A 72,089-nucleotide genomic window follows, 5' to 3' on the forward strand; every position below is an offset into this window, starting at 1 on the left:
CCGTCATAATTTTTTTGTATAATCATCCAACAATTCAAACCATGTGTAGGGCAATTACGTATCATTAATTTCATCCTCTCCCAAGCTTGTGCAACATGCTCATGATCAAGTTGCTTAAAATTCATAATATCGTTCCTAAGAGAGATGATCTTAGCGGGAGGAAAATACTTAGAGATAAAAGCATCTTTGCACTTATTCCATGAATCAATACTATTTTTAGGCAAAGAAGAGAACCAAGTTTTAGCATGATCTTTAAGAGAAAATGGAAATAGCTTCAATTTAGCAACATCATTATCCACATCTTTATTCTTTTGCATATCACACAAATCAACGAAGTTGTTTAGATGGGTAGCGGCATCTTCACTAGGAAGGCCAGAAAATTGATCTTTCATAACAAGATTCAACAAAGCGGTATTAACTTCACAAGATATAGCATCAGTAGTAGGAGCAATCGGAGTGCTAATAAAATCATTGTTGTTGGTATTGGAAAAGTCACACAATTTAGTATTATCCTGAGCCATCGTGACAAATAATCAATCCAACACACAAGCACACAAGAAGCAAGCGAAAAGAGACAAACGGAAGAGGGGTGAAGAAATCGAAAAGGTTTTCGAAAATCGTTTTAGAAGTGGGGGAGAGGAAAACGAGAGGCGAATGGCAAATAATGTAATGCGAGGGAGAAGATTTTATGATGGGTACTTGGTATGTCTTGACTTGGCATAGATCTCCTCGGCAATGGCGCTAGAAATCCTTGTTGGTACCTCTTGAGCATGCGTTGGTTTTCCCTTGAAGAGGAAAGGGTGATGCAGCAAAGTAGCGTAAGTATTTCCCTCGGTTTTGAGAACCAAGGTATCAATCCAGTAGGAGACAACGCACAAGTCACCTAGTACCTGCACAAACAATCAAGAACCTTGCAACCAACACGATAAAGGGGTTGTCAATCCCTTCATGGTCACTCACAAAAGTGTGATCTAATAGAGATAGTAAAGTAAATATTTTTGGTATTTTTGTTGTATAGATTGGAAAGTAAAGATTGCAAAATAGTAAATGAGATGCGATGTAAATAAAAGAGATGCAATATAATAGGAAAGAGACCCAGGGGCCATAGGTTTCACTAGTGGCTTCTCTCAAGATAGCATGTATTACGGTGGGTGAACAAATTACTGTCGAGCAATTGATAGAAAAGCGCATAGTTATGAAGATATCTAAGGCAATGATCATGAATATAGGCATCGCGTCCGTGTCAAGTAGACCGAAACGATTCTGCATCTACTACTATTACTCCACACATCGACCGCTATCCAGCATGCATCTAGAGTATCAAGTTCATAAGAATGGAGTAACGCATTAAGCAAGATGACATGATGTAGATGGATAAACTCAAGCAATATGATATAAACCCCATCTTTTTATCCTCGATGGCAACAATACAATACGTGCCTTGCTGCCCCTACTATCACTGGGAAAGGACATCGCAAGATTGAACCCCAAGCTAAGCACTTCTCCCATTGCAAGAAACATCAATCTAGTAGGCCAAACTAAACCGATAATTCAAAGAGACTTGCAAAGATATAAAATCATGCATATAAGAATTCAGATAATCTTGTTCATAAATCGACAATTCATCGGATCTCGGCAAACACACCGCAAATGAGTATTACATTGAATAGATCTCCAAGAACATCGAGGAGTACTTTGTATTGAGAATCAAAGAGAGAGAAGAAGCCATCTAGCTAATAACTATGGACCCAAAGGTCTATGGTAACCTACTCACGCTTCATCGGAGAGGCAATGGTGTTGATGCAGAAGCCCTCCGTGATCGATTCCCCCTCCGGCAGATCGCCGGAAAAGGCCCCAAGATGGGATCTCACGGGTACAGAAGGTTGCGGTGGTGGAAAAATGGTTTCGTGGATCTCCTTGATGTTTCTAGGGTATAAGTGTATATATAGGCGAAAGAAGTAAGTCGGTGGAGCTACGAGGGGCCCATGAGGGTGGAGGGCATGCCTACCCCCTGGGCGCGCCCTCCTACCTCGTGGCTTCCTCGTGGAGTTCCAGACTTCGACTCCAAGTCTTCTGGATTGCTTTCGGTCCAAGAAAGATCATCGCTAAGGTTTCATTCCGTTTGGAATCCGTTTGGTATTCCTTTTCTGCAAAACTCTAAAATAGGCAAAAAACAGAAACTGGCACTGGGCCTCCCGTTAATAGGTTAGTCTCAAAAATAATATAAAAGAGCATATTAAAGCCCATTAAACATCCAAAACAGATAATATAATAGCATGGAACAATAAAAAATTATAGATACGTTGGAGACGTATCACCGCGGAACGGATAACTGCTGTGCCGCTCTTGCCAGTTGCTATCCCAGAGGCAGATGTTGTTGCCGCCACCTGAGAAACAACAACGGCCGTTTGGGCTGCCTTGGCCGCCCGGTCGCAGATTGCGGCCGCGCTCATGCACCTTGTTAGCACGCGCATGGCGGCTGCGGCCGCACTCTCGCCGGAGTGGGCCACCGAAGTTGCCCTCCCGACGCAGGTCCATGTGCCCATCTTTCACCGGTGATGATTGAACAGTGAAATGATATTTGGGGAGCGAGCTAGTGTGCTTGAGACGCCGGCTGTGGACTGTAGCCGACGCACCTTCTTGCGTAAGCCATAGCCGTACTATACACCGACGGTGCTCCATGATATTTTGTGCTGCATCTCACACGGTTGGTGATAATAAACTGTGTGGGATCTACTTGATTTTTCATCTTGATTTGAATTACATAATGGGGTCACAGCGGCAATGGACGGTGTTTGAATTGCTAAACCTTTTATCTGCAGTGAACATGCAACTATATGTGTGTTGTAGAATAATTGGAATTATTCAGGGTTCGTTCAAACATTTTACACATTAAATTGGTTTTCTAGCCATTTCTGGTGTACAATTCAAAATTAAACTACATGCACATGCTCCGGTGCACCAGCATGGGTTGTAAAATCATATATGTGTCCATGGGTTTATGCTTATGTCCCATGCAAGAAATGGGGATGAAATTCGAACACCACGGCACTGTGGCTCTCCTGCAAACGTCGACGTACTTTCTTTTGTAATTAAATCCAAATTTGGTCTGAAATTCATGAAACTTGGCATGCTATCATGGAGCGGCATCAACATGCCATGGTAAATTTTTTGTCCCATTTGGGGCAGGTTTGGGTATAAGCTTCTCATAAACCAGAGCTTCTCACAACAAGTGTGATGGTTTCGATAGGGAACATTTCACCTTTCTAGAGGAAATGATATCCGTTGCCTCTTCTCGATTTCAAATTTTTTCCTAGTGTCAACGTGGAACAATAGGAGTGTTGTGTCAATTTCTGTGATTTTTCGGGGTTCGTTCGGATATTTTTATGCATTAACCAAGTTTTTAATGCATTCATGTGCATAATACAAATTTGAACTACATGCACATGCTCTAATGCATATAAATTGGTTGAAAATTCAAATCCTTGTCATTGGTTGCATGCTTAGGTCCCATGCAAGAAATGAGAATGAATGTCAAACACCCTGCCACCGTCACTTGGCCGCAAACATTGAGATACCTCGTTTTTAAATTCTAGTAAATCCAAAACTTGTCTGAAATCCATGAAACTTGGCATGCTGTCATGTAGCGGCATCAACATGATGTGGTAAATTTTTTGTCCCATTTGGGGCAGGTTTGGGGATATGCTTCTCAGTAACTAGAGCTTCTCACAACAAGCCTGATGGTTTCGGTAGGGAACGTTTCACCTTTCTGGACGAAAGGATATCCATTGCCTCTTCTCAATTTCAATTTTTTCCTAGTGTCAACATAGAACAATAGGAGTGTTGTGTCAATTTTTGGGATTTTTTGGGGTTCGTTTGGACATTTCTATGCATCAATTGAGTTTTCAATGCATTCATGTGCATAATTCAAATTTGAAATACATGCACATTCTCTAATGCATATAAATTGGTTGAAAATTCAAATCTGTATCCTTGGTTGCATGCTTAGGTCCCATGCAAGAAATGGGAATGAATGTCAAACACCCTGCCACCGTCACTCAGCCGCAAACATTGAGATACCTGGTTTTTAAATTCTAGTAAATCCAAACCTCGACTGAAATTCATGAAACTTGGCATGCTATCATGGAGCGGCATCAACATGCCGTGGTAATTTTTTTGTCCCACTTGGGGCAGGTTTGGGTATATGCTTCTCACAAACCAGAGCTTCTCACAACAAGCATGATGGTTTCGGTAGGGAGCGTCCCACCTTTGGGGACGAAATAATACCCATTGCCTCTTATTGCTTTAAAAAAATTTCTTGTGTCAACTTAGAACAACAGGAGTGTTGTGTCAATTTTTGTGATTTTTCGAGGTTCGTTTGGACGTTTTTATGCATTAACTGGGTTTTCAATGCATTCATGTGCATAATTCAAATTTGAACTACATGCACATGCTCTAATGCATATAAATTGGTTGAAAATTCAAATCTGTGTTCTTGGTTGCATGCTTAGGTTCCATGCTAGAAATGGGAATGAATGTCAAACACCCTGCCACCGTCACTCGGCCGCAAACATTGAGATACCTGGTTTTTAAATTTTAGTAAATCCAAAACACGTCTGAAATTCATGAAACTTGGCATGCTATCATGGAGTGGCATCAACATGCCGTGGTAATTTTTTGTCCCATTTGGGACAGGTTTGGGTATATGCTTCTCACAAACCAGAGCTTCTCACAACAAGCATGATGGTTTCGGTAGGGAACGTCTTACCTTTGGGGACGAAACGATATCCATTGCCTCTTATTGCTTTCAAAACTTTTCTCGCGTCAACATAGAACAACATGAGTGTTGTGTCAATTATTGTGATTTTTTGGGGTTCGTTTGGACATTTTTATGCTTTAACTAAGTTTTCAATGCATTTATATGCATAATTCAAATTTTAACTACATGCACATGCTCCAGTGCATATAAATTGGTTGAAAAATAAAATCTGTGTCCTTGGGTGCATGCTTAGGTTCCGAGCAAGAAATGGGAATGGATTTCAAACAACAGGGCACCGTTGATTGCCGGTAAAATGTTGAGATACTTTGTTTTTAAATTCTAGTAAATCCAAAACTCGTCTGAAATTCATGAAAGTTGGCATGTTATCATGGAATGGCACCCGACATGCTGTGGTATTTTTCGTGTCCATTTTGAGAGAAGGCGCACTCGAATAACAGCCAACAAAGGCATTTTGAAAAAATAGCTGCCACTTTAATATCTCAAACGTTTGTATAATTCAAACCGTGTGCGTTCTATTAACCATTCACGTGACACCACGTTGATACGTCTCCAACGTATTTATAATTTATGAAGTATTCATGCTGTTATTTTATCATTCTGGGGTGTTTTACAATCATTTTTGGGACTAACCTATTGACCCAGTGCCCAGTGCTAGTTGCAGTTTTTTGCTTGCTTTTTACATCGCAGAAAATCAATATCAAACGGAGACCAAACACCGCGAAACTATTTTCTGGATTTTTTATGGACCAGAAGGAAATCAATGGGCCAGAGCAGCACCTAGGGGGTGTCCCGAGGGGGGCACAACCCACCAGGGTGCGCCAGGCTCAACTGGCGCACCCATGTCGGTTGTGCCCACCTCGGTGGCCTCCCGCACCCCTTCTTTGCACTATAAATTCCCAAATATTCCAAAACCCATCGGGGTTACCCTAGATCAGAAGTTCCGCCGCCGCAAGGCTCTGTAGCCACCAAAAACCAATCTAGACCCTTTCCGCCACCCTGCCGGAGGGGGGAATCATCTCCGATGGCCATCTTCATCATCCCGGCGGCCACCACAATGAGGAGGGAGTAGTCCACCCTCGGGCCCGAGGGTCTGTACAAGTAGCTGTGTGTTTAATCTCTCTCTCTCTCTCTCTGTCGTGTTCTGTAGATGTCACGATCTTGATGTATCGCGGGCTTTGTTAATATAGTCCACCCTTGGGGCTGAGGGTTTGTACCAGTAGCTATGTGTTTAATCTCTCTCTCTCTCTCTCTCGTGTTCTTGAGATGTCACGATCTTGATGTATTGCGGGCTTTGTTAATATAGTCAACCCTTGGGGCTGAGGGTTTGTACCAGTAGCTATGTGTTTAATCTCTCTCTCTCTCTCATGTTCTTGAGATATCACGATCTTGATGTATCGTGGGCTTTGTTAATATAGTCGGATCATATGGTGTTTTCCCCTCTCTATCTTGTTGTGATGGATTGAGTTTTTTCCTTTGAGATTTCTTTGTCATCGGATTGAATACTTTTATGGATTTGAGAACACTTGATATATGTCTTGCAGTTGAATACTCATGGTGACAATGGGGTATCGTATTGATTCACTTGATATATGTTTTGGCACTCAACTCGCGGATTCTCGAGGTGACATTGGGGTAATCTATGCATAGGGGTTGATGCACGTTCTTTGTTTCGCCAGTAGAAATCTTGGGGCACTCTTTGAAGTTCTTTGTGTTGGATTGAGTATTATGAATATGAATTTGCTTTGGTGTTATTTTAGTACGAAGTCGAGGATAGATCGAATGGAAAGAATAGTTTTGTGTTATTTTAGTACGAACTCTTGAATAGATCGAACGGAAAGAATAGATTCGAGGTGGTTTCGTACCCTACAAACAATTTATTCTTATGTTCTCCGCTAGATAGGAACTTTGGAGTGATTCTTCATCACACTTTGAGGGCTGGTTATATGATCCAATTATATTAGCATTGTTGAGAGATTGCACTAGCGAAAGTACGGACCCTAGGCCTCATTTTAAAGCATTGCAATATCATTTTTGTGCCCATTTACTATTTTCTACCTTGCTGTTTTTATTTATTCATATTATAAAAATATATTTCTACCATCAATATTACACTTTTATCACCATCTCTTCGCCGAACTAGTGCACCTATACAAATTACCATTGTATTGGGTGTGTTGGGGACACAAGAGATTTCTTGTATTTGATTGCAGGGTCGTTTGAGAGAGACCATCTTCATCCTACACCTCCCATGGATTGATAAACCTTAGGTCATCCACTTGAGGGAAAATTGCTACTGTCCTACAAAACTCTGCGCTTGGAGGCCCAACACAAGTCTACAAGAATAAAGTTGCATAGTAGACATCAAGCTCTTTTCTAGCGCCGTTGCCGGGGATGTGAGTGCTTGAAGGTATATCTTTAGATCTTGCAATCGAATTTGTTTAGTTTCTTGTTTTATCACTAGTTTGGTTTATAAAAGAAAACAAAAAATGGAATTGAGGCTGCATCATATTATAAAATGATGGATCGGAAAACTGTGCTCAATTGATAGAAGAAGAATTCAATAGAATGTTTGGTATAAATGATGAGCATGATTGCAATGTTGTTAGTATGAATTCTTTGAATATCCATGATGCTAATGATATGCAAAGCCATAAGCTTGGGGATGCTATGTTTGATGAAGATGATATTTTTAGTCCCCCAAGATTTGGTGTGCAAATTTGTTATAATGATTGCATACCTCCTATTTATGATGATTACATTGATAAAAGTCGGTTTGGAAGAGTGTCAACTCTAGGTAGTAGTGATCCCACTATTTTGGAGGGTGTTGAACCTCATTACAATATTGATGAAAGTGGATTTGGAGAGGTCATGACTTTATTTAGTGATACATCCACTATTTTGGAAGAGCTTTCAACTGACTATGGCAATAAAGTTGCTTTCTATGATGATTATTATGATGACATGTATGCCATAGAGAGTAATGAATTTTCTATGCTTGTGGATCATGAAAAGAATGCTTTATGTAATGGTTATGTTGATGAATCTATTCATGATGCCACTGAAAATTATTATGAGAGAGGAACTTATGATGCATGATGTTCTCTTTGTGTTTTAATTCTTATCTTTTATGCGAGCATCATTGAATCATCATGCCTAGCTTAAAAGGCATTAAAGAAAAGCGCTTGTTGGGAGACAACCCAATACTTTTACCTACTGTTTTTATGTTTTCACATGATTAGGCTACTGTAGTAATAATGTTTTATAGATTTTGTTTCAATAAAGTGCCAAGTAAAGCTCTTGGAATAGTGTGGATGATAGCTGACTTGAATCTATGCAAAAACAGAAACTTTTGCCTCTAGAAACAGAATTGTTTAAATTCACTGGAGCGTGGAAAAATCTGAATTTTTTACAGATGATTGATATACAAATTGTCTACGTTGTACTAGTTTTTCAAAAAAATTGGAGTCGCATAAGTATGCCTAATATTCAGATCTTTACGTACTGTTCTCTTTTTGACAGATTCTGTTTTCAATGCATAGCTTGTTTGTTTTCTAGTTTCTATAGCTTATATTGCTCAATATAAATTGTGGAAATGATGAGGTATAGTAGGAATTGTATGAGAAAAATTATGAATCTTGTCTTTGACAGTACCAAAGTGAATGGTTTGTCTTTATCATACTAACCCATCTCATAGAGTTCCGTTAAGTTTTGTGTGATTGAAGTTTTCAAGTTTTGGATGAGATAACGATATGAGGAGAATAAGGAGTGACAAGACCCTAATCTTGGGGATTCCCAAGGCACCCCAAGTTAATATCAAAGGAATATCCAAGCAACTAAGCTTGGGGATGCCCCGGAAGGCATCCCCTCTTTTGTCTCCAACATTATCGGTAACCTCACTCAGAGCTATGTTTTCATTCGTCACATGATATGAGTTTTGCTTGGAGCGTCAATTTATTTTGTTAGAATTTGCTTGCTGTTATTTAGAATAATGTTTTGCACCTTTTATTTCAATAAAAGTGGCATTGATAGCCTTTGCCATGCTTATCTTGCAAGTATACATGTTGCTGTTTGAAAACAGAAAGTTTATCGATGTTGCAAAAATTCCCGAGGAAAGTCAGAATGTGATAAAATGTTGAAACTTTTTGCATAATGAGCTCTGATAAATTTTCTACAGTGTGGTAGAATTTCATAATGTTTGGAGTTGAATAAGTATTGATACTCTTGCATTCTTTACAGGCTGTACTATTTTGGCAGATTGCTGTTATGTTTGCATATGTTTACTTGTTTAATGATTATATTTGAGGATATGAGTATTAAATATGCAGAGGCATTTAGTATGCAATGTTGAATAATAATTTTAGTGATTTGCTACAGTAGAGAATGATAAAGTTTTTGCATTGGTTTATACTAACTTATGTCACGAGTTCTTGTTGAGTTTTGTGTGGATGAAGCTTTTGAGATTTAGGAAAACCGTGATATGAGAGGAATTCAGGAGACACAAAAGCTCAAGCTTGGGGATGCCCAAGGCATCCCAAGATAATATTTCAAGACGTCTCGAGCATCTAAGCTTGGGGATGCCCCGATAGGCATCCCACCTTTCTTCTTCAACAATTATCGGTTGAGCCTAAGCTTTTGCTTCTTCACATGATGTGTGCTATCCTTGAAATGTCATTTTGTTTTATTTTGCTTGCTTTTTTAATGAAATTCTTAGATCTGAAAGTTTTAAATGAGAGAGAGCCCTCACATAGCTATCTATTTACTTAACTACTCATTTGATCTTCACTTATATCTTTTTGGAGTAGTTTGTTATTTACTCTTGTGCTTCACTTATATCCTATGAGTAAAATTGTTGAATGAATTGAATGCCATGAAGTTGAAATCATATCATGCCTAGTGGTAGCTTCACATTGGGTTTAGAAAGTGAAATCTTTTGAGGCTTGACAATCACAATATTGGTCATACAAGCAAAGAATAATTAGTATAAGGAAGAGAACTTTCACATGCAAATACACTATCCTAGAAATCTTTTGTGATTGTGAGCCCCCATCAAAATATTATATGCCAAAATTGTTGACGTTGGACAAGGAAGAAAACGTAATGATTTATGTTTATTCATATTCACATAGAAGTCATATTGTCATAGATCCTTAAACATGTGGTGCTTTCCCCCCATCTTTGCTAGCCAAAAATTCCGCACCAAGTAGAGATACTACTTGTGCATCCAAAAACACTTAAACCCAAATCTTATCTTCAAGAGTCCACCATACCCACCTAAGGATTGAATAAGATTCTTCAAGTAAGTTGTCATCGGTGCAATAAAGGCAATAAAAATTGCTTCTAAAAGGGTGAGATCATTTAGTGTAAGAGAAAATTGAGCGCTGTACGAACTTATGATGGCAAAGCAATAAAAGCGACGGACTGCATAATAAAGGTTGCTATCATAAGGGGCAATATAACGTGACGTTCTTTTGCACTAAGGGATTGAGCATACAAACAAATAAGCGCATGGCAACCTCTGCTTCCCTCTGCGAAGGGTCTATCTTTTAATTTTCAGTATTTAGTTTTATGCAAAGAGTCAATGTTTTTCTCTCTATTCCTTTTTATTTTCTCTTTTGGCAAGCATCATGTGGTGAGGAAAGATCTAGGAACATATGTCCAGTTGAATATGGGTAGCATGAGTTATTATTGTTGACATCACCCTTGAGGTGAATACGTTGGGAGGCAAAACAATAAGCCCCTATCTTTCTATGTGTCCGGTTGAAACGTTTTGCTCATGAGTATGCGGTGAGTGTTAGCAATCATAGAAGACTATATGATGGTTGAGTATGTGGAGCTCTTACTTAAACTCTGTTGAATAAGTTGAATTGCAATTGCTTGATGACTAAGAACATAGGTTGTTGAGTTTCAAGAGAGTTCATTGTTTGGAGCTTAACATGTGAATTGGTTGCCACTATAACATGAGAAGTTTCATAAAAAAATAATTGCTGTTATGATGCTAAGAAAAGTGATTGAAATTGTCATTGATCAAACTTATGCACTTTGCTAGCATTCACACTTCATAAATTATTTCTTTTATCACTTACCTACTCGAGGACGAGCAGGAATTAAGCTTGGGGATGCTGATATGTCTCCAACGTATCTATAATCTATGAAGTATTCATGCTGTTATTTTATCATTCTTGGGTGTTTTACAATCATTTTATAGCAACTTTATATTATTTTTTGGGACTAACCTATTGACCCAGTGCCTAGTGCCAGTTGCTGTTTTTTGCTTGTTTTTTACATCGCAGAAAATCAATATCAAACGGAGTGCAAACACCAGAAACTATTTTTTGAATTTTTTATGGACCAGAAGGAAACCAATGGGCCAGAGAAGCACCTGGGGGGTGCCCCGAGGGGGGCACAACCCACCAGGGCGCGCCAGGCCCACCTGGCATGCCCAGGTGGGTTGTGCCCACCTCGGTGGCCTCCCGCACCCCTTCTTTGCACTATAAATTCCCAAATATTCCAAAACCCATCGGGGTTACGCTAGATCAGAAGTTCCGCCGCTGCAAGGCTCTGTAGCCACTGAAAACCAATCTAGACGCTTTCCGGCACCCTGTCGGACGGGGAATCATCTCCGGTGGCCATCTTCATCATCCCGGCGGCCACCACGATGAGGAGGGAGTAGTCCACCCTTGGGGCTGAGGGTTTGTAGCAGTAGCTATGTGTTTAATCTCTCTCTCTCTCATGTTCTTGAGATATCACGATCTTGATGTATCGCGGCTTTGTTAATATAGTCGGATCATATGGTGTTTTCCCCTCTCTATCTTGTTGTGATGGATTGGGTTTTTCCCTTTGAGATTTCATTGTTATCAGATTGAATACTTTTATGGATCTGAGAACACTTGATATATGTCTTGCAATTGAATACTCGTGGTGATAATGGGGTATCGTATTAATTCACTTGATATATGTTTTGGCACTCAACTCGCGGATTCTCGAGGTGACATTGGGGTAATCTATGCATAGGGGTTGATGCACGTTCTTTGTTTCGCCAGTAGAAATCTTGGGGCACTCTTTGAAGTTCTTTGTGTTGGATTGAGTATTATGAATATGAATTTGCTTTGGTGTTATTTTAGTACGAACTCTAGGATAGATCGAACAGAAAGAATAGCTTTGTGTTATTTTAGTACGAACTCTTGAATAGATCGAACGGAAAGAATAGCTTTGAGGTGGTTTCGTACCCTACAAACAATTTATTCTTATGTTCTCCGCTAGATAGGAACTTTGGAGTGATTCTTTATCGCATTTTGAGGGTTGGTTATATGATCCAATTATATTAGCATTGTTGAGAGATTGCACTAGCGAATGTACGGACCCTAGGCCTCATTTTCAAGCATTGCAATATCGTTTTTGTGCCCGTTTACTATTTGCTACCTTGTTGTTTTTATTTATTCAGATTATGAAAATATATTTCTACCATCAATATTACACTTTTATCACCATCTCTTCGCCGAACTAGTGCACCTATACAAATTACCATTGTATTGGGTGTGTTGGGGACACAAGAGATTTCTTGTATTTGATTGCAGGGTCGTTTGAGAGAGACCTTCTTCATCCTACACCTCCCACAGATTGATAAACCTTAGGTCATCCACTTGAGGGAAAATTGCTACTGTCCTACAAAACTCTGCACTTGGAGGCCCAACACGAGTCTACAAGAATAAAGTTGCATAGTAGACATCACACGTGTCTTGGTTTTAATGGCTATAGGAGGTGCCGTGCGGACAGCTGCTTGACCTTGACTGAACGTGAGGCTTGCGAGCGCAGTCCGGTGCACAGGCTGACCGAGAGGTGTGCAAGCTGTCCTCCAATGCGCAGGCTCACCGGGAAATGTGCGAGCTGCATGTTGCGCAGGCTCACTGGGAAGCGATCCCTTTGACTTCCATGGCCGCCCGCCTTCCTCTCCATTAATGGCGCCCGAGCCACTGCTTAATACATGCGACATTACTGTTCGCCTCCTATTCCCCTCCCTCCCGCAGACCTCCACCAACGCCATGGCGCAGAAGGATCATCTGCCACTAGTCTTCAAGTTTGGTGAAGTTGACTCCGAGCCGGAGGAGATAGAAAATAAGGAGGAATGGGGCCTCATGGACATGGCCCAGAATGAGCTGGCTGCGATGGTTGCTGGCCCCGCTCCCGTCCCAGCACCCATCCCTGCGCCTGCGCCAGCGACCATCCACGTAGCATTGACGGGCTGGTCACCGAGCACTATCCAGAGCTGGAACCGCGGGCGTCAGCGAGGTCTCCGTGGACCCGTGCGAGCTCGTGTACATGCTAGCGCCAGCGCCCATGCCCGTGCTCGTGCGCGCCCCTCCACCCACCGCGGCGCCGGTCCCCGTGCGTTTGGCTGCACCTGCCGCACCCGTGCCCGTGCGCGCGTCCCCTCTACGGCATGGGACGCCACCGCCGACCGCTACCTCTCAGCGCCACCAGCTGTCGTCCTCCCGCGCCCTGCCCGTCGATCGTGCAACGACATGATGTTTGATTTACAAGTGAAGAACATTCTGTGCTGCATTGAAGATTTCAACAACGGTGTCCCGGAGGACGACAACGACAACGACGGCGCGGCACCCCGCCTCCGCCGAAAATATTTTTTTCTTGGGTTTAATACTGTATCTCGATCATATGAATATAAATTCGCAGTATGACTGAATGAAAGATATGGTTTGACCGAACTTGCGTTTTTCTCCCTTAATGTACAGACTTATCAAACGATTTTCTTTTGAAAAAATGTCAATGGTTTTTAAATATAAACACTCATCGCAAACGTTTTAGTTAGAACACCCGTTTACAAACCGACAGCTTCCCCAGGAAGCCAAGGGAAAATGTGCCGAGCAGGATTTGTGTAGCACTTGATCGCAAACGTTTTAGATAGAACACCTGTATGCAAAGTGAGAGCAGGCACTACAAAAAAAGACACAGCCGTGACATTTTGGGCCGAACGAATTTTTTTTCTATCATGCTTATGACACTTCTGTGACGATAATTGTGACAAAACCCAGTATCATCATAGATGTGGTGGGCTCCTACTTCTATGACAAAAAATCATGACAGAAAATGGGCTTTTCATCCTGGGCGAGCCGGAGACGCAGCTGCATGACGGAAAAAACCATGGTAGAAGCGAGGGCGTGGAAAATATCGGAGAGTTCCTGGTTAGGGTGGGTGGTCGGGGCCGAGCAATGCGCGTTTCTCTCGTACGTACGCGCGTGTGTGCGAGGCGTTGCGCTCTACCTGAACCCGAGCAATTGCACTGCAGGCTACGCGTTACTGAACCCGAGTGATCAATCGATCTCTTGCTGTTAACTGAACCCGAGTGATTCCTTTGCTACTACTACTAACTGAAGCCGATCGAACAATGCTGCCTCCTTCCCTTGATGAACAGTGAGCGTTGTTGGGGGGTTTGGATGAACAGTTCCCACTGGGGGGTTGGATGAACAGGACCCCATGGTAGTAGAGGCCGTTGCCGCTGGATGAACAGGACCCCGATCGATGAAGCCGGTGGATGAACAGGACCCCATGGAGGGCTGGATGAACAGGACCCCGTGGAGGGCTGGTTGAACAGTAGCCGGTGGAGGGGTGGTTGAACAGTAGCCGGTGGAGGGGTGGTTGAGTAGGACCCCGTGGAGAGGGCTGGTTGAACAGTAGCCAGTGGACGAGCGCGCGGTGGAGGCTGGATGAACAGGAGCCCGTGGATGAACAGTCACAGGTGGAGGCTGGAGGAGGTCGATGGTGGATGAACAGTAGCCCGTGGAGGCAGTCGACGGTGGAGATGAATAGTATCCCATGGAGTCCCGTTTTGTGGTACGCCACACCCCTCCCGATGAACAGGACCCCTGTTTGGACCGTAATGCTCCAACACAAGTCTGTTTCCTCCGTTTTGCGGTACGCCACACCCCTCCCGATCAACAGGACCCCGTTTCGACCATAGGAGGTCCGTTTCCTCCAGGTTGCGGTACGCCAGACCCCTCCCGATGAACAGGATCCTGTTTCGACCGTGGCCGGTCGAACACAAGGCCGTTTCCTCCATTCTGCGGTATGCCAGGCCTCGTTTCCATCGGCTGTTCCATCCAAGCCGATTGGCTCCCGATGAACAGCACGCGTTCCATTGCCTCCCGATGAACATGACACATTTCGTTGCCTCCCCATGAACACGACAACACGCAGTTTCTCCGTTCTGACCTAGCCATGTACACGAGCCTTGGCCATACGTATGCGCGAGTAGGCGTTCGAGACCCCGCCCGTATGTACGTACGTGGCCGTATTTACTTTCTTCCACCCTGGCCGCTGTACGTACGTGTACATGCTACGCGCGCGCCTCTACTACCACATGTGCCCTTCCTTACACGGTCACGGTTCATCGCTGCAGCCTGCAGACAGACCGATCGACCAGTATGTATGTACACGTTTGCGACTAGAATGACAATGCTACGTACGCTTCGACCGGGTGGGTCCCGACTGTCAGGCACTTCCTTGCGTGCGAAGATGTAGCTGCTGTGTCCCAGCAGTCAGGGGGGCGAATCAATTTTTTTTGCCCGTAATACGAATGCACTTCCTTGCGTGCGAAGATGTAGCTGCTGGGTACCAGCAGTTAGGGGGGAAACGTTTTTTCATGAAATACGGTGGCCCGTCTGGTGGGTCCCTGCTGTCAGGTGGAGGAATTATTATTTTTCGTATAATAAGGAGGCACTTCCTTGCTGCGGCTGTGGACCCAGCTGTCAGCCTCTCCACGTACAGTACTCTTCCGATGGAAGTCGTTCGTTGACCACATTGACCACACCGCTCATACCTGTCCGCCGTATCTACTTTTCCAAACACTTTTGCCCTTGTTTTGGACTCTAACTTGCATGATTTGAATGGACCTAACCCGGACTAACGCTGTTTTCAGCAGAATTGCCATGGTGTTATCTTTGTGCAGAAACAAAAGCTCTCGGAATGACCTGAAACTTCACGGAGATTATTTTTGGAAATAATGAAAAATACTGGCGAAAGAATCAAGGCCAGGGGGCCCACACCCTTTCCACGAGTGTGGGGGGCGCGCCCCCTGCCTCGTGGGCCCCTTGGAGCTCCACCAACCTCTCCAACTCCATATATTCGTGTTCGGGGAGAAAACAATCAAAGAGAAAGATTCATCGCATTTTACGATACGGAGCCGCCGCCAAGCCCTAAACTCTCTCGGGAGGGCTGATCTGGAGTACGTTCGGGGCTCCGGAGAGGGGAATCCGTCGCCATCGTCATCATCAACCAACCTCCATCACCAATTTCATGATGCTCACCGCCGTGCGTGAGTAATTCCATCGTAGGCTTGCTGGACGGTGATGGGTTGGATGAGATTTATAATGTAATCGAGTTAGTTTTGTTAGGGTTTGATCCCTTGTATCCACTATGTTCTGAGATTGATGTTGCTATGACTTTGCTATGCTTAATGCTTGTCACTAGGGCCCGAGTGCCATGATTTCAGATCTGAACGTATTATGTTTTCATCAATATATGTGAGTTCTTGATCCTATCTTGCAAGTCTATAGTCACCTACTATGTGTTATGATCCGGCAACCCCGAAGTGACAATAATCGGGACCACTCCCGGCGATGACCATAGTTTGAGGAGTTCATGTATTCACTATGTGTTAATGCTTTGGTCTGGTACTCTATTAAAAGGAGGCCTTAATATCCCTTAGTTTCCGCTAGGACCCCGCTGCCACGTGTGACACCCAAGTTTTTATTTGGATTTTTCAAAAAATATTTCTATTTTGACTTGAGGGGAGCAATTTAAATTTTTTTAAAGAGAACTCTCCCTCTCATATATTTTTCCTTATGGCAAAAGTTTTGTTTGGATTCACCCAAGATCTGCCTTTGGTCTTGGAAGTTCTTACTTTTCATTTGGACTCAAAACAAAATGTTTTTCATTTGGGAAAATAACTTCAGAAAATCTTTTTGAATTTGCACTATGGCTTTTGGAAAGTCCTTTACCACTTTCAACTTTCCCTTCTTACCATGACATTTGTGCAAATCCTCTCCCCAAATCCTTCCCTCACCTTTGGATCATGTTTTACACCTAATCCAGCAAGTTGAACCTCCCCATGTGATTATTCCCATTCAAATTTCATTCAAACAAATTTCTGCCTTCTATTCTACCACTTGGAGATTTACAAAGGAACTCCATTTTCTGTTTGGACTTTTACCACCAAACTTCTTTCCCCTCCTAGTCCTTTGAACCCTCAACCTGGAACCATGAAGATCCACTAGTCTTCAGTTCAAAAATTTCAAACTACACCTGCTGCAAGTTTGGACCAGATTTGGCAAATTTGGTGAAATTCATTCAAAACCTTCTCCAAAAATTCCAAGTAAATTCAGGCAGCCCCTGGGTGCTTTGAGTGATCATCTCACCAAGTTACAGCTCCAGAAAAATTTATCTCATAGCCAAAACCTTCTGTCGAACACCTGCAGTGCACTGTCTTTGTCAAAGTTCAGAAGTTCAGAGATTCAGTCAGTGCTCACTGTCGTTTTCTTCAGAGATGGACATCGATCTCGCCAGTGCCACCGCGTCGCCTTGCTCCTCGTCCTCGCCCCCTTGTTCCTGCACCGCACGAGTGCCTGGCACCTTGCGGGCGTCGGCGACGAGCAGCAGAAGGTGCGCCACCCCGTGACCAACGCCGGCGGCGGCTTTGCGGGCGCCAGCGGGAGACACGGCGCCGACGACGCCACCCAGCGCCGCCCAAACCACCGGAGCTCGCCGCGTGGCCTTCCACTCCCCCGAACGCGCTGCCGCTCTCGTCGTGAACCGCAGGGCGCGGAGCGCGCTCTCTGCCGCCGTTGAGCCCGTGCGGTCACCTCACCGTGGACCGACGCCATTACGCCAAGACCGACCCCGTTTAGCTGCAAATCGAGTCCAGTAACATCCACTAATGCTGCCCGACTGCTCAAACCCCCTGCCAACCCACTGCTCCGCCGTAACCGCTCGCCGGAGATTCTCCATTCACGGCCATCCCGTCGATCTGCCTATAAATAGGGGCCCCGAGCTTCAACTCGAGCACCCACCAGCCCTGCACTCCCCCTAGAGCACGCCTAGCCACTGGAAGAGCCCCGAGGAGGTCTCCTTCCTCGACTCCGGCCGCCGCGACCCGCCACGGGATCCAGCCCGATTCGCCCCCGTGTGTGCTCCTCCGCCTCCATTCTCGTGCCAGTAGCCTCACCTTGCATCCCTCGTTCTGACCCGCGCCTCAATTTGTAGCTTGCAGCCCTCCACCGGAGTTCCCCATCCTCACCCGAGCCGCCGTCCGCCGGAGAAAGTGTCGCCGTCGACGTGGTGCTCCCCGTTGGACGAGTCCACCACCCACCGACGCGGAAGAGGACGCTGAAGCTCTTGGTACCCTCCGTTTCTCCTAACTCGCCGTGGTTCGACGCCGGCGTCCACCGCAGTCTTCGGGCGCCGGCGAGCTTTTCAAACCTGACATGTGGACCCCGCATGTCAGCCTCTGTTCTTTTATTCGCGAACCGTTTTCTGTTGGCGCCTTCGGGCAAAATACGTTTCCTCCTTTGCGCTTGCGCATTCCCAGCCGAAGCGTTTTCTGTTTTCTCAGTTAAAACCCTGGAACTTTTCTGTTTCATTACAGATAAGTCCCTGGACAGAAACCTTTATAACTTTTTAATAAAAAGGTATTTTTGAGTGATTCTTTTTCTGACAATCTTCAAATTTTGTCTAGTTTTTTATGGGATTTATTTGAAAAATAATTGGAAAAGTTTCTGTGTATGTGTTGGTTTTCACGTTAGTGCCCGTTTCGTGATTTGCCGTAGGTTCCGGGAGGGGTGACGGAGCCGCGAACTTCGCCGAGCTAGACTCCGACTTCTCCGAACCAGGCAAGCATGTTTTGAACATTTGATATGACAGGTGTTTTGCATGTTCACGTGAGAGTTTGTGTGTGGCATATGAGTGTCGGTAAAAACCTCGTTGCTTGTACGGCAACGACCCGGTTGTCCCAAAGTTGCGATGACCTCTGTTGAGAGGTGGCCTAATCATGTGGTGACATGAAGGGCAGCAAGGTGGTACTGTTGTAGCATGCCAGCCTTGCGCCATCCGACTTTCTTCGACGTTAACGTGGTTGGAGCCACGTTATCGATCTTTTCCCGCATGTTCCAAAGTTGCGATGATCTCTGATGAGAGATGGCCTAATCATGTGGTGACATGAAGGGCAGCAAGGTGGTACTGTTGTAGCATGCCAGCCTTGCGTCATCCGACTTTTCCGACGTTAACATGGTTGGAGCCGTGTTACCGTCCCTTCCCCTTTCCGTGCTACCACATGTCTCATTGCCAGGATGCGGTTTAGTAAGTTGGTAACCTCTTTCCGTGTACACACCAAACAGAGAGGCCGGGATGATGGTACCTTGGCCCAGGATTAAAGCCAGTCATTCGGTCAGGGGGCATGGGTGTTTCCGGTTGGGACCGAGAGGGGGGGCACCCCCTTAGAGCGCGCGTATATAAATTTGATCCCATGCTACGCGAGGTTGTAGCCTCCCCGTCTCAAGGTTTTTCTTGAACGTCGCCGAGGGTGATCCCTGGCTTCGGATGGTTGAATTGGGTGTGTACTGGTTAGACGTGTTTCCTCCAAAACACCGCAGACGGAACTAGTCCCCGTGACTACTGAAATCCGTTGGCTGTGGTTAAGTACAAACTCTGCAGAGTCAATTCTTTCCAAATCATCGTATCCATGATCAGTAGTGTAAACATTATATCCATATCTATCCGTGTGAAAAACTTGTCCCCGGTGAACAAGCTCAAGTGGTAAGATTTCAGATTTATTGTTACTCCAGTGGATGGACTAACTTTAATTTTGTGTCTCATGCTTGTGATAATTTATGTCTCCGAACTGTTGTAATAATGAGATGTGATATAAGCCCTTTAGGTGACGTCGCGCAGACGTCCGACTGTGGCGTGTACTCATTTCTCACTTTCGATATAATCCCTTTATGTGATGTCGCTCAGACGTTCGACTGCGGCATGCACTTGTCTTTACTTTCTGTTATAAGCCCTTTATGTGGTGTCGCCCCGACGCCCGACTGTGGCATTATTATTCTTCGTTTACCTCTCGAGGAGTCTTTCAGACACTCGTTTGGCACCCGCATTATTATTCCGCATTTACCTCTCGAGGAGTCTTTCAGACACTCGTTTGGCACCCGCATTATTATTCCGCATTTACCTCTCGAGGAGTCTTTCAGACACTCGTTTGGCACCCGCATTATTATTCCGCATTTTCCGCTCGAGGAGTCTTTCAGACACTCGTTTGGCACCCGCATTATTATTTCGCATTTTCCGCTCGAGGAGTCTTTCAGACACTCGTTTGGCACCAGTATTACTATTCTGCAGTTTCCGCTCGAGGCGTCATTCAGACCCTCGCTTGGCACCCAGTATTTATTTATGTCTAATCGCACTGGTTAACTTATTCATGTGCTTCATGTTTACATTTGTTATACCTTATGTCCGAACTGTCTTGCGAGTACTTTCATAGTACTCACCTGGCTTGTTGTTTTGGCCAGATGTTGACGAAGGTGATCTCTTGGATGAAGAGTTTGATAGCGCGTCCGATGCCTAGAGGAGTCCCAGTCAGTCCTGCGCGATCCCGGATATTGGTCACTTGTATTGTATACGCTTCCGCCACCCGCAATAAGTCTTCTCGAGCCTCACGCTCGATGAGTTGTAGTATTCTGGAATCATATCACTCGCTTCGTGATGATATTTCCACCACCATTATTATCGTGAGTTAGAAGTTTGCCACCCTATCCGCCGTATTGTTTTATCGGCGTGCCTGTAATAAATTTTTGGGCAGTCTCTGCTCAACCTTGTGTTATATTTAGTACTCCTGGTAATTTTCTTCTGTGACCAAGATTATTGTCTACCAGTGAGAAGGAATTCTTCTTCGCTGGTCCGTAAAAGGGATTGGTCTCTCAATAATTATTTTATTGAAAAACCGGTCGTGACAAGCTTGGTATCAGAGCCAGGCTGACTGTAGGAAGCCACTAGGTGCGATCGCTAATCGGTTATTAGCGTCTTTTGTGCTTTTTCAGCATTTTACAATTGTAGCTATTTTCTGTTGGTCATCATAAATTTATGACACGACTACTCAGAATTTTTGCCTACTTTTGTAGATGGCTGGCAGCAGCTGTGAGAATCGAGTGTTCACCAACGTGCCCGAGGGGTTTGTCAAGCTCCTCGTCTCCATCACCAAGCTCGCGATCGGGCCAGCAGCTCGCCCGGAGTTCACACTCTATCAGCACAAGCTCAGTGACGACGTGTCTATGCACCAAGCCGTGGTGCAGTTCAAGGGAGGATGTTCTGCTGCTCGTCACTTCCGTTTTACGGGAAGGTCCATGCCTACGGAGAGGCATGCCATGCAGATGGCTGCCCGTGAGGCGATAGCTCGCCTTCGGGACATCCTTCCTACGATGAAGACTCGTCGCTACCGCTACCTCCCATGCCATGTGCCTTACACCAGCCACTATGCGTTCGCCTGCCATCGGGGAGAACGAGATGAAGCCATCGAGATGGTTGTGGAGTATCTCAAGGCTCTGGAGGAGTCTTTCGACAACCTCGTAGATGATCTTGTGGCTGCCCGCATGGACTTAGTCCGGGGCGGTCCTGCCAGCAGGAAGGAGCTTCTCCACACGGCGCCGCCTCTGACATTCGTCTCGTCTTCAGCCTCGTATGCACCGGCCGTTTTGGCCACTGCTCGCCGTCTGCCTACCACTGAGGAGTTCGACCGAGTCATCGCTCCTATTCCAGTCAGAGCCGCACCGCCTGCCGCACGCGCTCTACCACCAGTCGCCCCCGCACCATCACCGCCGCGCAGCGTCGCACGCCAGGAGCCAGCTAGAGAGGAGGAGGTTGATTCTCCTGGACCGCTGAGCCTTGCCATCGGCAAGGGGAAGGAGATCTTCACCATCTCCGACTGAGAGCACCGAGTAGCCACGTGTTATGCCTGCTTGTATGATGTGCTATTTTTTTTTATCTGTACGCTAGTTCGTATTGGTGTGTTTGCTGCCTTCCGGAGTAGTACGCTAGTTTTAAATAACATGTCAGGATTGTGTACGCACAACCTGAGTGCTGTATCTTGTGTTTGCTTTCGCATGTAAGATTTGTGTTAAGCACTTCTTCTCCGTGAAAAATCATTTGTGTTTCTTTGAAAACCTAGAAGCCTTTTTGATTATTACCTTTGCAAGAGTTTTCCTGCGCTACACAGTTTTTCTCATGGGTTTTGCAAATGATACCCCAGACTGGAAAAATGTCTCGCCCATGGACTCGCTCTATGCCCAATCAGCCAGAAGAGGTTTACGGAACACAGACCAGCAACAATTTCACTCAGGGTCAGTCCAGCCAACAGGACAGCGAAGCGGCACTATCTCAAGTATGCCGTCTCTTCGAGCAAAGCCAGCAACAGCACCAGGAGATGATGAACCATGTCATCAATATGGGAAACCACCGTGAACCCTATCAACCACATTCCAAGTTATCTGAGTTACAGAAGACTCGCCCCTCAACTTTTGCTCACACCGACAGGCCACTGGAAGCCGATGATTGGCTTCGCGAGATTGAAAGGAAACTGATTATCGCTCAGTGCTCAGATCATGAGAAGGTGCTTTATGCACCACACTACCTTACTGGAGCAGCCGCAGCATGGTGGGAAAACTTCCTACACATGCACCCCAGGGAACACAACATCACCTGGGAAGAATTCAAGGAAGGCTTCCGTGGGGCACACATTCCCAGGAGCATCCTAAAGATCAAGAAGAGAGAGTTTGATGACCTGAAGCAAAGAGGCATGTCCGTCACAGAATACAACGGCCAGTTTACCCAACTGTCTCGTTATGCCTACGACGAGCACATGACAGAAAACAAGAAGATGGAAAAATTCCTGGACGGCCTGGCACCAGCATTAAGATGCCAACTGATTGTACACACCTTTCCGGATTTTAAGACGCTGGTGGACAAGGCCATCACCCTGGAGAATGAGCGCCGTAGTCTGGAAGATATCCGCAAGCGGAAGAGGGACAAGACGACTCTTGCCCGCAGCAACCGAGGCAAGACTGAGAGTCCCAAGGACAGACGCAAGGAGATCCACGACTACTGAGCCAAGGCCCGTCGGACAATTTCATGCCAGAGATAAGGAGTTCACATACCGTCCAGGGGTCACCTGCTATGCTTGTGGTCAACAAGGGCATTATGCTAAACAGTGCCCGAAGCCAAGAGACACGGCACCCAAGCCGAACAATGGTGGGAACAATCCAGCCCCCAAGCGCAACAACTTCAACCCCAGCAGCAACCACAGGAAGGGTCACCTGAACCATGTGACCAGGGAAGAAGCGCAGAATGCCCCAGACATCGTGCTCGGTACGTTCCCTGTCAACACAGTACCTGCCACGGTTTTGTTTGATTCTGGAGCTTCCCATTCGTTTGTTTCGAAGAGTTTTGTTTCACAACACGGTTTTCCGATACTTCCCTTGGAAAAATCTATGATCATCAAGTCCCCCGGAAATAAGCAAATTGCTCAGGGTTACTGCCAAGGAGTGGTCATTGAGTTCAAAGGACTACCATTCCATGTGAATCTCATCGTGTTGGAAAGTAAAGGACTGGATGTCATTTTAGGAATGGACTGGTTAACCACCAACAAAGGATTCATCGACTGTGTCAATCGGACAGTGATTCTCACTCACCATCACGGCAAGACTATAAGAGTTTCCGCTCAAGAAAGGCCACGATCACAGAAACCAAAACTGAACAAGATGGACATCGCAGAATTAAGAAAAGTGCCAGTGGTATGCGAGTTCCCTGATGTGTTCCCGAAAGAACTACCAGGCATGCCACCAGACCGAGAGATCGAATTCAGCATCGAACTAGCACCTGGCACCGCTCCCATTTATAAGAAGCCGTATAGAATGGCACCCTCAGAATTGGTGGAGTTAAAGAAGCAGATAAAGGAATTGTTGGACAAAGGATTTATTCGAGCCAGCTCCTCACCATGGGGTTCGCCTGTGTTGTTCGCCAAAAAGAAGGATGGGACTTAAGGCTGTGCATAGACTATCGAGCCCTCAATATGGTCACCATCAAAAACAAATATCCGATGCCACGAATAAATGATTTGTTTGACCAGCTCGCACAAGCCAAGGTATTCTCAAAAATTGATTTGAGATCGGGATATCACCAATTGAAGGTACGAACGGAAGATATGCCCAAGACAGCTTTCACTTCCAGATATGGGTTGTACGAGTTTACAGTGATGCCTTTTGGACTAACGAACGCCCCCGCATATTTCGTCCACCTCATGAACAAAGTATTCATGAAATTCATGGACAAATTTGTGGTGGTATTCATTGACGACATTCTGGTTTACTCAAGGACACCAGAAGAACATGCTGAGCACCTCAGAATTGTTTTGGGAGAATTGAGGAAACATCAGTTGTACGCCAAATTTAGCAAATGCGAATTTTGGCTAAGACAAGTTGGTTTCTTGGGCCATATATTGAACCAAGAAGGCGTGGCCGTAGACCCAGAAAAAGTCAAGGCCATACTGGATTGGAAGCCACCCGCGAATGTTACAGATGTGCGGAGTTTCCTAGGAATGGCCGGATATTACAGGAGATTTATTGAAGGATTCTCCACTGTGGCAAAACCTATAACACAGTTACTCAAGAAGGACAAGAAATTTGTATGGACAGAAGCATGCGAGCAGAGCTTCCAAGAACTCAAGAAGAAGCTAACAACCGCACCAGTCTTAACCGTACCAGACATACACAAGAGCTTTGAAGTGTATTGTGACGCGTCCCGAAAAGGTCTCGGATGTGTGCTAATGCAAGATGGCAAAGTTGTCGCATATGCCTCCAGGCAGCTGCGAAAACATGAGGAAAATTACCCAACACATGACCTGGAGCTAGCAGCAGTTATACATGCACTCAAGGAGTGGAGGCACTTTCTGTTGGGAAATTGCTGTGAAATATATACAGACCATAAGAGCCTCAAATATATTTTCACACAGCCAGAGCTGAATTTACGCCAACGACGCTGGTTGGAACTGGTCAAGGACTATGACGTCGGTATTCACTACCACCCAGGGAAAGCAAATGTAGTGGCCGATGCCCTTAGTCGAAACCCCGGCCCGGACAGTGACGGTCAGCAAAGTTTGAGGCCTGAGTTTCAGCGAGAGTTCACTCGGCTCAACATGATGTTAGTCTCTGAGGGCACCATATCGAATCTGGAGATACAACCCACCCTAGTGGAACAAATCAAGAAGGCTCAACAGGGACATCCCAGTATCGAAGGCATAAAAAAGAAAATGAACCGTAGTAAGACTTCAGAATTCGTCACGGACAGTGAAGGAACATTATGGTACCGGGACAGGCTTTGCGTACCTAACATTGAGGAACTCAAGCAGCAGATCTTGACGGAAAGCCACACCGCCCCATACTCGATCCATCCTGGAGGAACCAAAATGTACAAGGACATCCAGGAAAGATTTTGGTGGCACGGTATGAAAAGAGATATAGCCACATTCATCGCTTGTTGCGATTCATGTCAGCGCATCAAGGCCGAGCACCAAAAGCCAGCAGGGCTACTCCAGCCTAACAGGATACCGGAGTGGAAATGGGATGAAATCGGGATGGACTTCATTGTCGGATTACCCTGATCACAGCGTGGAAATGACGCCATCTGGGTCATCACAGACCGACTGACCAAGGTTGCTCACTTCATTCCCGTGAAGACTACCTACTCCACACAAAGACTGGCAAAACTCTATCTCTCCCGTATAGTTTGCTTGCACGGAGTCCCAAAGACTATAATATCAGACCGAGGCACCCAATTCGTCTCCAAATTTTGGGATCACCTACAACAAGCTCTGGGCACGCAACTAGCTTTCAGTACAGCACACCACCCTCAGACTGATGGACAGACGGAACGTGTGAACCAGATCCTAGAGGATATGCTAAGAGCCTGCGTACTCACCTATGGATCCAGTTGGGAAGAGAGTTTGCCGTATGCCGAATTTGCTTACAACAACAGTTACCAAGCCAGCTTGAAAATGGCACCCTTTGTAGCGTTGTACGGGCGAAGGTGTCGTACCCCATTGAATTGGTCAGAAACCGGTGACAGCCGTATCTTCGGCCCAGACATGCTCAAAGAGGCCGAGGAGAAAGTTAAGCAAATCAGGGACAGACTCAAGACAGCACAGAGCCGCCGAAAGAGCTACTATGATCAGAAGCACCGTGAGGTCAGCTTTGAACCCGGTGATTCCGTATACCTCCGAGTATCTCATATGAGGGGTCTGCAACGGTTCAAAATTAAGGGGAAGCTAGCCCCAAGGTTTATTGGACCATTTTGTGTAAAGGCACGAAGAGGCACGGTGGCTTACCAACTAGACCTCCCCAAGGAGCTGTCAGACGTCCATGACGTGTTCCACGTCTCACAGTTAAGAAAATGTGTGAGCAATCCAGAAAAACATGTACCTCATGAGGACATTGATATGCAACCAGATCTCACCTACAGAGAAAGGCCAGTAAAGGTTTTAGAAGCGTCTGAACGGAGGACCCGTCAGAAAACGACAAGATTTTTCAGGGTTCAGTGGAGCAACCACACTGAGGATGAAGCCACATGGGAGAGGGAGGATTTCCTCCGAGCAGAGTATCCATATCTATTTGAGGATCAGCCGAAATCTCGAGGACGAGATTTTTCCTAAGGGGGTAGGTGTTGTGACACCCAAGTTTTTATTTGGATTTTTCAAAAAAGATTTCTATTTTGACTTGAGGGGAGCAATTTAAATTTTTTTAAGAGAACTCTCCCTCTCATATATTTTTCCTTATGGCAAAAGTTTTGTTTGGATTCACCCAAGATCTGCCTTTGGTCTTGGAAGTTCTTACTTTTCATTTGGACTCAAAACAAAATGTTTTTCATTTGGGAAAATAACTTCTGAAAATCTTTTTGAATTTGCACTATGGCTTTTGGAAAGTCCTTTACCACTTTCAACTTTCCCTTCTTACCATGACATTTGTGCAAATCCTCTCCCCAAATCCTCCCCTCACCTTTGGATCATGTTTTACACCTAATCCAGCAAGTTGAACCTCCCCATGTGATTATTCCCATTCAAATTTCATTCAAACAAATTTCTGCCTTCTATTCTACCACTTGGAGATTTACAAAGGAACTCCATTTTCTGTTTGGACTTTTACCACCAAACTTCTTTCCCCTCCTAGTCCTTTGAACCCTCAACCTGGAACCATGAAGATCCACTAGTCTTCAGTTCAAAATTTTCAAACTACACCTGCTGCAAGTTTGGACCAGATTTGGCAAATTTGGTGAAATTCATTCAAAACCTTCTCCAAAAATTCCAAGTAAATTCAGGCAGCCCCTGGGTGCTTTGAGTGACCATCTCACCAAGTTACAGCTCCAGAAAAATTTATCTCATAGCCAAAACGTTCTGTCGAACACCTGCAGTGCACTGTCTTTGTCAAAGTTCAGAAGGTTCAGAGATTCAGTTCGGTGCTCACTGTCGTTTTCTTCAGAGATGGACATCGATCTCGCCAGTGCCACCGCGTCGCCTTGCTCCTCGTCCTCGCCCCCTTGTTCCTGCACCGCACGAGTGCCTGGCACCTTGCGGGCGTCGGCGACGAGCAGCAGAAGGTGCGCCACCCCGTGACCAACGCCGGCGGCGGCTTTGCGGGCGCCAGCGGGAGACACGGCGCCGACGACGCCACCCAGCGCCGCCCAAACCACCGGAGCTCGCCGCGTGGCCTTCCACTCCCCCGAACGCGCTGCCGCTCTCGTCGTGAACCGCAGGGCGCGGAGCGTGCTCTCTGCCGCCGTTGAGCCCGTGCGGTCACCTCACCGTGGACCGACGCCATTACGCCAAGACCGACCCCGTTTAGCTGCAAATCGAGTCCAGTAACATCCACTGATGCTGCCCGACCGCTCAAACCCCCTGCCAACCCACTGCTCCGCCGTAATCGCTCGCCGGAGATTCTCCGTTCACGGCCATCCCGTCGATCTGCCTATAAATAGGGGCCCCGAGCTTCAACTCGAGCACCCACCAGCCCTGCACTCCCCCTAAAGCACGCCTAGCCACTGGAAGAGCCCCGAGGAGGTCTCCTTCCTCGACTCCGGCCGCCGCGACCCGCCACGGGATCCAGCCCGATTCGCCCCGGTGTGTGCTCCTCCGCCTCCATTCTTGTGCCAGTAGCCTCACCTTGCATCCCTCGTTCTGACCCGCGCCTCAATTTGTAGCTTGCAGCCCTCCACCGGAGTTCCCCATCCTCACCCGAGCTGCCGTCCGCCGAAGAAAGTGTCGCCGTCGACGTGGTGCTCCCCGTTGGACGAGTCCACCACCCACCGACGCGGAAGAGGACGCTGAAGCTCTTGGTACCCTCCGTTTCTCCTAACTCGCCGTGGTTCGACGCCGGCGTCCACCGCAGTCTTCGGGCGCCGGCGAGCTTTTCAAACCTGACATGTGGACCCTGCATGTCAGCCTCTGTTCTTTTATTCGCGAACCGTTTTCTGTTGGCGCCTTCGGGCAAAATACGTTTCCTCCTTTGCGCTTGCGCATTCCCAGCCGAAGCGTTTTCTGTTTTCTCAGTTAAAACCCTGGAACTTTTCTGTTTCATTATAGATAAGTCCCTGGACAGAAACCTTTATAACTTTTTAATAAAAAGGTATTTTTGAGTGATTCTTTTTCTGACAATCTTCAACCTTGTGTTATATTTAGTACTCCTGGTAATTTTCTTCTGTGACCAAGATTATTGTCTACCAGTGAGAAGGAATTCTTCTTCGCTGGTCCGTAAAAGGGATTGGTCTCTCAATAATTATTTTATTGAAAAACCGGTCGTGACACCACGGGAGGGTAGGACAAAAGATGTCATGTAAGTTCTTTTCCATAAGCATGTATGACTATATTCGGAATACATGCCTACATTACATTGATGAATTGGAGCTAGTTCTGTGTCACCCTATGAAAAGACTGTTACATGATGAACCGCATCCGGCATAATTCTCCATCACCGATCCAATGCCTACGAGCTTTTCACATATTGTTCTTTGGTTATTTACTTTTCCGTTGCTACTGTTACAATCACTACAAAATCCAAAAATATTACTTTTGCTACTGTTACTGTTACTTCCATACTACTTTGCTACTAAATACTTTGCTGCGGATATTAAGTTATCTAGGTGTGGTTGAATTGACAACTCAACTGCTAATACTTTAGAATATTCTTTATCTCCCCTTGTGTCAAATCAATAAATTTGGGTTGAATACTCTACCCTCGAAAACTGTTGCGATCCCCTATACTTGTGGGTTATCAAGACTATTTTCTGGCGCCGTTGCCGGGGAGCATAGCTCTATTCTTTGAGTCACTTGTGATTTATATATGCTGGTCACTATGAAGAACTTGAAAGACGAGAAAACAAAAATTTATCCCTCAACTATGAGGGTAGGTAAGGAACTGCCATCTAGCTCTGCACTTGATTCGCCTTCTGTTTTGAGTAAAACTTGCGACACCTAAACCTGCTTCTGCTATTAATTCTGATATGTCGCATGTTATTGATGATCTCGCTTCTGCTATGCATGATACTTATGATGAAACTACTTCTATGCTTGATACTATGGTGCCACTTGGTGAATTTCTTGATGAACAACTTGCTAGGGCTAGAGAGAATGAAATTATTGAAACTGATAATATTGATGAAAGTGATGATGAAGATTCTCCCCCTAGATATGAATTGCCTGCTGTGCCTGAGGGCTATGTTATGGATGAAGAAATTACTAGAGACTTTCTTGCTTGCAATGATAGAAGTGATCTTAAGAAATTATTAGCTAAGCTGAAACAAAAAACTCTGAATGCTAGAATGAAATATGATCCTGCTTATGCTACTTCACCTACCTTTGTTACTGATAAGGATTATGAATTCTCTGTCGACCCTGATATAATTACTTTGGTTGAATCTGATCCTTTTTATGGCTATGAATCTGAAAATGTTGTGGCACATCTTACTAAATTAAATGATATAGCCACCCTGTTCACTAATGATGAGAAAACTCGCTACTATTATATCCTTAAAATATTTCCGTTCTCATTAAAGGGTGATGCTAAGATATGGTTTAACTCTCTTGATCCTGGTTGTGTGCGTAGTCCCCAGGATATGATTTATTACTTCTCTGCTAAATATTTCCCTGCTCATAAGAAACAAGCTGCTTTAAGGGAAATATATAATTTTGTGCAAATTGAAGAAGAGAGTCTCCCACAAGCTTGGGGGAGTCTTCTCCAATTACTTAATGCTTTGCCTGATCATCCTCTTAAGAAAAATGAAATACTTGATATCTTTTATAATGGACTAACCGATGCTTCCATAGACCACCTGGATAGTTGTGCTGGTTCTGTTTTCAGGGAAAGAACACCAGATGAAGCTGAAATTCTATTGAATAATATGTTGACAAATGAACCAACTACTGAACCAACTCCTAAGCCAATGCCGAAGAAAAGAGGTGTTCTATTTCTCAGTCCTGAAGATATGCAAGAGGCAAAGAAATCTATGAAAGAAAAAGGTATAAAAGCTGAAGATGTTAATAATTGACCTCCTGTTGAAGAAATACATGGCCTTAATTTACCGCCTGTTGAAGAAATACATGATTTTAATCCATTACCTATTGAATAAACACATGGTCTTGATAACCCGACATAGGTAGTAAAGGTAAATTCTCTCTATAGATATGATAAAGCTGAAATCCCTCCTACTAAGTTTGCTAGCCAATGCTTAGATGAATTTGATCATTTTATGGTTAGGCAAGAAAACTTCAATGCTTATTTTGGTAGAGAATTAAAACACAGTGCTTATATGATTGAACACTTGGGTGATCATATGTCTAGAGTTAAAGGTGAACTTAAACTCATTAGTAAACATGCTTCTATGGTTACCACTCAAGTAGAACAAGTACTTAAGGCTCAAAATGATTTGCTCAATGAATTGAATAGTAAGAATAATGATTTTGCTATTAGAGTGGCTACTAGAACTGGTAAAATGACTCAGGAACCTCTGTATCCTGAAGGCCACCCTAATAGAATTGAGTAGGACTCTCAAAGAAATAATATTGATGCACCTAGTCCTTCTAAAAAGAAGAAAAAGAAAAATGATAGGACATTGCATGCTTCTAGTGAACCTGTTGTTGACACACCTGAGAATCCCAATGATATTTCTATTTCTGATGCTGAAACACAATCTGGTAATGAACATGAACCTAGTGGTAATGTTAATGATGATGTTCATGTTGATGCTCAACCTAGCAATGATAATGATGTAGAAATTGAACCTGCTATTGATCTTGATAACCCACAATCAAAGAATCAACGTTATGATAAGAGAGACTTTGTTGCTAGGAAACACGGTAAAGAAAGCGAGCCATGGGTTCAGAAACCCATGCCTTTTCCGCCTAAACCATCAAAGAAAAAGGATGATGAGGATTTTGAGCGCTTTGCTGAAATGATTAGACCTATCTTCTTGCGTATGCGTTTGACCGATATGCTCAAAATGAATCCTTATGCTAAGTATATGAAAGATACTGTTACAAATAAAAGAAAGATACCAGAAGCTGAAATTTCCACCATGCTTGCTAATTATACTTTTAAGGGTGGAATACCAAAGAAGTTAGGAGATCCAGGAGTACCCACTATTCCATTAAAAGAAATTATGTTAGAACTGCTTTATGTGATCTTGGAGCGGGTGTTAGTGTTATGCCTATCTCTTTATATCGTATACTTGATTTGAATAAGTTGACACCTACTGAAATACCTTTGCAAATGGCCAATAAATCAACTGCTATACCTGTCCGTATTTGTGAGGATGTGCCTGTTGTGGTTGCAAATGTTACCATTTTAACGTACTTTGTTATTCTTGATATTCCCGAGGACGATAGTATGTCTATTATTCTTGGAAGACCCTTTTTGAATACTGCAGGGGCTGTTATTGATTGGAACAAAGGCAATATCACTTTTCATGTTAATGGCAATGAGCATACGGTACACTTCCTGAGGAAACAACCTCAAGTTCATAGTATAAACTCTATTGGAAAAATTCCATCGATCATTTTTGGAGGTTTTGAATTTCCTCTTCCTACTGTCAAGAAGAAATATGATATTCTTATTATTGGGGACGTGCATATCCCCGTTGAGGTAACATAGTGTTATTCGAAATTTCTCCGGTTTCATGCAATTCAGAATGAGTTTGTTAAAAAGACCTGATCAACCTTGTTAGTGGATTCCTTTTGATGAGCATGAGATGGATGAAGTTAGAAGGCACAACTGATAGGTCTCCAACGTATCTATAATTTTTTATTGTTCCATGCTATATTATATTCTGTTTTGGATGTTTAATGGGCTTTATTATACACTTTTATATTATTTTTGGGACTAACCTATTAACCAGAGGCCCAGCCCAAATTGCTGTTTTTTTTGCCTATTTCACTATTTCGCAGAAAAAGAATATCAAACGGAGTCCAAACGGAATGAAACCTTCGGGGACGTGATTTTCGGAACAAACATGATCTAGAGGACTTGGAGTCTACGTCAAGAAATCAACCAGGAGAGCACGAGGCAGGGGGCGCGCCCTCCACCCTCGCGGGGCCCATGTTGCTCCACCGACGTACTTCCTCCTCCTATATATACCTACGTACCCCCAAACTATCAGATACGGAGCCAAAAACCTATTTCCACCGCCGCAACCTTCTGTACCCGTGAGATCCCATCTTGGGGCCTTTTCCGGCGCTCCGCCGGAGGGGGCATTGATCACGGAGGGCTTCTACATCAACACCAAAGCCTCTCCAATGATGTGTGAGTAGTTTACCTCAGACCTTCGGGTCCATAGTTATTAGCTAGATGGCGTCTTCTCTCTTTTTGGATCTCAATACAAAGTTCTCCATGATTCTCGTGGAGATCTATTCGATGTAATCTTCTTTTGCGGTGTGTTTGTTGAGACCGATGAATTGTGGGTTTATGATCAATATTATCTATGAACAATATTTGAATCTCCTCTGAATTCTTTTATGTATGATTGGTTATCTTTACAAGTCTCTTCGAATTATCAGTTTGGTTTGGTCTACTAGATTGATCTTTCTTGCAATGGGAGAAGTGCTTAGCTTTGGGTTCAATCTTGCGGTGTCCTTTCCTAGTGACAGCAGGGGCAGCAAGGCACGTATTGTATTGTTGCCATCGAGGATAAAAAGATGGGGTTTATATCATATTGCATGAGTTTACCCCTCTACATCATGTCATCTTACTTAAAGCATTACTCTGTTCTTGTGAACTTAATACTCTAGATGCATGCTGGATAGCGGTCGATGTGTGGAGTAATAGTAGTAGATGCAGGCAGGAGTCGGTCTACTTGTCACGGACGTGATGCCTATATACATGATCATACCTCGATATTCTCATAACTATGCTCAATTCTATCAATTGCTCCACAGTAATTTGTTCACCTAAAAGTTACATAAGAATTTAACAGGGGGAACCCCGTTAAACATTTTCAAAATCCTCAAAAACCTAACAGAAAAAAAGATACGGGGCTTTCAAGATCTAGAGGCAAAAAAATTGAAAAAATTTCAAACTTACTAGTGGCGCACCGTTTGCTAGGTGCGCCACTAGTAACAGAAAAAAATATTGGTTTTGAATTTTTTTTGGAATTTTTTTTCAAAAAATGATTCGTAATATTACAGGGAAGTTTGAAATATTTTTCAAAATTTCATCATACTCATGAATATGAACAAAGTCCTAGACATCAACAAGGTTTAATAGGATTGATATGATAGATATATCAACAAGTGCTTGTTAAGTGAGGTGGTGCTGGGGTTGGATAGAACTGCGAAGTTAAGCGTGCTCGGGCTAGAGTAGTGTGAGGATGGGTGACCTTTTGGGAAGTTTGACCACTTAGTGCGATTTGACTTGAGATTAAGCATATTGACCCGAGATTAAGCCATAGTGACCCGAGATTAAGAAAAAAAACAAAAAAAATTTAAATTTTTTTGAAAAAATATTTAAAAAAAGTTTGTTACTAATGGCGCACTTCTATGTGGTGCGCCATTACTAAGTCAGATAGTAATGGCGCACCGTGGCCTATACTAATGGCGCACCAGTGGTGCGCCATTAGTATACCAGATACTAATGGCGCACCAAGTGGTGCGGCATTAGTAAAAAATACTAGTGGCGTGGTACTAGTGGCGCACCAGTAGTGCGCCATTAGTAGGCAAAACTGGTGCGCCACTAGTAGGCGTTTTCCTAGTAGTGACCGTAATACTTATGCTCTTGAGAGAAGCCACTAGTGAAACCTATGGCCCCGGGGTCTATTTTCCATCATATTAATCTTCCAACACTTAGTTATTTCTTTTGCCTTTTATTTTACTTTGCATCTTTATTTCTCTTTATCATAAAAATACCAAAAATATTATCCTATCATATCTATCAGATCTCACTCTCGTAAGTGACCGTGAAGGGATTGACAACCCCTTTATCGCATTGGTTGCCAGGTTCTTGTTTGTTTTTGTAGGTGCGTGGGACTCGCGCGTGGTCTCCTACTGGATTGATACCTTGGTTCTCAAAAACAGAGGGAAATACTTACGCTACTTTACTGCATCACCCTTTCCTCTTCAAGGGAAAACCAACGAAGTGCTCAAGAGGTAGCAAGAAGGATTTCTGGCGCCGTTGCCGGGAAGATTCGTGCCAAGTCAAGTCAAGATTTGACTCGCAGCAACGAGCCATTTCTGGCACCGTTGCCGGGGAGTCTACGCACAAGTCAAGACATACCAAGTACCCATCAGAAACTTATCTCCCTCGCATTACATTATTTGCCATTTGCCTCTCGTTTTCCTCTCCCCCACTTCACCCTTGCCGTTTTATTCGCCCTCTCTTTTCCGTTTGCCTCTTTTTCGCTTGCTTCTTGTTTGCTCGTGTGTTGGATTGCTTGCTTGTCACGATGGCTCAAGATAATACTAAATTGTGTGACTTTACCAATACCAACAACAATGATTTTCTTAGCACTCCGATTGCACCTCTTACCGATGCTGAGTCTTGTGAAATTAGTGCTACTTTGTTGAATCTTGTCATGAAAGATCAATTCGCCGGCCTTCCTAGTGAGGATGCCGCTACCCATTTAAATAGCTTCCTTGATTTGTGTGATATGCAAAATAAGAAAGATGTGGACAATGATATTGTTAAATTGAAGCTATTTCCTTTTTCGCTTAGAGATCGTGCTAAAGTTTGGTTTTCGTCTTTGCCTAAAAATAGCATTGATTCATGGAATAAGTGCAAAGATGCTTTTATCTGTAAGTATTTTCCCCCCGCTAAAATCATCTCTCTTAGAAACAATATAATGAATTTTAAGCAAGTTGATCATGAACATGTTGCACAAGCTTAGGAGAGGATGAAATTAATGATATGTAATTGCCCTACACATGGTTTGAATCTTTGGATGATTATACAAAATTTTTATGCCGGATTGAATTTTGCTTCTAGAAATCTTTTAGATTCGGCCGCAGGAGGCACTTTTATGGAAATCACTTTAGGAGAAGCTATTAAACTCCTAGATAATATTATGGTTAATTATTGTCAATGGCACACCGAAAGATCTACTAATAAAAAAGTACATGCGGTAGAAGAAATTAATGTTTTGAGTGGAAAGATGGATGAACTTATGAAATTATTTGCTACTAAAAGTGTTTCTTCTGATCCTAATGATATGCCTTTGTCTACTTCGATTGAGAATAATAATGAATCTATGGATGTGAATTTTGTTGGTAGGAATAATTTTGGTAACAACGCGTATAGAGGAAAATTTAATCCTAGGCCGTATCCTAGTAACTCCTCTAATAATTATGGTAATTCCTACAACAATTCTTATGGAAATTTTAATAAGATGCCTTCTGAATTTTAGACTAGTGTTAAGGAGTTTATGAATTCACAAAAGAATTGCAATGCTTTGCTTGAAGAAAAATATTTTTATGTCAATATTAAACTTTTTTGTTGAATCTTTTGGATCTGAATATTCATACCACAAATAAGAGAATTGCATTGAAAATTATGCTAAGTAGCATTCCACATAAAAAATTCTGTTTTTATCATTTACCTACTCGAGGACGAGCAGGAATTAAGCTTGGGGATGCTTGATACGTCTCCAACGTATCTATAATTTTTGATTGTTCCATGCTATATTATATTCTGTTTTGGATGTTTAATGGGCTTTATTATACACTTTTATATTATTTTTGAGACTAACCTATTAACCGGAGGCCCAGCCCAAATTGCTGTTTTTTTGCCTATTTCAGTGTTTCGCAGAAAAAGAATATCAAAGGGAGTCCAAACGGAATAAAACCTTCGGGAACGTGATTTTCGGAACAAACGTGCTCCAGGAGAGCACGAGGCAGGGGGCGCACCTACCCCCCTAGGCGCGCCCTCCACCCTCGTGGGGCCCACGTTGCTCCACCGATGTACTTTCTCCTCCTATATATACCTACATACCACCAAACTATCAAATACGGAGCCAAAAACCTATTTCCACTGCCGCAACCTTCTGTACCTGTGAGATCCCATCTTGGGGCCTTTTCTGGCGCTCCGCCGGAGGACGCATTGATCACGGAGGGCTTCTACATCAACACCATAGCCTCTCCGATGATGTGTGAGTAGTTTACCTCAGACCTTCGGGTCCATAGTTATTAGCTAGATTGCTTCTTCTCTCTTTTTGGATCTCAATACAAAGTTCTCCACTATTCTCGTGGAGATCTATTCGATGTAATCTTCTTTTGTAGTGTGTTTGTTGAGACGGATGAATTGTACGTTTATGATCAAGATTATCTATGAACAATATTTGAATCTCCTCTGAATTCTTTTATGTATGATTGGTTATCTTTGCAAGTCTCTTCGAATTATCAGTTTGGTTTGGCCTACTAGATTGATCTTTCTTGCAATGGGAGAAGTGCTTAGCTTTGGGTTCAATCTTGCGGTGTCCTTTCCCAGTGACATCAGGGGCAGCAAGGCATGTATTGTATTGTTGCCATCGAGGATAAAAATATGGGGTTTATATCATATTGCATGAGTTTATCCCTCTACATCATGTCATCTTACTTAAAGCATTACTCTGTTCTTATGAACTTAATAGTCTAGATGCATGCTCGATAGCGGTCGATGTGTGGAGTAATAGTAGTAGATGCAGGCAGGAGTCGGTCTACTTGTCACGGACGTGATGCCTATATACATGATCATACCTAGATATTCTCATAACTATGCTCAATTCTATCAATTGCTCGACAGTAATTTGTTCACCCACCGTAATACTTATGCTCTTGAGAGAAGCCACTAGTGAAACCTATGGCCCCCAGGTCTATTTTCCATCATATTAATCTTCCAACACTTAGTTATTTCTTTTGCCTTTTATTTTACTTTGCATCTTTATTTCTCTTTATCAGAAAAATACCAAAAATATTATCCTATGATATCTATCATATCTCACTCTCGCAAGTGACCGTGAAGGGATTGACAACCCCTTTATCGCATTGGTTGCAAGGTTCTTGTTTGTTTGTGTAGGTGCGTGGGACTCGCGCGTGGTCTCCTACTGGATTGATACCTTGGTTCTCAAAGACTGAGGGAAATACTTATGCTACTTTACTGCATCACCCTTTCCTCTTCAAGGGAAAACCTACGCAGTGCTCAAGAGGTAGCAACAACCTTCTGTACCCGCTTTTTTCTTTCTGTTATTTAGTTGAAATAAAGTAAAAATAGTATTTTTCTGTCTTTTTCTGAATTATCCGTGCAATATAAAAATACCCCGAAAATAAAAGTTCTCCAAATTCCCTGCCAATTTAATATGATTTTTTCTGGAATATTTGAGAATATTTGGCACTGAGAACACATCAGGTGGAGCAAGCACCTAGGCACGAGGGTCCAGGGCGCGCCCACCCCCTGGGCGCGCCCCCTGCCTCATGGGCCCATGGTGGCTCCCCTCCACTTATTCCTGCATCCACACACTCCTTCTTCCTCCCAAAAAAATAACCAACCAGCTCAAGCACGAGTTCTAGCTTATTTTGCTGCGATTTTCGATATCCTTGCTCAAAGCACCTCTCACAAAACTGCTTTGGGGGATTGTTCCTTGGTATGTGACTCGTCCAATGGTCCAATTAGTTTTTGTTCTAGTGCTTTATTCATTGCAAATTTGTGCTGCCTAGGTGACCATGTTCTTGAGGTTGCATGTCAAATTTATATGGTTCCAAGTAGTTCTAATCCATGATATAGTCTCTAGGCACTTGTGGGAGTAGTTGCTATCAATTTTGTTGAGTTTGGTTCACTTTTATTTGAAGTTACTAAAAATTTCAGAATTTTTCAGAAAATGAAGAAGATATTTTTCAGGGGTTCGTCGAGCCGAAGCTCGAAGGAAAAGCAAAGTGAAGAAGAAGAGAGGCCCAAGTATAATCTCCCTCGCACCGCGGAAGTTTGGCCGTGTGAATGGCCTTGTGATGATTTCTTGAGAGCCAGAGCCGGAACCACAATTTGATCCTCCAGGACAGTCTGATTACTAGTGGGATCCGGAGGTGATTGCCAACTAGTGGCAATCCGAGGCTTCATCTCAGTACGACCCCAACTATAACTTTGGATATCCGCCAGGCCAGCCGTGGCAGTAGACCAACTTAGGCCAAAAGCCTAAGCTTGGGGGAGTACGCATTTCTCACTGACATTACATTCATGTTCACACACTCATTTCTAGTTGTCGGTGTTCATACTCTTTCATTGTAATATCCATTCTAGTTTATTTCCCTTTTTATGCTTTCTTCTTGTGTGTTTGAAAAACCTTAAGAAAAATAAAAAAAATTAGTAGTAGCTTTTAGCTAGTTTACTTTTCTTGCTGTAGTAGTAATAATTAAAAGAAAACCCAAAAATATTTCCTGTTCTTCTTTTGCTTGTTGGGAGCTTTCCCGTGTAAATGGTTTTATTTATTTTCTTTCCTTTGGGGGCCGATAGGAGAAGACCATAATGAAATTGTAAAGTGGCTCTTATATGCATTATTGTTGATTTAACCAAGAGCCCATATTTCCTTGTCTTCTCCTGTTTATTGAATGCTCGCAGATTCCAGCTTAGTCCAATGCACGTGCACTATTATTATTATTATTATTCACATCATTCGGTCGTGCAAGTGAAAGGCAATAATGACGATATATGATGGACTGATTGAGATGAGAGAAGCTGGTATGAACTTGACCTCTCTTGTTTTTGTAAATATGATTAGTTCATCGTTCCTGATTCAGCCTATTATGAATAAACATGTTTGCAATGACAATTAGAGATTATAGTTGCTTATGCCATGCTTAATTAGCTAGGAGTTTATAATGGTTTACCTTGCGTGCCAACATGATATTAAAATGGTTGTGATGTGGTATAATAGGGTGGTATCCTCCTTTGAATGATTTAAGTGACTTGACTTGGCACATGTTCACACATGTAGTTGAAACAAATCAACATAGCCTTCACGATATTTATGTTCATGGTGGATTATATCCTACTCATGCTTGCACTCAATGTTCATTAATTTTAATGCATGTTCATGACTGTTGTCGCTCTCTAGTTGGTCGCTTCCCAGTCTTTTTCTAGCCTTCACTTGTACTAAGCGGGAATACTGCTTATGCATCCAATCCCCTAAACCCCAAAGTTATTCCATATGAGTCCACTATACCTTCCTATATGCGGTATCTACCTGCCGTTCCAAGTAAATTTGTATGTGCCAAAATCTAAACCTGCAAGTGAAATTATGTTTTGTATGCCCGAATAGCTCATGTATCAACTAGGGTTGTCTGTATCTTCCATGCTAGGCGGGTTATTCTCAAGAGGAGTGGACTCCGCTCCTCACTCACGAGAAAATGACTGGTCATCAGGATGCCCAGTCCCTTGCTTTATGCAAATCAAATCAAAATAATTGCAAACAAAACTCCCCCGGGACTGTTGTTAGTTGGAGGCACTCGTTGTTTCGAGCAAGCCATGGATTGATGCTTGTTGGTGGAGGGGGAGTATAAACTTTACCATTCTGTTTGGGAACCGCCTATAATGTGTGTAGCATGGAAGATATCGCCATCTCTGGGTTGTTATGTTGACAATGAAAGTATGCCGCTCAAAATATTATTTATCTCTATTTCAAAATCGAGCTCTGGCACCTCTACAAATCCCTGCTTCCCTCCGTGAAGGGCCTATCTATTTACTTTTATGTTGAGTCATCACTCTCTTATTAAAAAGCGCCGGCTGGAGAGCACCGCTGTCATTTGCCCCATTACTATTAATATATATTGGGTATGACTATGACTGGATCTCTTTTACCATGAATTACAATGTTTAGTCAGTCCTTGATCTTTAAAGGTGCTCTGCATTTATGTTTTGCGGTCTCAGAAAGGGCTAGTGAGATACCATCTAGTTATATCATATCATGATTGTTTGAGAAAGTGTTGTCATTCGAGATTTATTATTATTGCTCGCTAGTTGATTATGCCATTGACATGAGTAAACATGAGACCTAAGTGTTATTGTGAATATGGTTAGTTCATAATCTTTGCTGAAAACTTGAATGTTGGCTTTACATATTTACAACAACAAGAGCAAACAGAGTTTGTGAAAGTTTTTCTTTATCACTTTCAGTTTATCAACTGAATTGCTTGAGGACAAGCAAAGGTTTAAGCTTGGGGGAGTTGATACGTCTCCGCCGTATCTACTTTTTCAAACACTTTTTCCCTTGTTTTGGACTCTAACTTGCATGATTTGAATGGAACTAACCCGGACTGACGTTGTTTTCAGCAGAATTGCCATGGTGTTATCTTTGTGCAGAAACAAAAGTTCTCGGAATGACCTGAGACTTCACAGAGATTATTTTTGGAGATAATGAAAAATACTGGCTAAAGAATCAAGGCCAGGGGGCCCACACCCTTTCCACGAGGGTGGGGAGCGCGGCTGCCCCCCTGGGCGCGCCCCCTGCCTCGTGGGCCCCCTGGAGCTCCACCGACCTCAACTCCAACTCCATATATTCGTGTTCGGGGAGAAAAAATCATAGAGAAAGATTCATCGTGTTTTACGATACGGAGCCGCCGCCAAGCCCTAAACTCTCTCCGAAGGGCTGATGTGGAGTCCGTTCGGGGCTCCGGAGAGGGGATCCGTCGCCATCGTCATCATCAACCATCCTCCATCACCAGTTTCATGATGCTCACCGCCGTGCGTGAGTAATTCCATCGTAGGCTTGCTGGACGGTGATGGGTTGGATGAGATTTATCATGTAATCGAGTTAGTTTTGTTAGGGTTTGATTCCTAGTATCCACTATGTTCTGAGATTGATGTTGCTATGAGTTTGCTATGCTTAATGCTTGTCACTAGGGCCCGAGTGCCATGATTTCAGATCTGAACCTATTATGTTTTCATGAATATATGTGAGGTCTTGATCATATCTTGCAAGTCTATAGTCACCTACTATGTGTTATGATCCGGCAACCCCGAAGTGACAATAATCGGGACCACTCCCGGTGATGACCATAGTTTGAGGAGTTCATGTATTCACTATGTGTTAATGCTTTCGTCCGGTACTCTATTAAAAGCAGGCCTTAATATCCCTTAGTTTCCGCTAGGACCCCGCTGCCACGGGAGGGTAGGACAAAAGATGTCATGCAAGTTCTTTGCCATAAGCACGTATGAGTATATTCGGAATACATGCCTACATTACATTGATGAATTGGAGCTAGTTCTGTGTCACCGTATGTTATAACTGTTACATGATGAACCGCATCCGGCATAGTTCTCCAACATCGATCCAATGCCTACGAGCTTTTCACATATTGTTCTTTGCTTATTTACTTTTCCGTTGCTACTGTTACAATCACTACAAAACCCAAAATATTACTTTTGCTACTATTACCGTTACTTCCATACTACTTTGCTACTAAATACTTTGCTGCAGATAATAAGTTATCCAGGTGTGGTTGAATTGACAACTCAACTGCTAATACTTGAGAATATTCTATGGCTCTCCTTGTGTCAAATCAATAAACTTGGGTTGAATACTCTACCCTCGAAAACTGTTGCGATCCCCTATACTTGTGGGTTATCAGCCGCGCCGAGAGCACCAGGGCGGTGGATGACGGCGAGGTCTAGGAGGGGGACGACGCGGAGCCGGGGAAGACGCGCCAGTGGATGCCCACGCGGAGGGGAGTACGTGGGTTGACTGCTTCGGCTGCAATGTGAGTCTACCGTCGCCGGAGAATAACAGGAGGTGTGGGTGAGTATAGAGGGATGGCATGGCCAGCGGTGGCAGCACAGCTAAACACGGGAGGCAGGAGTCGGAGGCACGGCCGACACTTGTTTGGTCGGCTGGAGCAAGAAGACCAGAGGTTGAAGAAGCACTACGGCCGTTGGATGGACACCGTACGGTCACTGGAGCTAGAATCGTTCATATTGACTAAGTTGACAAAGCCCTTCGTCCCCGTCAACTTAGTAGGCCCAAGTCAGCCCCCCACTATGCTGGGTCCCAGCTAGCAGGGGGAGTATTCATTTTTTTGTGCGTAATAAGGAGGCACTTCCTTGCGTGCAAAGATATAGCTGGTGGGTCTGACCTGTCAGCGGGGGAATGTTTTTTTTCATGAAATATGGAGGCCCTTCGGTGGGTCCTAGCTATCAGGTGGAGGAATCATTATTTTGCGCGTAATAAGGAGGCATTTCCTTGCTTCCGGCCGTGGACCCAGCTATCAGCCTCTCCACGTACAGCCCACTTCCGATGCATGTCTCGTTGACCACGCCGCGCCGAAAGCACCAAGGCGGTGGACGACGGCGAGGCCTAGGAAGGGAACGACACGGAGCCGGGGAAGACTCGACAGTTGTTTCCCACGCGGAGGGGAGTACGAGGGTTTACTGGTTCGTCTGCCGTCGGCGGAGAATAACAGCAGGTGTGGGTGAGTAGAGGGATGGCTAGGCCAGCGATGGGAGTACGGTGGCGCGGTGAGGCCTGCGCGGCAGCACAGCCGGCCGCGGGAGGAGGGAGCAGGCAGTCCCAACGATGCTTGTTTGAGCGGCTGGAGCAGGAAGAGCAGAGATTGAAGAAGCACGACGGCCGTTGGATGGACATCCAACAGTCACTGCTTGTGCGTCAACCTTTTTTTAGGAAATCCTGAAATCTGTGGAAAACAGCATACAACCCATCTGCCATTATTTCTAATAATTTACAGCCCATTTGCTTATTCTTAAGGTTTGTTTTTGGAGCCCATATTCTTTTTGTTAGCATTACAGTCCATATTGTGGCCATGGTTAAAAAATTATACGAAATTTTGCATATTTAGGTGCGGTCTGAACTGTTTTTAATCCCGAAATTTCAAGTCACATTCAAACTGATTTAAAAGATAAATGTATATCAATATGAAATCCAACAAATTGTCCACACATAAAAATCAATGCAATTTAAAATCTCGAAATGAAAAAAATGTACAGCCCATTTCTCACTACTGATAGGCCATTTTCTCGGCTAGCCGAATGAAGCTCTCCTCGTCTTCCAAGATTTGCAGCCCAATAGGCCTGACAAAGCGACTTACTTGACAAATCACAAAAAAACTGGGATAGCCATTTTCAGAAAGAAAAAAATACTACTGGGCTGGGCTGTGGTAAACATAAAAGAAAAGCCTGTCTAGACAGGCCAGAGTGCCCCGCACAGCCCAGTTGACACCCTGCTTCCATCTCAAAAACAAATTAGATAAATGCCACTCCAATTATGGCGATTCATAAAAATGCCACTGCAATTTCCAAACTTTGAAAAATGCCACTGCAATTTTTGCAAACTTTGAAAAACGCCACTGCATTTTTTTGCAAACTTTGAAAAACGCCACTCCAGGCTTCGAAAAATGCCACTGGAAATGGCATGAAATGGCTTTTTTCAAAGTCTGGAAATTGCAGTGGCATTTCTCGGAATCACCAGATTTGGAGTGGCATTTATCAAATTAACCCAAAACAAAAATAACTGGGCGAGCCACTGGGTCCCTGGTGTCAGCCGCTTGTTGTGCAATTCTCTCGTTTATTGACTACGTTGACAATGGCATGGGACCCAGATGTCAGAAATCGTTTAGGAGGAGACTTTTTTTATTGGCTTGAAATAAGGAGGCACTTGATTGCGTACTGCCATGACCTTGGTGGGTCCCTGCTGTCATCCTCTGCACATACAATCATCTCCTGACTGTGTACGCGTCAACCTGGTAAGCCCACAAGTCAGCCTCTAAACCCGTGGTGGACAAATACAACCCATTTAAAAAAATAACAGCCCATTCCATACGTTCAAACTGAAAGTTCAACATTCAGAGCAAAGTAACCGGTCTGATCCAGATATAGAGTACTGAACTTCCACGTTGACAACCATCATAGCCAAGTTAACTATCTACTCCCACTAATACTCTAGTAGTGTACAAGTACTAACTTACTCTTAGCTAACTAGACGATGCCGGCCGCCATCCTCGGTACACGCTAAACGCCGGCACCGGCGTCCTCCGCCTCGCCTCGGACTTGCCAGAGGTGCGATAGGGCGCGTTTCTCGCGCTCGTTGGCCCTTTCCATGCCGGCGTGGTCCACCGAAGCTTTGGCTTCTAAGCGGGAAACCCACTTGACGAGCTGGTAGTAAAATTCAGCATCGCGAACGCGTGTGTGCCCGACAGCCTCCTGTGCTATTTGCCGAGCGCCGGCCTCCATGTAGTCGGCCCAGTTGCGGGCGCTCTGCTCGCGACTCAGAGCGTCGGTGCGCTGCTGCTCCATGTCCTACTGGCGGCGCAAATGGGCGATACGCTGCTCCTCCACAAGGCGGTCGCGCTCCAACAACTCCTCATACTCCGCATTGCCATCTAAAGACTGATAGAATGCCTCCTCCCTCCGTCTGCCTTCCGGTGAAAAACCGAACACTAGTTCCGGCGGTGACCGCCTCTGGCGTCGCCTATCGCGGAAGGGCGGGGGTATGGCGGACGTGGCGAGAGCGAGGATAAGTGGCGAGCAACGCCGGGCCAGTGGGGGCTTACGAGGATATGGCGAGTTGGGTGATGGTGTCACCGGAGAAGCCCGGGAAATAGTAATTATAGGTGGAAGGTAGGCGAACCAGCGTGTCGCAGGAAACGCGACGGTCATCAGAATTCAATGCATAAGCAGGCATGGCTTAGTGCACCAGCTTTCCGTGGAAAACTAGAAAAAACTGAAATTATGACTGTGCCGTCCCGTCCCATCAGTGGTGCGTCCCGTCCGTGCTGGGTCGCATGCCAGCATGACGGTCAAACTAGTGCACTCGAATCATCCAGATGAGGTACTCCCTCCTTATCAAAAATGATTCCACCACTCACCATCTACCTTGGTTGGTGAGATTTTTGAATTAAGCCCTGCAAACCGGAAATGAGGTATTACATGCGTGATCTGCTATTTATTCATGTAGGATCGAGTAGGTCGTTTTTTGAATTGAGCACTGCAAACCGGAAAGGAGGTAGTACGTGCGTGATCCGCTATTTATCCGTGTAGGGCCGAGTAGGTCGGATAGTGTACGTGTAGGATCGAGTAGGTCAGATGGTGTACATGTAGGATCACATTAGCTGATGAACGTTCGCTGGGAGATAAGGCATTTGTGAACGTTTTTGCTGGCAGATTCTTCAGATTCGCATGGCATTTTCTTCAGAGCAGCTTGTCAGTTTCTTCAGAGGCATGCATTTTTATTCAAAAAACTGCCACTTCGGATCTTGCGATGCAACTAAAACTGCGAGGAGCACATTAGTAGGCTCGCTAGTGATTGATCAGTAACTTGTAAACACTGAGCGAACAGAAATAAGGAATTGTTAGTAACTTGTAAACATTGAGAACACAGAAATAAGGATCATGCTGTGCACAACAGTAAGAGCCGATCCGTTTGAAATGTTCACACGAGACTCACAGGCCTGGCATTGTAATATGTTCACATTAGTTTCCCAAATTCAAAACCAACTAGTATGATTCCCATACATAAGATCAACATGTGAATGCATCTCAATGATTCACAGATCATATACACATATGTAGCTCCAAAAGCAAAGATCTAGAAAAAACATATGTTCTTCCTACTAACATGGATGCTTCTCTTGGCCAACATTCAGTACAGAGTGAAAGACAAATTTGTTTGTGAAGTCTACAATTCCTCTTGCAAATGTAAGTGGTTTCACCAACAGCTGGAACCATGAGCATGAACCACACATGATAGAGGAACATCCACTTCAATATGATTTGGTCTTCTCTCGATCACACAACGAGACTATTTTCGGAATACAAACTTTAACTTAGGCAAAATGATGCCCATTGTATAATCAGACCAAAGCAATGAAGCACCTAGTGTTGGCTAATAAATAGTAGAGTACTACTTTTCTGCAGTCCATGAAGTGACTATCCAATCTTTCTATGTCTATTTTCAAATGGCAGTGCATGCAGTGACTATACTATTCTCTTGTGCAGTTCAACCAAAATTGCGGTCACTTTGTTTGTTTGCCAAATAGCAAAGGGCAGACATCTCTGTCTGCACAAATATCAAGCAGCTAGTAAACATATACCCCACCTTGTATTTTCGGTTCAAACACATCTCTTCCGCTTAGCATCTGTCATGTTTTGCACTGGACAATTTGATACAGTCATGTTTTGCCCTGGACAATTTCATACTGAATTGATTTGCTTGTCCAGAGCAAAAATATGGCGCCTATTCTTCATCAGACCAAGGATATCCATGTTCGCAGTGATGGAAGAGGTGAAATCGATACAACGGATTCAATGGTTTGCATGCTCAATTTCGGTTGTATCAATTTCACCTCTTCCATCACTGCGAACATGGCGCCATATTTTTGGTTCAACCCTAACCCTAAACCCTAAACCCTAACCCTAAACCCTAAACCCTAAACCCTAAACCCTAAACCCTAAAACTAGTAATGGTGCACTATCCCCTGGTGCGCCACTGCTAACAAAATTTTTTTATCTTTTTTTTTCAAAACTAGTAATGGCGCACCACACACCAGGTGCGCCATTGGTAACCCTGGTTACTAATGGCGCATTCTTAGGTGGTGCGCCATTGGTAACCTGGGAGCAGCTAGATATTTTTGACAGCCACCTACCACACTCACTTTCCCCACTTCATTATCTCCACCTCTACCAAGCTTGGTCTCGGCTGCCTCCTCCTCCTCACCTCATTTGCACCATAGATTCACCCAAATTAAGTGGTTAAATTTCCTTTTTTTTGATAGGTAAGTAAGGGGAAAGCTTTCTTTATGTTCTACATCTACTTTTTTCTCCCTCCAACAAAATACACACTTTTTATGGCCTAGATCTACGTATGTTTGTGGTGTTGCATATGTTTGTGGTGTTGCATATGTTTGTGTTTGCAGGTACCGGTATTTGAAATGCGATAGTTGCCAATATTTTGCCGGAATGTTGATTCATTTCCGTTTAGGCGATAATTTGGCACTATGCATTCTTTTTGGTCCTTTTTTTAGGCAAAGTCATGCCAAATTTTTTTTGGTTCTAAAATATCGTTTTGCTCTACCCCGCAGGCGTCCATGGTCCGCACGATGACCGAAGGCATCGTGAATAGGTTTTTGAGCTCCGCGAGGGCCGAGATGCTTCAAAAGAACAAGACAGAGATAAGATGTCCGTGTCGAAGATGCAAGCTGAAGAGCCTTATGGACCCGGATTCCGGACAGGTGCGGGACCACCTGCTCTTGCGTGGTTTCATGGATGGCTATCGGTGGCAAGGTGATGAAGATGATTATGAAGTCGTCCATGGGGGTCGGGCAAGAAATAAGGAAGGGCAGCAAGACAACCGCGGCGAGGGCGGGCGAGAAGACGAAGAATCTCCAGGACATGATCACGAAGTAGATGGAGGACACAGTCATCATGTAGAAGATGTCGGACATGATGATGAGGAAGATCAAGACAAAGGGCATGATCATGAAGATGAAGATGCCGGAGCAGACGACGATGGACCATCGATGGGCTGGGTGCAGGACCCTCATATTCAAGAGCTGCTTCTCAAGCAGACGGGTAACGCAAGAGCTGCCGCCCGAGAGAAAGTCAAGCTGGATCAACTGGAGATAGACGCGGTTACTCCATTGTATGAAGGATGCAGGCCCGAGGATACCCGCCTGAAAGTAATGCTCATGGCTCTGGAGATGAAGGTAAAACACAAAATGACCGACGCATGCTTCGACGAGAACATGTCATTCTGGCACGAACGTCTTCCCAAGGGGAACAAGTGCCCGACCAGTTTCGAGGAGGCGAAGAAAATCGTGTGTCCTCTGGATTTACCGCACGTGAAATACCATGTGTGATGAACGATTGCATCATTTATCGGACGAGCACGCGGAGTCTACCATATGTCCGGTGTGCGGTGTCACTCGATACAAGAAGAGGAAGAAAGCTCCTCGAAGTGGTGTGGTACTTTCCGATCACTCCTCGTCTGCAGCGGTATTTCATGGACCCTAAGCTAGCAAAGCTCCTGCGTTGGCACGCGGATAGGGAGGAGAAGAAGCGAGAAGATGACGGAAATGATCCGGAGATAAATAAAAAGACAAGATGCTGAGTCACCCTAAGGATGCGAGCCAGTGGTAAGCGTTGAACTTTGAACACCCAGAATTTGGGGACAATCCAAGGAACATCATGCTCGGCGCGAGCACCGATGGAGTCAATCCGTTTGGCAGCCAGAGAAGCACACATAGCACCTGGCCAGTGTTTGTGTGGATGTACAACCTTCCCCCCTGTTTGTGCATGAAGAGGAAGTACATTCACATGAGTATGCTAATTGAAGGTCCGAAACAACCAAGGAACGACATCAATCTGTATCTGGGGCTGCTGAAAGAGGAGCTAGACACGCTGTGGAAAATGCCAGCCAATACGTGGGACGCCGCAGAGAAGGAATATTTCCCTATGAGAGCCGCACTGCTCACGACGGTGCACGACTATCTCGGTTACGGATATGTCGCGGGGCAGGTGGTCCATGGATTTTGTGCATGCGTCAGGTGCATGGATGACACAATGTATAACCAGATAGATAGAGATCCCGGGTCTTCGAAAACCGTGTTCATGGGACATCGAAGGTGGCTTCGCGACGATGACTCATGGAGAAAATGCAAGGATCTGTTCGATGGTGAAACCGAACCCCGAAGACGCCCGCGTACGAGGAGCGGTGAGGAAATAGACGAGCTGTTGAAAATTTGGAAAGAGTGCCCACCGTCGGGAAAGAAGCGAAAGGCGCCAGAGCCGCTGCTTAAGGTATGGAAAACGAGGTCTGTTTTCTGGGACTTGCCGTACTGGAAGATCCTCCGTGTGCCTCACAGCCTTGATGTCATGCATATCACGAAGAACGTGTGCGAGAGTCTGCTTGGTACCCTGCTCAACATGCCAGAGAGGACCAAAGATGGGCCAAAAGCAAGGGCAGACTTGAAATCAATGGGCATCAGGGAGGAGGTTCACGCTAATGATGATGATGATGATGAAGCGAAGGACACGGAAAGTCGTCGCAAAGGAAAAAAGGCCAAGAAGATCGGAAATGACTGCTCTCCCGCATGCTTCGCTCTAAGTCAGGAGGAGATCGAGCAGTTTTTCACCTGCCTCATAGGAGTAAAACTTCCTTACGGTTACGCGGGGAAGATAAGCAGATACCTAGACTCAGAGAAGCAGAAGTTCAGCGGGGTGAAGTCTCACGACTGTCACGTGCTGATGACGCAGATACTTCCAGTTGCAATCCGTGGGATCATGGATGCGCACGTCCGTGAAATGCTATTTGGCCTATGCAACTTTTTCGACGTCATCTCTCGGAAGTCGGTTGGCGTGAGGCAACTCAGAAGGCTACAGGAAGAGATCATGGTGATACTATGCGAGCTTGAGATCTACTTCCCGCCCGCATTCTTCGACGTTATGGTGCATCTGCTAGTCCATATCGTGGAGGATATCATCCAACTCGGGCCGATGTTCCTGCACAGCATGCATGATGCCGTTCGAAAGGATGAACGGTGTCATCAAAGGATACGTTCGCAACATGGCACGTCCAGATGGAAGCATAGCCAAGGGCTTTCTGATCGAAGAGTGCATCTCCTATTGCACGAATTATCTAGGCATCGAGAACCCCGTTGGTCTGCCCATCAACAGGCACCTCGGCAGGCTCGCTGGATGGGGTCACCGCGAGGGTCACCGCGAAATGCATGTCGACTTCAAGGGTCGACTCGCCGACTTTGAAAGAGCAAACCTAGTCGCGCTACAACACATAGACGTGGTCGATCCTTGGGTGGTAGAGCACAAAACCTTTATTGAGAAGACGTACAATGACCGAGGCCAACAGAGGATGGACGGAGATATAATCAAAGAGCACAACTCATGTTTCACGCGTTGGTTCAAGGAGAAGCTTCTGTCGTACCCTTTACATGAGGATTCTTCCGAACTCATATTCGCCTTGTCACAGGGCGCCGAGCACAACTTGATGACCTATGAGGCGTACGATATCAACAGCTACACATTCTACACCGAGGAAAAGGACATGAAGAGCGATGATTATCAGAACTCCGGGGTAACGATGGAATCCTACACCGGTAACGACAAGGACAGATACTACGGAAGGATCGAGGAGATCTGGGAGCTGATCTACGCTGGAGAGAAGGTCCCGATGTTTCGTGTCAGATGGGCCAAGAGCGTCCTAAAACAAGACCGGTATTTCACCACCATGGTTATACCCGAAGCCAAATCCAAGACCGCGGGCGCAAACGTCACCATGAAAAATGAGCCATGCGTACTGGCTTCCCAAGTGGACCAATGCTTCTTCATTAGTGACCCGTCAAAGCCCAGTTGTGTTGTCGTGAGGAGAGGAAAAAGGAAGATCATCGGAATGGATGGAGTCGCCAATGAGCAAGACTTCGACAAGTACGGCGACTCGAAGATGGAAGATGACAACGACGATGAAGTACCATACACCACAAGAGAAGAACTCCATTTGCGAAAAAGAAGGGCACGAAGATTGTGAAAAGATAGCTAAGATCGAATCACGACGTGTCGGCCGCATGTGTGTGTGTCAGTGGCAAGCTCAATTATTACATGCAACTAAATTATTACATGTATCACTTGATTTCAACCATGTCATCTAATTCTAAATCTTTGCACAATGGTTTAAATTGTAGTCTTCATTTCTCGATTGTATTTCGACATATGGAAATGGCATTTCTTCTGTTCTAGTCCTCTATCCAGTAACCTCTTTTGTTCAAAACAGTGGGGATTAATGTTGTCTGTACTTACCTTCCTTTTGTAACTTCTCCATGTATCACCAAGTTCAAGTATCGACCACCTTCTTCTTGGATTTGGAATTTTTGTTCTTCTCCCTCTTGTTTTGTTGCAAATCATCATTTACAGGCACCTTGGGCTTCTTTGTGTTTTCTTCTGGTATTTTAATTGTTTTTATTTATGTTTTTTCTGGTAAAATAAAAAAAGTTAGTAATGGCGCACCAGGAGAAGGTGCGCCATTGCTATCGCCGTGTTTATTGCGCCCCCTAGATGGTGCGCCATTGATGTACCAATTTTTATTTATGTTTATTCTGGTATTTTATTTTTCAGTGTTCCTTTTCCTGCTTAAATTTGCAAACTTTTTTGAAAATGCAAACATTTTTCTAACTCACAAAAAGTATTGAATTTGTTAATATTTTTTGAACTCACGAATATTTTTTAATTTCATGGGCACGTTTTGAATTCATGAATATAGACCACAAATTTGATGATATTTTTTCATATTCATAAATGTTTTACCAATTCACAAATGTTTTGCAACGCAAGTATTTGAAAATTAGTAATAACTACTTATATCGTAACATTTTAAAATTTATGGTCATTTTCTAAAAAATTATTACATGCAACTAAAAATCCAAAAAAAGTTAGTAATGGCGCACGAGGAGAAGGTGCGCCATTGCTATCACGGTGTTATGGCGCACCCCTAAAAGGTGCGCCATTGCTAACCCTCCTCCCACTAAATTATCCAAGACGACCTAGCCGGTCGTCCTTCTCCCCAATCGATCTGCATTTCGCCCCTCGGTGCCGCCCCCACCCACCGGCGACCTCGCTCCCGGGCTCCGCCGCCCCCACCCACCCCTCCCTCGCCTTCGCCGCTCCTGAGATGCCGACCCTGTGTTCTTCCCAGCCCTCAAAACCCTAGAAACCCGCGGCGCCTCTCCGCTCGAGCTCCACCATGCGAGGCGACAGGCAAGGCGGCGGGCAGAATCTGCTTCAACACCAGGCCGGCGAGCCGCGGAAGCAGGGCGCGATGGAGCTCGACCCCTCCACCCCCTCCGTCTCCTCGGCGCTCCCCATGATCTCCACACTCGCTCCGCTGGGTCGCACCAGCCACCGCAGGCTGCTTGGCTGCCCCAACTGCTGTCGTTGAACAAGGTAAGGACAAACGTGTTCTTTTGTTGCTACCGCAGGAGATCTTGGCGCTCCCGAAATTGCTCCGAACCTCCAGCGCCTCATACCTAGCACAAATTATGGATGAATTTCTCTGCTGCTCTAGTAATTGTGTTTATAAGTCATGGCTCATGGGTGTGCAATGCAACTTAGCTTCTGAAAAGTTTTTGACTAGGGTGGTTTAGGGAGAATATGTGTGTAATTTGTGTTGATAGGATAAGCTAATCGATGTGGTCTTCAAAGTTGTAGTCTTTTTCTTTTGATGTTGGTTCAGTTCAAGATGCTATCATGCGCTAGATTTGATAAAAAGAGTTTAGAAAGTAACAGCGCGCGATCAAACTAGTTATTAGGGTCTTAGTTCATTTCAAGCTGCTGTTGTACTACTTTAAACAATGGAAACAATATTAAAAGTGTTCAAACAGAATCAAATTCAAACTTATAATAGTGCTGCATAGTAGGATATGAACATCTGCACCACCGCAAAATAATACACTGGACTGCTATTTTTGCCTAACATTTTCACTGAAGTACTCACCTGGCTGGTCTTTTATATCTTGGAGATCGTCGCATGCAGTCTTACCTAGTTACCTGGTACTCATGTTATTTCAGTGGCTGAATGCAGTTATCAGGGCTATACTTTGGACCTAGTTGGTGCCTTTCCCAAGCCAGCATGTCAAATAAAATACCAAATCATGGTTAAAAAATTAATACCAACCATGGTAAATAATGCAGAAACCTGCACTATTTTTTCTCGAGAGAACTGAACCCAAAGTACATGCTATAAAAACATCCCCAGGAGGAGGAATTCCAAAATTAATTAGTCTATAAAATATAGAAGCAGCAAACACTTTGCGCGGTTCAAAAATATATATATGTAGAAGCCATGCTAGGCACGACCTTGACAGTTTGACTATGTACATGCTCATCTCATTATATTCACTTCTGCTGTACTACTTGTGATGATGCTGCTGCTGTACTACTTGTGATGCTGCTGCTACTGTAGAGTTGATCATTATATTCACTGAATTTTGTCAACTTGTGATGCTGCTGCTACTGTAGATCTTCTGAACTTGTGATCTTGTGAAATGACCCCTTTCTCATGAAATGTTGATTAATTTCCGTTTCAGTTGAGAATGGGGCTCTCCTAGGTCAAGAAAATTAGCAAAGGTCATGCCCAATTTTTTTGACCTAGAAGGTGCCCGATTCTCAACCGAAACAAAAATTAATCAATATTTATAGTTTGACCTAGAAGATGCCCAAGTCGTTAACTCTAGTAGTGTACTCCTGTTAAATGCAGTCTAGTTACTCATGTTGTTCAGATTCACGATGTAAGCTCATAGTTTAAATGTTTGTTTAATAAGTAGATGCCACAAGAAACAGTTGTCCCTGAAAAAGAATAAGTAGAAGAATACCTATAGGAGTAGATGGAAGATCATGGAGACATAACATAGATGGCATAACTAAGTTACCATAACTAAGTTGTCATGGAGACATAACCAGAAAAGAGAAAACCTTTGCGTTGGAAGATCAATCCCTTTTAAGACATCAACAATTTTACTCCTTGGCATGAAAGGGGTTTTATCGGTATTATCATAAAAGTTAATCCTAACAAAACTCCCATCATTAGAATTAATAAGGGGACCTCCAATACCAACCTAGTACACCAAAAATATAAGACTGAGTTAGGTTACAGGGAGAAGTATAGGGAGAAGTTGCGCAATGCCAAAGACATAGCTGTTTACAGTATGCGCTTTAATATAGGAGTAGTAAATTAAGGAGAAATTTCATATTGTTTTTTTTAAGAATACCAAGTTCAGATAGATAGATTCTGATGCAAGGATCTATATAAATGCAAGAAAATAACAATCACAAGTGTACCTTCTTGATTTTGCAAGTGGACAACTGAAGGTCTCCACAGTCAAGTTCAGTAGGCTCCTCGCGAGGCTCGTCAGTCACTTCACCCATTATGGCCAACAATAATCCCTCACCGGCATCACGCCCTATAGCCATTACTTCTTTAAATGGCTTTTGTACCGTAGAGAAAATATTTTTTGGACGAGCAGAAAGGAAATGCTTGTCAACGCTAGTAGCCTTTATTCTGAATTATACTGTAGGTATTCAGTTAACAAACTAGACTGCATTTAAGAAATAACTCTAGTAGCCTTTTTTCCTATTTAGAGTGAACATGGCCAACAACGATGAGGCCGGCGGTTCGGGCAAGGCATTCTGGGAGCTGTCCCAGGAGATGGGGGAAGAACCTCACCGCTATGAGGACGCCGCGGAAGACACCAATCCCGACTACACAGCCCCTAGTGGCGTTGGGGATGACACCACTGATGGTACCGCCGGGGATGCCACAACTGATGATGGCAGCGCACACACAGATGGCAGCCAACCGAAGAGGCAACGGAAGGACCGGCGCCCGAACGTGCTCGGCACCGTCAAGGAGGAATTTACTGAAGTGTCCTCCAGTGGGCATCCAACGACGCCCAAAGAATTAGTCAGTGGGTACACGGGACAACTCGGGTGCATTCTCCGGAGCACCGTCTCGATCAACACCGAGAACCTAAGGCATCGTGACCAAGGGAATTTGCGCAACCTCCTCTTCATGAAGCTGCACGAACGATACAAGTTCCTCGTTGACTTCGCAAACACACGCCTCTCAGGGACTAAAGTGAACTGTGCCGCCCTCACGAAGATGAGCACGGCCCTGGCTACTTGGAGAGCCGCGGTGAAGAGAAGGATTCTAAGTGGTGATAGTTATGAGAAGATCAAGGAGACAAATCCTTTGATCAGCGAAGATGACTACCTGGAGTTTAAGATCAAGTGCGAGAGCAACGCATCCGAAGAATCAAGTCAGTGGGGGAAGATATGCGGGACTTGAACTTAGGGGTCCACACACTTGGTCCCGGTGGTTACAGAGTGGCGGAACCTATATGGGACAAGGAGGACGCGGAGCGTGCCGAGCAAGGCCTACCGCCCCTCTTCGATAAATACCGTGACAAGCAGACCAGGAACTATGTCAGGGCCCGGTACAAGGTGGACCCGGTAACAAAGGAGCTTACCACGGATCCGAAGACCAAGGCGCTTGAGCTTGTTCTGGTAAGGAATACACCCCCGCGTAATTATCTCCATATGGTTGCATTCTAATTAATGAAGCCAAATTTCTAAATGGTTGACGTTCCTTCCGCAGGACACTGAAAGCAGTAGCGCGGGGCCTCAGAGCTCCCCTTGGGACACCACTTTTAATAGGGCATTGAACGTAATGAAACACAAGGATAAGTTCAGTAAGCTGTCGTCAGCTGGTCGTGTGGTCGGCAAAGGCTTGTCCACGAAATGGTCGGAATACTATAAGGCTGGGCGAATGGAGAGAAAGACCAGCTCGGAAAGCCAGGAGCGCGAGGTTAGAGAACTCAAGCCACAAGTGGCGCGGATTTCGGAGATAGTCGAAGAGCAAGTGCGAGACCAACTGGGAGCGACGATCACCGCCATTATGCCTACCTTGCTTGAGGGGCTGTAGGCGTGGATTGCGGGCAGCCAACAGGGGCCGCCCCCGATTCCCAGCTTCACGGGCAGCAACTCGCACAATGCACCGACGCCATTGGTGTCTCCGGCGGAGGCGGCATTGGTGTCTCCGGTGTCGGCGCCAGAATTTGAGCTTAATGCACTCGGTTGTGGGAAGAATACGCCGGCCGGCACCTCGGTAGCAAGCGGCCCTTCCGTCACCTCGGCAGCAAGCGGTGCCTTGACATTAGCCGAGCTCGACGCCATCACGGTAACTAAGCCTCGGCCGATGAGTTCATCTCCTTGCCTTTGACTGGGCATCCCTGACGCCCTACATGTTTTCGCAGGGCGCCGCCGACGTTCCATGCACTCTCCTGCACTTCATGGATGGTGAGTTGATCGATGTTGCCAAGGCCAGAATCGTTCAACCGGGCAACCGCGTGTTCCACGGTAATCCGATGCCACCCACCGTGTATAGGGTTCAACTGGTTCGGGTGCTGCGGGGCTGCGACGACTTGTTACCTCCGTATCGACCCCCTTGGGCCGACGAAGATGATGTGATGACCCTCAGCGCCTGCATAAGCTGGTCCATGCTTTGGCCGAAGAGCCAGATTCGTTTGGGGGCGGGGGACACCACCCCACAGACAACACCGCCAGTCGTGCCGGTGCCAAGCCATGGCAAGACCGCCGCAACGCTACCGCCGTCAGCTGATCCGGACATGCATATGGCACAGGATCCGGACGACGACGACGGTACATTTCCAACGTCGATAAGTACTTCAACGAACATGGGTACGGTGACGAATTCTTGGGGCCTCCTTCTCAAGAACCCAACCCTGCAAAAGACGATCGCGATCTAGCTGGTACCGCGGAGAAACCCAATTGCAACAGGCGTCGTCTGGCGTTCAGTTCTCAGGAGACGCCTCCAGCTGCCGCCTTCACCGAGCCTCAGATAGCCGAGGTGCGAAATATTATCAGCCCCAACACACTCAAGAAGGTGGTCTCTGAGCAGAACTCGATCCCATTACAGCAGAAGAAGCAGAAGGGACGGAAAGAAAAAATAACAAGGGTGCGAGCCAGCCGGCACCGAGTACGATCCGTGCTCAGGACGGGCCACCTTCACCTAAGGATATCTCGAGGAGGGTGCATGTGGCGGGTAGGCCGATGCTACCGACTAATCTGCTCAATGCTGCAACCGGTGCTATGCGGAGTCTGCATGACAGTGTTCTTTCTATGGAGAAGCGGCGTCTCTCCGAGAATGATGTGGCATACCCGGTTTTCGTGGCCAAGGTGCCAGAGGGCAAGGGCTTTGTCGATAGCACCATCGGGGGTATGATCGTCCTGCGGTTTGATGACATCTTCGCTATGTTTAACCTTCATCCGCTGCACTACACCTTCATTCGGCTATTTTCGCTCAGTATGGAGATGCATATCATTAGAGACAAGACCTCGAACATCGTGATAGTCGACCCCTTCTACATGCGTGCCAAGATCTTGGGCAACGCTGGGGACCGGCAAGTCGCGAGTTCATACCTCGAAGGCGTCATTCTGGCGAACCCAGATAAGGATAACTTCCTCGTGCCTTACTTTCCCGAGTAAGTCATGCCCTCACCGCCTCGTAACATATGATTTCTTAGATTTCAATCGTTCTTTTTTTTTCTAACATTCCGTATTTTGTGCAGTGACACACATTGCACACTCATCCTCTTAAGCCCGAAATAATCCATGGCCACGTATTTCGACTCGGACCGTCAGTCGAAGAAAGACTACACAAATATCAAGAAAGTTCTTGATGATGCTCTCCTCGACTACGCCAAATCTGGAGGCACCTTCAGGAGGCCAATTTGTAGGTACGGCAAGCACGTGTTCACCCACGTAACGACGTTCCCTTGCATCAAGCAGCCGCCTGGCAGTCAGAAGGATGCCTACTACGCCCTCCATCACACGCGGGCGATCGTACGGGACCATAATCACCTTATACTACCAACTAATCTCAAAGATTGGGCCACACGCTTGTCGGCAATCCAGGACGCGGACATCAGACAAGAATTCTTTCATGGCCAGTCTGAGTTTGCGGAAATCATCTATCAAGATGTCCTTCGTACCTCGGGGCAGTTCTACCTCAAATATCAACCGTCCAACAGTGAAATAGAAACAACGCTACAAATGCAGGCTGGCAACGATCGCGATTTCATGACCATCATGAAAGACGGCGGCTTCATCCACGCTCCGGTCCCTGAGTCGAGTCGAAAGTAATGATGTTATGTAGTTCTGAAATATCGATTAGCTCATGTTGTAACTAAACTTCAATGAACTTGTATGTCTCTTTAGTTTGGACAGTCGTTCAACTTATATGTAATCGATGCTATTTATTAGTAGGACCATGAATCGTGCTATTAATGTGTTGCTTTTCTCTTCCGATCCTTTTGTTGCATACTTATATATTGCTTATATATTGTCTGTGAATTGCTACTAACGTTTTGTTTGTCTAGTGCATAGAGATGCCGTCGTATGTCGTGTACAAGGGTAAGGTTCCCGGAGTCTACGACGACTGGGAGGAGTGTCGGAGACAGGTTCACCATTTCAGCGGTAACAGTTACAAAGGGTACACCACTAGGGCGAAGGCGGAAGCTAGATACGCGCGCCATCTAGCGGGAGAGAGGAGGGAGCGGAGGAGGAATCGGATGAAGACCAGTTTCATCGCGGTGATGCTCATCGTGGCCGCAACTCTCTTCTATGTGATGGTAGTTTAGATGATCGATATCGACTTTGTAATGTGACGACAAACTCGGCTAATATATGATGAACTTTGCTAATTTCTCGAGACCTAAACTTGGCTAATGTTTGAACTTTGTTCGCTATTTCGAATTCGAAGACTAATATGATGAATTCTATTGTGTGATGTTTATATTCTGTGCTGTGTAACGTATTCTGTAACCTGTGCAAATACCAGAAAAGCAAAAAATAATAATTCCTAATTCATAGTAGTGGCGCACTAGGGCTAAATACTAGTGGCGCATTATGGGGCATAGTACTGGCGCACTTGGGGGCATACGTGAAGGTAAATATGGCCCCTAGGAGGCATAGTAATGGCGCACTGTTGGACATAGTAATGGCGCACTACGTGGTGCGCCACTATTATCTGGGATACTGCTAATGGCGCACCAGAGGTGCGCCATTACTATTTGTTACTAGTGGCGTGTTAATAGTGGCGCACCTATAGTGCGCCATTAATAGCAAAAATAGGTGCGCCACTAACAGCCTTTTTTCTAGTAGGGTAGGTCCACCCTGCCAATAAATTCGCATGCAAACCACTAGTATTACTATCTAATGATAGTACAAAAAGAGTAGCAAGATAGTAGCAAACCATGTACCTTCGTAATGAACATCTCATAGTGCCTGCAATTGGATATAAAGGTCTGGAAGAAAACATGCTCCTAATGTTGAATTTGGACATTTTATGCAGTTCCACTAAAATCGAGCATCCCTGTTTGCATAGATATTGAACGTGTGATTACTATAAAAGTGGCACTAGTTGAAGCATAGACTCACAAATATAAGCATTCCAATTTCCTAATGGGAAAAGGTAGCAAGACTGTTTCTAACCACCTGTTTGAAGGAATAAATAAGGCAACAACGGCTGATGTCAGGAAGGCATACATAGTTTTTTCTGAAAAATTGAGCCATTCCTGACCTTTCCTCTTCTTTTAAGCATATTTTGTGCAGTTCAACTAAAATAAAATGCCATCACCGCCTTAACAATTCAGTGACACTGTACAAAACGGAAATGACTTAACATTACATCATCATGTTAGGTATGTAGTCGACATGCATTAGAGACAAACATACAGACATCCTCCAATAACATAATGAACATTAATTTTAACAAAGGCGTGACTAGCTTTACAGGGATAATTTGAGTGAACTCTACACCCTCTTTTCCTTAATATAAGACAATTCGCAGTTCAATTTAAAGTACCCAAACGTCTAGTGTTTAGAAAAACAGGTAGTAGTTTTCTTGAGCACATATCTGGGAAAGCTTGCCACACTTTATATATGTCTATACGTTAATGCAACACCAATCAAATATTACAAATATAGACTAATCGAGTGGCTAGTGCAACAGTAGAGTAGTTATTTTATTACAGGGTACAGTAGAATGATTTTACTGAAGAGATTTCCATAAGCTCTAGCACTGGAAGATTTCTATAAGAATTAACAATACAAAATGTAAAGGTAACAAGTTTCAGCATTGGTATACTAGCTGTGCAAGAGCATTAAACCAAATACAAAAGTTTGAAGGTAACTAGCATTATTAACTAATGACAGTATAAAAAATTGCAAACCATGTACCTTCAAGGTAAATATTATTAACTAACTCGTGGTATGTAATCTATAAGCATTAACAGTGCAAAAATCTGAAAGGTAGTAACAAGATTTATCGTTGGTATACTGGCTGTGCAACAATATTAGAATGCCTTAGCTAAGAACTCTTAAATACATCCACAATCAACAGCTAACCCTGAAATAATAAAGTGACATTAAATGGCATTGCTTAAATTTATCGGTGGCATTAGACTGAGTGCGGCATTAGTTAAATGTGGCATCACTTTAGCAGTAGAATGCTTGACTTGAACGCTGGCGTTATACTAACAGCAAAAATGGCAATAAGAGCATGGGAGGCCCATTCGGACAGTGGGCGCACCAGTACGATGTACCTCCATGGACGCATAGAGTGGCGAGGGAGGTATGGTTGCCCAGAGCAACAAATACCCAGGCCGCATATGTGGATTACGTCCCATTTTTGTTCTCTTTAGCCACCTTTTTCCTATGTGAGGACAACAAACCGATCGACCTGGTCATTCTCTATTGTGCTGTCATGCCTTTCTACCATTCTTCAACCAAGAGACACAAGACTCGTTCCTTAGCTACTGATTTTCCCCTTTTCAACCTAGATGCGGGTTCGATGCCTAATCTCTTGGACAGTACAGTCTCCCTTCCTTTCCTTATTCAACCCAGACATGGATTAGTCTGCATGAAGTAGGGTTTCCTCTAATAGTGCAAGTTAAGGTTTTCATTTGCGTGACCAGCAGTGCAAAGGATAACAAATTGGGAAGATGGTGGAGTGGAAAAAGATCCACATGCAGCGACGTGGCAGATGGGGCAATAGAACAAGGGTATGGCTCAAAAAGAGGTAGGATACCTGAGGGTCAGCGGGAAGTGGTTTCGCTCGTGGTCGTCGTCCTCCGCAGACACTATGGCAGCGAGCTTGGGGATGGAGGCCATCCCGCGCAGGAGCTAGGTCTGAGAGGACGGCCTTGTCGTCAGTGCGTGACCTCGCTCACCGATGACGAGTGCGTCAACGCTGCACGTCCTTTACTTCCCCGGCGGATCTGTGACCACTAGTGAGGAGGGAGAAAGAGGCCGTCTTTTTTAGTTCTGGAGAGAGGGTGATAGTGTGAGAAGCAAGTGGGCAGCCCTTAGCAAGAAAGTGCTGAAGCTCCAACCTATATATCTTTTTTATACTATAGTACTAGAGGTGGAGTAGTGGTAGAATAGATTATGTTTTCTCTGCATACAATACCAGTTAGTCATGTTTCAAAACTAAACGGCACACCATTAAAAAAATAAAGGTCGATAACTAATGCGGCGCCTCGAGCCAACGCGGCCAGATCGCATTTTGCACGATAAATTACACACCATGTTTCGTTGACATGTGGTCCCGTTCCAACATGTCAGTGAGACGGCGGCAAGTCCTTTTGTACAATTTCTGAACGGACGTCTATGTAGGCCGGGGCGCCTCTTCGTGTACCGTGGCAACCGTCCACCGACTCTTCGCCTTTCCCCTCTCGATTTGGAACTGCTGCCGCACGCTCTTCCTCCCTCCTCCATTTGCCTTCACCCTTCCTTCTGCTATTGTTCGATAGTCTTCTACAGGAGGGAACAGGCCGGAAACGACCCCGTTATTCTTGCCCCGATCTAAAAGATGACGTGGTGGAGGAACTCATTAATCGGTGCGACGTCATCACCTCGGCTAGCATGGCAGGTTCGTTCAAGACCATTCTCGACTCAAATAATAACATCATTACAAGGAACCCAAGGGTCCAGGAGCGGTTTGATCTCCCCTATCTTCTTCACCGTGGCCCTGGTCACTGGCGCACGGACAACGCAGGCCTCGCCTTGTGCAAGTTGATGCCGCTTGATAATGATACGTGTGATGTTAAGATGCCATCGCTTGAGGGTAAGGCTTGGGCAGGCGCAAATGGAGATTGGGTTGTTTATATTGGGTACAACTGCAAGTGGGAACTTGTGATTGTGTACACTCATCACCGGGTTCCACTTCCAAAAATCTCAGACTGCCCAGAGGTTGAGCACACCGGTATTCTACGTACGTTCAACTACAATCATGGTGACTGTCGTCTACGGAAGATAGCAATTTGTCGAGTTCCCGACCGCTCTTGGGGTTACACGAACTATGAAGTTGTTGCTATCTTCGACAAGCTTGTTGCCTTCCTTCATAGTTCGACTCGATGGATATTGCTCAAAAATCTGTTTCTACACACGGATGATCAGTACTGTGATGCAATTCAATACGAGGGTCTTGTGTTTGCTGCCACCACTCGTGGCACTGTTTTTGCATGGAATCCTTATGCTTTGGTACGTTTGTCTTCCACCATATTTATAATTGTTTCATCCACATGCATGCGGGTTAGCTAGTTTCCCTTTACTAATTAACCTTCTTGTGTTTCCAAGGTCCTGTGAACATTCCACCACCTATACTTGAAAATTTTTATAACCAAGGGGGAGATGACGATGATGATGATCACGAGCATGAGGACCCATATACTCAGTGGCGCCTGGCAACTTATTCTGATGGATCACCTCTTCTTGTCTCTATACAGGGCACTGCTGATGTTACTAAGGAAGCAGGTGTTGTCTCCCATGGTTGCACTCTCAGGACCTATTCCAACATCCGTTGCAGGGTATTCGGGATGGATACTACTGTGCTAGCGCCAACACCTTCTCCCTGGTTTAGTATTGATACTCTATGAGGAAACTCGCTCTTCCTTGGACAAAACTATCCAATCATGGTGAAAGGCGATCCAGCTGCTGTTCACACAACGTTACTACCATTTATGAGAAGCAACTGTATCTATACCTCTGACATTGCTATGGTTCCCTATCGTGGCTATCACAATATGCATCCTAACATAGGCCGCTTTAGCCTGGATGATCAATCATGCATTGGTCTCGAGATTGACAGTAGCTGCCCCTTTCCTGAGACTCACTTCTGGTTCAAAGCAAGCGTTTCCAACGCCGATGAGTGGTTGAGCTGAAGTTCATTTCATTGACTGTTAGTTGTTGTGTGATGAAAACTTTAGTATTTATAATGTATCCTCATTGTCGTTGTGGGTTGACGATCTGTTGTATGTAATAAAATCATATGTCTGTGAGAAACTTACTAAAATTATGAATGGCTTTCGAGCCGCTTCTCTGAGTGTGTGCTGCGACGAGGCAAAAAAATATTTTCCGAATACATAATTGTATTTGCATTGCAACAGGTTATCGGATGAGTCCAATCAACAATAGTACTACTATTTGTACTAGCTTCACATGCTTCGTGCGTTGGGCGTTTTTTTACTGTAGCTGCGAATCCCATCATCCTAGGTCCTCGGATGAGTCCAGTAGAAATTGCATTATGATATTTGGGTTCAAACTTTCAAAATTGCTGCACTATCTCTACGTCTACGTATACGTAATACAACAAGTTTTAAACTTGAGACCAGCCACCCACCCTCACAAAGAACACATTTTAACATAGCACAGACTCCAGGAAATTTGGCCACGGTGTGAGGTCGTCCATATGTTAATGTGTTCGCTGTACATAACCAGCACCTCGAATCCTCGATATATAGTAGGGTGGCATGGGCCAGAACAAGCATTCACGTCCAGGAGTATGGCACACGCCACCAGCATGACTTCCATCTGACACCATATTTCTTAGAGTCCATGCTACAACTATCTCTTCAACCTCCTCGTTTCTCTAACTCAGCAATCGCGCGGTGTGCGAGGTGGGGGTTTGCCGATGGTCGGTTCCTCAACTGTTGTCCCACTTGTAAGGCCAACTCCAACGCACGACCCCAAACGGACCTCTGTTTTGCCCGGATTCTGTCTATTTGGGTAGGCAATGGGGTCGTGTCCGGGCCATTTCTCGGATGCGGTGGCCGTGCGCCCAACGCGCGGATGCATCCTGGCCGCGTACATTTTTCTTTGCAAACACATATCTTTTTTTCGTCATTGATTTTTGGTACATGGAAATACATCACCAAAATTTGACTAGAAAAGCAAAACCAAAGAAAACAAGAACCACAAGAATACATTTTAGTAGATATCCAACTTCCATAACTGCTCCTGTAAGATGGATTAGTGCCTTCTCGATGCATTCATTGTTGATCTGCGGAGGCTCGATCTTGCGTGCTTCTTTCTTCTTCGAGTGTAAAGAAATAGACGTTGCTTCCTCGCATCTAGTCTCATGTCTAGCCTCTATTCTATCAACAAGTGCACTAGTCTCATCTCTAGCCTCTATGCTAGCTAGAAGTGCTACAACATCTACTAAATTGCGCTCTATCAATATATCGATGTACTCTTCTTACCAATATCAAAACTTGCATCCATTCTACACAATAAATTTTGAAGTTAGCACAACTAGCACTGGTGCGCGTCGGTCCTAAACAAACGGTTTTTTACCCCTTTCCGCGACGACATTTGGAACCGTCGCCAAGCGAGTGTGGGCGATAGGGGGGTCCTTCCCACATGACCCAGAAACCGTCGGGGATAGGGAGCCTTGATGCATACAGTTGTCCCGGTATAACCATTTCTGATATCTCGAATATTCCAAACGCTTCATCCTTGCCACTCGTTTGTGCTCGCATTGCCATAGCAGTCGGAGTTTTGTGGTTCTGCCTAAAACCAGGCAGATTCCAGGCACAACAGTTTTCTAGGCAGATTCTAGGCATGGGAGATTTACGATGCCTGGCACATCAAAAATAGTTCATGGTTATGAACCGTGTACGATAGGTAGACAATCACACACATTTATTTTTCCCGCACCATATGTGATGGTGTCTGACATCACACACGCTTTGCAAACGGCAACTGTGTGCATGCTTGCACACGTTTCCTCTCTGTGAACCGTCTCGATTATGGTGTATATCGCAAACATTTGTGTTTTACCAACCGTGTGTGCCGTAATGACCTGCACAACGTAATTTCACCCTAATTTAATTGCTGCTATTTAAAATTGTACCTAATTTAAAGTTGAAAGTAGGCTATAGCTTTATTCATATCCATCAGGTTCAAACAACCAATGCATTATTCGATTCACAGGTACATATGTTTAAGAATTACAGAAGCACCAAATAAAGAATGATGTACCAGGGTTCTATACTTGTACTATTACAGATGGTAAAGAAAGAGGCGACAGACATTCCAGTTGCCGAACAGGGTGAAGCGGAATGGCCCTATTGTGCTCTCCTGGATGCAGAAGGCATGCAGGACTCTAGTCCAACCCCTTGTGATGACCGGCCGGCAATCATGTAGTTTAGAGGTAATATTGAGTAAACTGCTTCAGGACCCACTGCAAATGAAAAAAGAATCAGATATTGTCATCTAACACAACTCATTACGGGCAGTAAAAAGAAGGCTACAGGGTTCTTACTTACCATCCTGCAGTTCACTGTTGTCTTGCATAAAGTGTAAACAAATAGTTCGATTGACATCTTTTGACCCATTTTAGTAACAATCTTTATCAGTTTCCTCACTTGATGCTGGTTTATGAATATCTCATTGACCCATACGCAGAAAGGGTCGAAGTGTGGATCTTTGGCTATGATATATGTACCTAAAAGCACAAAGTTAATATTAGAAGCTAAACAACAATTGAAAAATGATGTAGTACAACACTCCATCCATAACATTATATAAGATTTTATTACACACTACAGGAATTAGCTTATTTGCCATCTGCCAATTCTTTGTCGTCTGCTGACGGACGGCAAAGAAGGTCTTTGCCGTCCGCTTACAAAAAATGGACGACAAAGAATCTTTGCTGTCAGCTGGCGGACGGCAAAGAGGGAGGTGGGCCCCACTAACGAGCTGCTCAGAAAAAAAACCTAACGGCCCCCTCTTTGCCGTCTACAAGCGGACGCCAAAGAGCAAAAAAGCGGACGGCAAAGGGGGGCGGACGGCAAAGAGATAACCTAACTAAAGGCTCCAACCCGCCCCTCTCCCTCTCTCTCTCTCTCTTTCTGTCCTCTCTCCCCGACGAGACCACAACCACCCGTCGCCGCCCCCGCCACCAGCCACCCGCCGCCGCCCCGACCACCCACCGTCCCATCGCCCCACCACCCGCCGCCGCCACCTCGCCCCTCACCCCGTCGCCCCGCACCCCTCCCCTACGGCACCCCGACGTCCACCGCGCCCCCGCCGCCCCTTCCACGCCGGCCAGCCGCGCCGCGGCCGTCCAGCCGCCCCGCCCCTCCCCTACGTGGTCGTCCCCGCCCCGTCCCGCCGCGGCCTCCCCCTCCACCGGGCCACCGCACCCCCGAGGAGCGCCGCCCGTCGCCGGCCCTCCCGCCCCGTCGCCACCCTGCCTCGCCGCCGCCCCGTCGTCGCCCCCTCCACGACCCGTTGCCGCCCCCACAGTGAGCCCCTGCCCCTGTTTTCTTTTCTGTTTTTTGTCTGTTCTTCTTTTCTCTTTAGTTTAGGTAATTCAGTTTAAGTTTTTTCAGTTTAGTTAGTTTGGTTATTTAGTTTAATTAGTTTTGGTTATTTAGTTTAAATAGTTTATGTTTAATTAGTTTAGGTTTAGTTACATTAGATTAGTGTTAGGTTTGAGTTAAATAGTCATAATTAAAGGAAGTGAAAAAAAGATGAAAAAAGAAGAAGAAAAGTAGAATAAGTAGAAAGGGGGAGGAAGAAGAAGAAGAAGAAGAAGAAGAAGAAGAAGAAGAAGAAGAAGAAAGAAGAAGAAGAAGAAGAAGAAGAAGAAGAAGAAGAAAGAAGAGGAAGAGGAGGAGGAGGAGGGAGGAAGAGGAGGAGAAGAAGAAGAAGACGAAAAGAAGAAGAAGAGGAAAAAGGAGAAGAGGAAGAAGAAGAAGAAGAAGAAGAAGAAGAAGAAGAAGAAGAAGAAGAGAAGAAGAAAAGGAAAAAAAGAAGAAAGAGACACCCCGACCCTGACAACCCGACACCCCGACCCCGACACCACGACACCCTGACACCACACCCCGACCACACCCCGACCCCGACCCCGACACCCCGACCCTGACACGCCACAATAAACCCCGGCACGACACCCCGACCCTGACCCCCGACACCCTGACACCACACCCCGACCCTGACACCCCGACACCCCGACCCCGAAACAGCACCCCGACCCCGATACGGCACCCCGACCCCGACACGACACCCACGACACCAGAGGCCGACGGGGTCATATATTTGTGAATTATGAGTTAGGTCATATATTTTTTGATTTTGTTATGAGAAACATCATATATAATTGTGTTGATCGGGTACATTTAAACATCATATATATTTTTCGATTTTGTTATGAAAAACATCATATATTATTATTCATGTCGGTATTTTTTTATGTTGTCTTAATTTCGTTTACTCTTTGTCATGGCAGGTGTTGAAAGATGGTGGGCGCTGGTCCGGAGCGCTCCGAGGCCCCTTCTTCGTCGGTGCGTGGTGGGAGGTCTTCCATTCCACCCGCACAAATCCGCCGAGCATCGCTGGACGGTATGTCGACACCGCCGGGCCCTTCTTCGTCGACCGCGGTGCCCAGCAGGGGACGAGGAAAGGGAGGGAAGAAGAGAGGTGGTGGAGCACGTGGTCGCAGGAGAGGAGGTAGGGTGACTGCTAGGGTGCCTTCCTCGCCACCACCCCCAGCTTTTTCACCCGAGCACGTGACTGCTAGGGTGCCTTCCTCGCCGCGACCCCCAGCTTTTTCACCCGAGCACGTGACTGCTAGGGTGGACTCGTCCGAGGAGGAGGCTACACGGACTCCGGTCCACGAGCCTCGGGTCCACGAGCCTTCGACCCACGAGAGTTGGGCCCACGAGACCCGGACGAGCACACGTCTGGATGGGGTACATGGCTGGATCAGCCTGAGGGGCCGAGTGGCCATGATGATGATGGCGGGGAGCCGACTGATATTGAGGAGGAGGGGGGCAACGTCTACCAGCATGGTTGTACACGGCTCTCGTCCGTGCCGGCAACCCGCAAGCAGAGGTGGTTAATTTTCCCTGATGGGGAGAGGTAAGTGCATTTAATATTTTTGTACCTTCTGCATTCACGTTTCTTCAAATATCTAATGCGTTGGCCTTGTCATGCTGGAGGGGTTGGGACCACCAAGAGAAGGTCCGCCGGCCCAACTCCGTCCTTGGAGTGCTTTGCCGGCAAAACTTCCCGGGGTTTGTAACGTTGCCTGGTGAGGGTCGGCTTCCAGAGCTTGGATTGAGCTGGGAGCACTACTTGGCTGCCCCGGCCCCGCCGGGTGAGATTATCGACGGTATCTTGTGCGACACGAGGGCAGACGTGGTGATCAGAAAGTTCTGGGTAATTTCTCCTTTACACAATTAAAAATCTTCAACTAGCTAGTTATTAATTGTACTAATCAATATTGTCTCATTTGATTGCAGACATTCTACAGGTGTGAGGAGGGATATGAGGAGGAGGCGGCAAATGTTATCGAGAACGTCTGCAAGCGCGTACTACAGAACTTATGGCACGAGGCTTGGGTGTAGGCTGTTCGAGACTACTACGCCTTGCGTGGTATCAAGAAGCCCAAGCCGGCGTGCCGCGAGAAATTCCTGAGTAAGGAGCAGTACATGAAGGTAATTCTTAAGGCCTTGTACTTACTTCATTTAGTAATTCATAGCCGTAGCGCTCAAGTTTCTAGTTGCTAACTTAGGCGCCTCCGAGATGGTGTGCGGATCGGATGGATTGTTGGGAGGTGTTGGTCAATGAGTGGTGCTCAAAAGAATGGCTAGTCGTCCACAACGCGGCCAAGAACAAACGTGCCCAAATGGAAGGTGTGCCACACCATCAAGGCAGCTCCAACTTATATCAGTTCGGGCGGAACTGGGTACGTGGTTTGCTTCATGATTCATGCAATTCATTCATCATGCTAGCTTGAGCCCTTTAATTACTAATTTACTTTGCTTCTCTCTTTCAGGCACGCTACAATAAGGCGGATAAGGTGCCAGAGGTGTACGACCTCTATGCCATGGCCCATACTGCCTCTTACAAGAAAGTCAAGGCATTCTCTCCGTTTGATGTCGATGATGCAAACAACTTCACCAACATCTCCTCCTACGACAAGCTCATGAAATATAGAGATCAAGGGAAGGCGAGGAAAGGGGAGGACTTTAACCCAAGCCAGGGTCCCATTGATCCAGAGCTGGTGATGATAGCTGGTGGCGGGAGGTCCCATGGCTCGATAGCCATTGGAGATGGACTTATCTGTTGTCCTAGCGCTCTCCCGGAGATCAAGGCGCGCCAGTAGAGATCCACTCCTGAGATAAGGCCTCGTGAACGGCCAGTCCAACTCGCCTTCAAGGTTAGTTATACGTACTCAGCTATCTTTCTCCATTACATTGTGTGCGCTTCCATCAATGATTACAAATGCTAACGAGGAGTGGTGTTGCAGGTTGCTATACAGAGTGAGAGAGATAGAATGGAGAAACTTCTGTCGGAGGCGGCGGAGAGGCAGCGGGAGTTCGAGGAGTGGACGACAAAGATGTTGGAGAAGGAGAGGGCACGAAATGACATGCATGCAAGGGCCATGAACGAGCTCCTTGTGGTAAGTTTCTTCTGCTGATTAGCCAAAATATTCATGTAGTGTTTGTCTCATTACTAACTAGTATGACTGAGTCGTCAAAACCAAATGTGCAGTCTGTGTGCGAGAAGTCCGGTCAGACCGCTCCGCCGATGCCAGAGATTGCTCCTGGGACGGCGGTGAGTTTAATTTGAATGGACACTACTTGCTAGTCTTAACATTTGAGTGTCATCATGCTAACGAGACATTGGAAATGATCTTTGGTGCAGCGTAACTCCAGACAAGCATCGCACGATCCTTCTCCAGCTACCAGCACGAGCCAGCCCGCTCCCACACCTCCATGATCACGGTAAGTTTCTCTAGTGTTTTGCTTAACAAATGCATAAAGACCTAGACTTAGCTTTATTTACTCCAAAAAGACTTAATAAGCTTACTGACCTCCAAAACCATCCATTTTACCTAAGTTAGCTCTAAAACGATCTATACTTAGCTTTGTTTCCTCCAAAATGACCAAAGTTAGCTCTAATATGCTTAGTTAACTAGGTTTGCTCAATAATGACATGTACTTAGCTTACTTATGTCAAAAATGGCATAATTAGGTTAGTTAGCTCATGAACGATCCATTTTACCTAAGTTAGTTCTAAAATAATCCATTTTACCTAAGTTAGCTCTAAAATGACCCATTTTACCTTACTTAGCTCATAAATGATCCATTTTACCCAAGTTAGCTCTAAAATGACCCATTTTACCTAGGTTAGCTGCAAAATGATCCATCTTACCTAGGTTAGCTCTAAAATGATGCATTCTACCTAAGTTAGCTCATAAGCGATCCATTTCACCTAGGTTAGCTCATAAATGATCCATTTCACCTAAGTTAGCTCACAAACGATCCATTTCACCTAAATTAGCTCATAAATGTCATAGATTCTTCTTCTTCTTCTTCTTCTAATCTTCTTCTTCTAACTTTCTTATTTCCCATTTTGCAGAATTCATTCGCTTCACGGAAGCTTGCATAGATGGAGTGCTTGTTTGGATGAACTATGTTTCTTTTGTATCGATGAACTATGCATGTATGGTAGGATGACACTATTGTAATATGTATGGTTGGATGCATGTATGTGGAACTTGTTATGTATGGTTGATGGAACTATGCATGTATGATGAAATTATATGTGTTGGATATCTCATATGTTTGCTGTGAACTTGCCATGTGAAAAATATATATGTATCATCTATTTGATGTGAAAATGGTTGGGTATAAGAAAAAACAGAAAAAACAGGCAATGCAGGCTCTTTGCCGTGTGCCACCGACGGCAACGGGCTCTTTGCCGTCCGCCGCGGATGGCAAAGAAGCCACGTGGCAACCACTTGTGTTTCCTGGCAACTGACCCATTTGGTCAGTTTGCCTACAGTGGCAGACGGCAAAGGCCTGATGCTCTTTGCCGTCTGCCACGGACGGCAAAGACTGCCATTAGCCACCTAACGGACTAGTAACAAATTTATTACCGTCGGCTTTCTTTGCCGTCTGCCGCTGATGGCAAAGGCTCCTTTGCCGTCCGCGTCAGGAAGCAGACGGCAAAGAAGGTCTTCACCGATCCTATCTTTGCCAGCGCCTTTTGCCGTCCGCGGCGGACGGCAAAGGCCTTTGCCATCCGCCTTCCTTGCCTTTGCCGTCTGCCTTGGCAGACGACAAAGTAGCTGATTCCTGTAGTGACATGTATATCTAGACATCATCAGAACATTAAGGTAACACTCTTCCTTGTTGCTATGTAGCCTGAGATTGCATATTTAGTCATTCAGTACAATGCGTGTTGCTAAACAACAATTGAAAAAAGAAAAGGCATGTTAACTGCAATATCCTTAACAGCAACCAAATATCGTAATTCATAGTGGTATTGTTGAAACTGTTATTGACGAAATTGAACTGCACAGCAAATAGTTTCACATATAGAGCATCACATTGTGAAGAACTGAAATAAACAAGTCATAAGGACATCTCTAGGCGATCCTCAAAAAGTTAAAGGACTAAAACCCTTAGTGGATATATATATACTCCGGCAATTTTTGGCCTTTTCTAGTCGATCCCCTAAACTTAAGGTTGTAAACTTCAATTTGATCAAGTTCAAAGCAGGTTCAACCGAAAGTAGCATGCATTCAAACATAAACATTGATAGTTTTGCATAACCGAACATAAAACATAAACTTAAACTAACCTAAACTACTTTCTGTCGAAGTAGAGGTGGAGCCAATCCTTCCTCGTCATGTACGGTGTGCCGCGAGCTTGGTCCGGGCCAGTACCGTCATTGGGGTCGTTGGGAAAGGCACTCCTCCACTCGTCGACGTCAATCTCCTCGTCCTCGGGGCCCACCTCGACGCCCTCCACGCCGCCGTCGCCTCCTTCGACCTCGTCATCGGAGGAGATCGCGATAACCTCGCCGCCTTCTGCGCCGCCATC

This window comes from Triticum aestivum, chromosome 4D (assembly GCF_018294505.1).
Source record: "Triticum aestivum cultivar Chinese Spring chromosome 4D, IWGSC CS RefSeq v2.1, whole genome shotgun sequence".
In the NCBI taxonomy this organism is placed as follows: domain Eukaryota; kingdom Viridiplantae; phylum Streptophyta; class Magnoliopsida; order Poales; family Poaceae; genus Triticum; species Triticum aestivum.